Genomic DNA, 72,089 nt, shown 5'->3' on the forward strand with positions numbered 1-72,089 from the left:
AATTGATGTTAAGCAAAATTCAAAACAAAATCATAACTTTTTCACAGTCCTTTCACCTTTTTACCTAAGCTACCTCTCATAATTAATAACAACACAACCAGTTGCTCTAGTAATAAAGACTTGTATCAAACTAGCAAAAAGAACTGGAAAACAGTGTATAGATCACAAAAATTGTTTAGAGGTTATCACTGAAAATAGCTATTTCTCTGTACTGTATTATCAAAGTAATTGTTTACACTGTTGTGAACAGTAAAAATATGTGGAAGATAAAGTAAAACAAATTATTTTTTAAACAGGGCAATCACACCTCTAAGCTGACTATTGTAGTCAAGAACTACATAGTGAAATATGATAATAGGAATACACTGTAGCAACTAATGTTAAGCCCTTCATGTGCTTTTCCATTCAGTAAGTCCAGTCTTGGTCACAGACTAATAATGCAAAACTCTTTCTTAAAATTAAATGTTGTCACTTTCTGTGCTTATTCTTTTACATCAGCATTCCAGTCTAATATAATTGATATCTAATTACATAGAGGTTTGATGTGGGTTTGTTTGTTTTTGTTTTTGTTTTTTTTTTTTTACAGCATCTTTTTAAGTTATCTATGAAAATGTGCAGCACATATCACTAAAAAATCCAAGTCTTGCCTCTTTGAAAGGTTCTGTCACTGGTATAAGACAATGAAAAAACTTAAGTCTGCCAGCTGCCAGAGACCCTGTATTTGTTACTTAAGTAATGCTTTCTGGCATTGTTCACATTAGCTTCGTCTGTGCCAGGTCCTAAGTCATTCTGGCTTAAATAACTGGCAATGCCATTCATTTCCTGTAATGAGAATGAAGGTTCCGTGCACAATTCTGTAAGCAATATAATAATAATTTAAAAAGCAATAGGCAAATCTGTCATCTTCATTGAAGAGAAAGATCTTCTACCTCTGTCAATGAAACTCACACAGATTTAGTCAGAAATAGATGCAGTAATCTATCTTCACTGGTATATTCATTTTAGGTTTATTAGCCAAGAACTCTCAAATCAATGGTATATTAAAAAAAAAATCAAAATTGGGCAAGTAAATTAGATCTAGCTTTAATTAGGGACTTTGGAACTTAATTTTATATAGTCATGCAATCACATGTATGAACAAAGTTTGATCAAAGTATCTTCATGTAAGTAGTTTTTTTTTCTTCATGTATATATCTTGTAATCGTCATCAACTGAAATCTATTAATTCAGGGTTTCAGATAGTTATTTTGCATATTTCTATAATATATGTCACCACAGGAGTCAGCACACTGTGGACATTATTACTGTTAGTTGCAGAAGACATAGGTGGTGGCATTTTATCATTTAGGTAAACCTAAAATTTGGGGGGGAGGGGGGGAGGGTTGACCATGGGGCAGTTTACTCGGCACCTGGCCTGATGGCTGCAGATGGGTCCCACCTATCTCAAAGAGGGAAATGGATTCTAGCTGAGGAGCTGGCAGGGCTCATTGAGAGGGCTTTAAACTAGGTACGAAGGGGAATGGGGGGTGAAATGAGGCTTGATAGAGATGAGCCTGGGGGAGCAATGCGAGGCTCGGGGGTAAGGGCAATTGCACAACTGAAGTGCATCTACATTAACGCACACAGCATGGGCAACAAACATTAGGAGCTGGAAGCCATTGTGCGGCAGGCAAACTATGACCTACTTGCCATCACTGAAACACGGTGGGACCAGTCCCACAACTGGAGTGCTGCAATGAATGGCGATAAACTATTTGGAAGGGACAGGCAAAAAAATGAGTCAGTGGTGTGGCTCTCCATATTAGAGAGTGTTTTGATGTTGTTGAGCTTGGGGTTGGGAATAATAAGGATCAGGGGGTTGACCAACAAGGTGGGCATCCTGGTGGGGTTCTGCTATAGACTGCTGTTATTTGGTCTGCTATAGAGCAAACCAGGATGAAGAGACGGATGAGGCACTCTACCAGCAGCTTGCCAAAGTCACGCAATTGCCAGCACTTGTTCTCATGGGGGACTTTAACTTCCCAGACATATGCTGGTAATACAATACAGCCCTGAGGAAACAGTCTAGGAGGTTCCTGGAGTGTGTGGAAGATAGCTTCCTGACTTAGCTGGTTAGTGCGCCTACCAAGGGGGAATGCCCCGCTAGACCTGCTGTTCATGAACAGAGAAGGACTGGTGGGAGATGTGGTAAGGAGTTGTCTTGGGCAGAGTGACCGTGAAATGGTAGAGTTCTCTATTCTTGGTGAAGTCGGGAAGGGGGGCAGTAAAACTGGTACCTTGGACTTCTGGAGGACAGACTTTGAACTGTTCAGGACATTGGTAGGGAGGGTCTTTTGGAAGTCAGTCCTTAAGGGCAGAGATGTCCAGGAAGGGCTGTATGCTCCTCAAGAAGGTCTTTAAGGTGCAGGAGCAAGCTGTCCCCACGTGCCGTAAGATGAACCAGCAGGGAAGAAGATCAGTGTGGCTGAACAGGGAACTTCTGTTAAGTATCTGGGAGAAAAAGAGAGTTTATGTCCGGTGGAAGAAGGGACAGACAACTCAATGAGAGTACAAGGAAATTGCCAGTTTATGCAGAGAGAAAATCAGGAAGACTAAAGCCCGGCAAGAGCTCAGCCTGGCCACAGTGGCTTTACATCTGTCTTTACTAGTCAGATCATTTATCCTCAGGGTACTCAGCCTCCTGACCTGGAAGTCTGGGGAGCAGAAGACCTGGATGGAGAGTAGAAGAAACTCCCCACAGTTCAGGTGGAAATAGTTAAAGACCTGCTGCTCCACCTGGACTGTCACAAGTCCATGGGGCTTGAGGGAGTTGGCAGATGTGATTGCTGAGCTGCTTTCTATCATCTATCAGTGGTCATGGTCATCTGGAGAGGTCCCGGATGACTGGAGACTTGCTAATGTGACACCTGTCTATAAGAAGGGTCGTAAGTAGGACCTGGGGAACTACAGGCCTGTTAGCCTGATCTCGATGCCAGGAAAGGTGATTGAACAGGTCATCTTGAATGCAATCACACAGCATGTGTGGGTGTACTGGGTCTGGCTGGGATGTTAACTTTCCCTGCAGCAGCCCATACAGTGCTGTGCTCTGCACTTGTAGCTAGAACAGCACCGGTATCACACCAGTGTTGTGTCTGCTGCTGAGCAGTGCTGGTAGAGCATCAGGACTCTCTCTAACCCTCTCAGAGTCAGCAAGCTGTGGATGGGCAAAAAGTGAGAAGGGAACATCACTGTGGCAGCTGACCTAAGCCAACCAAAGGGATATTCCATACCATATGATGTCACACTCAGCAATAAAAGGTGGAAAAAGGAAGAAGAGGGGAGGGGTGGGCTCTCATTGCAAAATCATCTGTCCTCCCAAACAACATCTGTGTGCACTGAGGCCCTGTTTCAAGGATGTGGTTAAGCATCGCTCATCTGTGGGAAGTAGAAAGTAATTTCTTTCCTCTGCACTTGCACACAGCCTTTACTTTTTTTTTCTTCTTGTTGTTGCTGTTGTTTTTGTTTTTTTTTCCCTCCCTTTTCCCCTTTCCCTTTTTTCCCTTTAGTTAAATTGTTTAATTAATAATAATTTTTCCTTAATAATTATTTTTTCCTTTAATTAAATTATCCTTATCTCAGCCCATGAGTTGTTTCTTTCCTTTACTTCTTCCCCTCCTCTTCTGAGGAGGGGGAGTGAGAGAGTGGTTGTGGTGGGGTTCAGATACCTAGCAAGGTAAAACCACCACAGTGGGACAACCTGGGGATCAGGCCCAGTTAGCATGGGTTCATGAAAGGCAAGACCTGCCTGACCAACCTCATCTACTTCTATGACCGGGTGACCCGCCTAGTGGAGGAGAGAAAGCCTGTTGATATAGTCTACCTAGACTTCAGCAAGGCTTTTGACATGGTCTCCCACGGTATTCTCCTGGAGAAGCTGGCAGCCCATGGCTTGGACAGGTACACTCTTTGTTGGGTTAAAAACTGGCTGGACTGCTGGGCCCAGAGGGTGGTGGTAAATGGAGTTAAACCCAGCTGGTGACTGGTCATGAGTGGTGTTCCCCAGGGGTCGGTATTGGGGCCCATCCTCTTTAATATCTTTATTGATGATTTAGATGAGGAAATTGAGTGCACCCTCAGTAAGTTTACAGATGACACCAAGCTGGGGGGAAGTGTCGATCTGTGGGAGGGTAGGAAGGCCCTGCAGAGAGACCTGGAGAGGTTGGGTTGATGGACAGAGGCCAATGGGATGAGGTTCAACATGGCTAAGTGCCAGGTCGTGCACTTTGGTCACAACAGCCCATGCAATGCTACAGGCTTGGAGCATAGTGGCTGGAAATCTGTGCAGAGGAAAAAGATCTGGGGGTGCTGATTGATATTTGCCTAAATGTGAGCCGGCGGTGTGCCCAGGTGGCCAAGAAGGCCAACAGCATCCTGGCTTGTATCAGGAATAGTGTAGCCATCCAGGGTCTGGAAGACAAGTCCTATGAGGAGCGGCTGAAGCAACTGTGGTTGTTTAGTCTGCAGAAGAGTAGGCTCAGGGGAGACCTTATTGCTCTCTACAACTACCTGAAAGAAAGTTGTGGGCAGCTGGGGGTCGGCCTCTTCTCACAGATAACAAGCAATAGGACTAGAGGGAATGGCCTCAAATTGTGCCAGGAGAGGTCTAGGTTGGGAATTAGGAGAAACTTCTTCTCAGAAAGAGCAGTTAGGCATTCAAACGGGTTGCCCAGGGAGGGGGTCACTGTCCCTGGGGTTGTTTAAGGTAAGGTTGGATGTGGTACTTAGGGACATGGTGTAGTGGGTGATATTGGTGGTAGGGACATAGTTGGACCAGATGATCTTGGAGGTCTTCTCCAACCTTCATGATTCTATGGCTCTATGACATAGGTTATTTTATCATTTAGGTAAACAATAATCCTAACTTTTACACTATTTGACATGAAAATGGTAAGTACTTTTGATGGCATACAGCAACACGGTATTATTCTCTTCAAGTTCTCTAGTACACATGAGTGTAAATGTAGTATGCAAACAAGCCCAACAAAGAAAACAGAAAGCTATGCCTGAACTAACTGTGGAACAGAAAGCAATACAGCCATACGAACAAAGTGAGGATGAATTTATTATCTCAGATGTGACATCACACTACATCACTTGGCTAGCAACAATCTGTGTCTGTAATGAACAATTTGCTTCATAGTAGCTGAAACACTTCCCTGAAAAGTAGAGGTAGAAGTTAAAACTATAGTCTATGCAATGAAAAGCTGTGTCTTGAAATAAATGGAAAGAGTCCTGGTCAAAGATGGAAGAAAACTTCAGATCTTTTACATCTGTCTGGGAGAACAGAACATTAGATTGTTAGACAGATGAGATCTCTGACAGTAATTGATGCTTTCCCTCTGGTCCCCTAAAAATGTATTTATCTGAAAGTACTAAAACCAGGCCACAATTTACAAGTAATCCTAAAACTACCAAAAGCACATTATTAAAGGAAAATGCAAACACCCAGATCTGTTTTTGTTTTTGTTGTTGTTGTTTTGTTTGTTTGTTTGTTGTTTTGTTTTGGTTTGTTTTGTTTTTTTTTTCAACAAAGATACTATGGGAAAAAAACTAAGGGCAAAACTAGTGACATGAAAATATGTTTGATTCAGTTTGCTGCATGTGCTCTACACTGATCTGAGGAGAGCATATTCCCAGGACCCAAGAACAGTCTAAGTCTATGTCTGTATTAGAAGTAATACAAAGAAAAACAAGCATGATTTTTCATGAAGTAGAACCAGTTCACATTGAGAAACAAGGAAATTTTACTTGGACTAACTCCACTTTGGTCCCTTGAAAGTGATACTCACCAGCAGTCAGAGCACATTCACTGAGAGAGCATCTTCATGTTTAGTTTCATTCATACTTAAAGAGGTGAAACAACTTCATGATGGAATGAAAGTAAGATCATTTCTATACGTAGAAATGATCAGAAAAGTCACTTCAAAAGCACACTTCTCAACAAAATTAAATCTAATATAGAGACACCTTTGAGTTTTCCCAGGAGATAGTGTCCCTTCAAAGAGACAAATCTTAAAAGACTCTTCAGTGCTTCTTGTGTAACAGCACAGACTCTTTCAAGTTCACAGCTGCTTTTGTTATGTTTCACAAGTTTGACTGTGAGAAGACATGAACCTATTGTGCTCCTAAGTCAAAGAAACATAGACTGTCTTTGAACAGAAGCCGTATATGTATTACATTTCTTCTTGGTGAAGTGGATTTGTATCTTGCTTGGGCTAGAGCATCAATAAAGGATGCTGTCTTTGGGCCAGAACTAAGCACATAGTTTTGTTTTAATGATACAACATAAGATTTTTACCAGCTCTTAACACTGTTTTGAGTTTAGGACAATGATAATGATGCAAAACTATGTAAAACTTAACAAACATATACTTTTTATGCATCCATAAGTCACAGAAAACAAAATTACATATTTTTTTGCTATGTTAGGAACCATAGCCACTGAGTACTAGATAAAAAGAAACTAACTAAAACCAGCTTACATTCTTCCACAGGAAAAAAAAAAAAAAAAGTTTCCATTGACTATATTTGAAAATTTTGAATAGAATTTGCAAATTCCAAGATCATGAACACCACTTTTCAATGCATTTTTTTCTAGAAATCTGAAAAAAATAAAAATAAGAAATTACACATCATTACTAAAAATGGCAAATGAACAAAATGACAAATAAAAGCAGACTTGGTCATTATATTTAAAATATCTCTTGCATGCTTCTTATACATGCTTCTAAAATGCAATGCAGCAATGTAATAGTTATAGGAAATATTTTCCATGAAAATTACAATCAAGGCCTTGAATAGATCCTCACTGCACCCAGGGGGTTTTGAGGACTGGGCTTATGGCCAAGGTAGTACAGCTGGTGCCCTTGGGGACAGGCTGCCAGGCAGCTATGATGGAAGGCCTCAGGGAGGGTTGCCCCTTCATTCTCTTGGGAGGTGATTTTAAGCTGTGGCTCTCATTCTGGCCCCTTGCCTGATCTGCAGTTACAACAGTATCACAGCTGTGCTTGTACCTGGCCAAGGCACATCCATTCCAAGGCACAACTTTCACGCTGCCATCCTGGCCCATCCTCAGCCCGTCCCATCCCCATGGCCCTGTCTGGCCATCTTGGGGAGGTATGTGACCTTGTTTCCCCTCATTGGGCCTGATTTTGACCCCTACCTGTGGGCTAATGGTCCAGCACAACTCTGTCCCCTGGGAGGTGCATGATGCCCAGAGCTGTCCCAGGTGCCCCCCAGACTGCCCCACTCCCCATTCAGAGCAGTGGGACAGGCCTGGCTGCCAGGGAGGCAGCCCTTGGGGAAGGCCCAGGTATTCCCAGCACCCCAGCCCCAGTGAGATGCTGGACCACAACACACCTTTACACTGAGACAGATCTGCCATTGCTCCTTAAAGATTTCTGCGCTTACATGAGAGCCCTTTTTCTTTTCACTCATGCTGAAAATGTACGTACAGAGACCTGTTCTGTAATTTTATTTAAAAGTGAGGCCAAATTCTCTACTGTAATTATAGAGGATTTGGGAATGCCTAAAGGAAAGTGTAAACTCAACCAGAGGCTTCCCCACTCATAAAGTCACTCTAATCTTGTACCTATTGCTACTTGCATTACCTTTCAGGAAGATTATTACATAATCTTCAGCAGAAATGTCTGGGATAGGAGAACTTTCTTTTAATAAACAACTCCATGAAGACATTATTAAGCAGCAGATGAATTATGCATATGCCTAGCTTTTAGCAATGATAAAAAGGTCATATTAAAGCACAGTTTTAAAACCTCTCACATCTCGTAGGGTTTTGTTTTGTTTTGTTTCTGAATCCAGCTGCTTTTTTTACCCACTCACAATTTTGAAGTTTATCCCTCCTAAAGATCCATACATTTTCACTGGACTGGAAACAATATCAGCAATCTCTGTGGGCTACCTGCTTAACTGCCTTAGTTTCAGTAATTCATCGTGGTCTGCATGGCACTTTGTGCACTGTCTGTCAGAATGGTTGTGCCACGACACTACTGTCAGAACACATGCATGTTCTGGCAACAGAATAAAAGGTCTTAACAGGCTGTAACACCTGCTTTTATCTTTTTTATGAACTCTAAGAGATCATGCAAATCCCACAAAAGTAAAATTATCTTTCCAGTAAAAGCAATATTGCTATTACAGTAAAGTAATTGTGTGAATCCAGAGATTAAGGAAATAGTTGCCTTTATTACCTTTTAATTATTATTAAATTAAATGCTTGCACTATCTGGAAAGCTTTACCTGAAGACATGTAATTTTAAAAGAATTTACAAAGTTATTCACTAAACATGAAGATAAAAATTCACTCCAAATTATTAATGACTATGTACCATAAGTAGAATTAACATGTGTTTGGCATTTTTAGTGAGAGATCACCTGTTTACTGATAAGCCTTGCATATCTATAACCTTACTTCTTTGATTGATACAGCATCATCAGGAAGTAACTCTTACTTCACATAGTATAACACCAAAGCCCAGCACAAGGGCTAAAGCATGGCAACTCTGTTGAGCGTTTCATAGTATCCATATAATTCTTGTGGAAAGAGCCTTTAAAATTAAGCAGATAAAACTACTTGTAAACTCCTTTCTTTATTTGTTCTTTTTTTTTTTTTTTTTTTGGAAGCTGTTTTAGTTCATTTTTATGCATGAGACAAAATTTTGTGTCTCCCCTAGTGATGAGAAGGGGAAAGAATTTTTAATCTGTAAGGGGCATCTTTAACATGCCAAGGAGCCTATTTTGAAAGGTAATTCCCTTATCTTTGCTCCGTATTTTGGAAGCAGGCTGATGATCTGAGGAAAAGAGTAATAAAAAGAAAATAGAGTACACATTGAAATCTTAAGCCTCCCTCCCACAAATATATGGTTTATTTTGCTTTGAAATTTTGCATTACCATGGCAGTTCTTCTGTCTGCAGTATGAATATTGTGTGCCTGCTATAGGACATAGCAAACAGCACAGCAGTGCACTCAACAGGACTGTTTCAATTTCATATATCATTCACAGCTTGCCGTTGTGATTCCAAAACTGTCCTTAACTTTCTCATAATGTTAGAAGGACAAGAATTTTTAACTGGCTTTTAATCTTAGGGAATTCTTTCTGTAATTTTTTTTGTTTGGTTGTTTGTTGTTGTTTGTTTTGTTTGTTTGTTCATTTGTTTGTTTGTTTTTCGCGTAAGAGGATGAAATTTTGAAGTCTGATTTTCTAATAAGAAAAGGAATTCAGATACAAAGCCAGGATCCAGGAGTGTAGTCAAATCCAAATTTTACTGTTTTTTCAGAAAGGTTACGATTGTGAATTTGTACAGCAAATGAATGGTGCTCCAGTTGTGGGTTAACTGTGGTACAGTTTGCAATTTAGAAACAGATTTCAAAAGATCAGTGTGAAGCTACACTTAAATGCCAGTATAACCTGTCTGTCATTCTTATTACTTACAGGTACTTTTTTACTGGGGAAAAAAAAAAAAATCATCTTACAATCTTTCCTTCCCATGCTGGAAAAGCAGGTTCCTTATGTAACAGAAGGCTGAAGATAACATTTTAGATCTATGAATAATTAATGCCTAATGGCAACCTGAAAAATGAAATTAAATTTCTAAATTTAAGTATAAAGCTTCCAGTAAAAAGCAGACTATTGCCACAGAAAATAAAGACATAAATAAATTTGTTAAAGTTGCAATTCTGAATTGATCATGTAGCTTTTAGATGAATTGTTTCCAAATGTAAATTATGGTTATCTTCATGAGCAACCTCTTTAGGGTACAAGAATGGTCCATTCTTCCAAAGCATGTGTGGAAAAAAAGTCAGCACTGAGTTGACAACTGAACTCAACCACAAAAGGGAAGTATACAGGTGGTAGAAGTGTGGACAGACTAGTTTGGAGGAATACTATGACATTGTCTATTCATGTAGGAATGGAGTGAGTAAAGCCAAAGCTCAGCTAAAGCTGATGCTAGTAAGGGAGGTGAAGAACAGTAAGAACCATTTCTTTGCATACATTGTCGGAAGAAGGAGGGTTAGGGATAGTGTGGGCCCAGTCTTTAGTGGAACAAGGGACTTAGTGATAAGGGTAATGGAAAAGGCTGAGGTACTCTGTACTTTTTTTGCCCCTTGAATAACAATCAGCCTGTTAAGTACATTAAGACAGATTCAGCACATCTTGTATGTAAATTGACTACAAACCAAGCAAGCTCAAAGTGTTTTCATAAGAGAGACTTCAATTGTGTCTTGTCACATTCAAGGCTTTGGAATTCTATTTGTGACTCAAAGTCGAACTCAGGTTTCCCAGTAGTGAAAACCCTTAATTGGTTAATATTAGTAAAATCTACATTTTTAAAGAAAGCAAACATTATCAAGGAATTTAGAACTAGAAACAAATTCTCTTGTAGCTCTTATCACAGACAAGTTTTCCAAAACTCATTGCATTCCAAAAATTATGGTCCTAATGTATGGTTAAAGGAGAGCTGTGATTAACAAGGGAAGAATTTATCTTGTTGTTCCCTTTGACATTTTTCAGAATCTAGTCCAATATTACATTTTGAAATGTGCACAGTGAATTTTCAGAACAAAATTTTGCAGTCACTGTGTCTATTTGTGCTCAATATCAAAATACCTTTTGCTGTATTAGAATTACAAAATCATAGTTTTTTTCTCATCTTATCTATAGGATTTTGGCAAACTAAGTAAAATGTTGTTGAAGGAAGCATGGGATTCAGGGCTTCAAGTTCTGAAAAATGGAAAAATGTTAATGCACTGTTCTGGTATTATTTATGTTTCAATAAATCCTGCCTCAGTATCGACATATTTTTACAGTGCCACAAAGATCTCTGATAACAGCACCATAACATCATGCCTAGTGCTTGCATGAGAAAGGGTGAAGGAAATAGCTACTTTACTTACAAATGATTATTGTTAACTCAAGATATGCCACTTTGCCTTTGTGTTGAAATGTCAGATCTCAGATGTAAAGCAGCCCGGAGCAGAATTCAGCAGTGATGTTACTTATTAGATAAGCAATAACACAGAGGACATGGGGCTCTGAAGAATAATCCCTGCTGTGTGCCTAAGGGCACTGCAGAATTATGAAATTTAGCATGGCATCTGTGACAGGGGTGGGTGACTCTTTTTAATTATGTGTGCTTTTGGATCAAGGCATCACACAGAACCCTTAGTGTTAGAAACTGGAGCATGAAACCCACGGTCCCAGGATAGACAAAGAATTCTGTTAACTCAGCAGGACTTTGGATAATCTACTGTAGGTATGAATTTGGATCATAATGAAACCAAAAGGCTGATCTTTTGATGATATTAATATCTCAAATTACTTATCACTATAAAATATCCTTCTTTTAACAACCACTAAATGCAATTACTTTAAATGCCAAAAATTAACCAGACAATTTCATTTCATGTACTTATAACAGAAACGAAATATATGTATTTTAGGAGAGTGAAAGAAATTATCTTCTAACTTGAACCTTGAGTATAATACAGAATTTAAGGTCTCCATTTTATTATTATTATTATTATTATTATTATTATTATTCATTTATCATATGGCATAGTTAGAAGTCTTGTTTTTGTCTCTCTAATTTCCACATGGAGTGTAGAAAAAGCAGAGACTTCTGACAACTGAATATTTTAAAGATATTCAAAATGAAATGTTAATTAATAAATGACATATTCTACTATCAGTTTGTCTTAAACCCAAATATGATACCAAGTACACTATAACAGAGTAATTAACAATAATTTTAAGTAATATTTACACAGCATAACCAAACATGTAAATATTTTACATAAGTATGCAAGAAATATGGTCATTGAAGGGACAACTCTGTGTTCAGTGGCACATAGGAAAAAAAAGGGGGGATAAAAAGAGGCCAGACAAAGGGCAAACAGCAGAATAAAATCCAGAAATTGTGTTTCCCTGTCCTATGAAAAAAAATCTCTTTAGCTTTTTTTTTTTTTTTTTTTTTAATAAATGATCCAAACAAATTGCAGATGTAGTGCTTTCTGGAGTGTGAGGCACTTACATAGAAGTGACTTCTATGAGAAATTCAAAATATGACGCTTACAAAGGCACTTGTACACATGACTTTTCCATAGTATAGTGGGTGCAAAATTTTGATGATAAAACGTATGAGGAAAATAACTTTTTTTTTTTTGTAGATTTATATGTTAGTTATTTTCATGCCACTTTACATCTGACATTGATGAAACATCTATGCTTAAAATTATGTATTCTCTAGAGTTTACACTTAGAGAATTTTGTCATTGATTTCTAGTGTTTTGGCAAATACAAAATCCTGGGTAAATTATAGCTATTTACACTACTTTAGTTATTAGTATTTTTGTATTATTATTTTTAAAATATTGAGAGATTTGCTATGATGTTTTTCTTGAAAGGAAAATCTTATTAAGTCAAAATCTTTCATCCTCTATACTACGTGAATGTCCTCTGGAAAAGGTTAAATTTGTTGAACTGAAAAAAAAAACCAATACTTTTTTTGTTCTTTTTTAATTAGTAATAGATCTCTGTCAACATAATATTTGGAATTGGACTTTCAAAAGAAAGCAAAGATTACAAAAGATTACAAAGACACAAAATAAAGCAAAGATTCAAATATCTGAGTGTTTTCTTTTTTTCTTGGTGATAAATTCTGCCTTGCTTGTCAAGTGTATGTACTTCAAGACAGAATGCCTATTTGCTAAAGAAACCCAACATTTCTAAAACTAGACTTCACTCTTCCTATTGAAGATTACAAAAATTAGACATCCAGTCTTTGAAAACACAGTTAAAGTATTACTTAACCTCTCTTTCAGAGAGAGATGTTTCCTTAGTTTGTTCCAGAGATCTAATTATATGCTAAAATTTAAAGCCAGTATAAGGAAAGAGACTGCACAAACTTCTGTGGCTGCTCATGCTTAGCTCTAGAATTGGGAAGATAAAGACAAATCCTGTTCACACTCATTCATAAAAGAAGTGAATAAAGAAGACTTAGTTTTAATCTCCATATTTTTATACTGAATGAAAAACTTGGATTTTTATATTTTTTTCTTGTCTTTTGAAAAACAGAATTGTTTTTATTTTCACTTTTTTTGTGTATTCTAGGAATGTGCAAACATGGTAGTCATTGAAAAATGTATTGAAAAATGATGCTGTCATTATTTCTATTTAGAAACATTTTACAAAATTTCACTCAAATTTAGCAGTTTTTCTGTGTATGGGTGAACATGCATCTGCGCACTTATACACACTTTTTATAGGTAGAACTTCACATTATATGAATGAATAGGCTATGCAGAAGTTTAATTCTTTTTAAGATGTTAATATCTAACAATTTTCAGTTTGTTCTGACTGTTTAATTTTCAGTATTAAGAGGACAACGGGTTGGACTGCATTTTACCGTGAAACAGTCTGTTTTGTAGTTTGCTTGCTCATTTTCTTCTCTAAGTAGAAATTCCCACCCTTTCATACATCTCAGACCATTTCTGGACCTTCTCCAAGAAATAGAATCAATCCATACAATCCAATTCTTTAATGGAAATGAAATAAAAGCATAACATGCTGTTGGGAGTCATATAGGTCATTATCAATACCAATGCTAACACTAAACTCTCAACCAATACATTTTATTGATAGAAGTCTAAGTTGCTATCATGATTATACATCTTCAGATGAAAATGATGTAAGTCAACATTTATGTGTTCTTAGAAGCATCAACTACTCCATAGAGATTAAGAATCACTAGACTCTTGGCAGCCCTAAAGAGGCTCCATTCCATTCCATTCCATTCCATTCCATTCCATTCCATTCCAAGGTCCAAACTGTGGTATCTTTATCATCCTGAAGTTTTTTTTCTAAACAGAAAAGTACTACCTTATTATTATGTATCTAAACATGAAGTCTACTCTGTACTTCTAAGAGCAGCAAACAGTGTAGAAGGAACAGTTAAGGAAGTATTTCCTTACTTTTGAGTCTATCTTATTCTGTCCTACTTCTCAACTTCCAGCAGATGCTATCTAAATTTAAGGAGCCTGATATCAGCTTACTTTTATTCTTCATACCTTTCAGAAACTCCAGATGGAGTGTTTTGTTTGTTTGTTTGTTGTTGTTGTTGTTTTTCCTACAAAGGACTTCTACTTTAAATGTCATTGCACCTTGAGACATGTCCCCATTTTAAGAGAGAACTCTCGTAAAAATGGTTAATTTCTTCAGTTTGCCAGAAAATTTTCCTCTGTTCAGACCTACAGGTTTCATGTCTCTTTGCACTCATCAATTAAATAGAAAACAAAAGCAATATATCTTGACAGGCTGAGCCAATTCAGGGATTCTAAATACTGTAAAATAATTTTGTCATCTTGAAGGACTTTTATTGTCCTTATTGTCAGAATGGACCAATTTAGTTTTGCTGTAGTGACAGAACAAATTTCTGGGTTGAGCCTGCAAAGAAACATAGGGGGAAGAAGTGCTTGTAGCCAAAACAGGCTTCTGACACTTGCAAAATAAAGATATATAAATAATATTGGCTCTTAATTCCAAACAGAAGCATACTAAAATTGTGTAATTAACAAAAGTGCAGCCAAACACATTGTATGAGCATTTTACTTTAGCGTGTGAGCAATGTGACCATTGAAGGAGAAAATCTGTGTGTAGTTGCACGTAGGAAGCAACAACAGGATAAAAAGTTGCTGGACAGAGTGAAATATAGACACGACATCACAAACAGACATGGTAACTTGCCTAATGCACAAGAAGGGTGATTGGCAGAACCAAAAAGCAATACTAAATTCAGAAGACACTTTTTTTTTTTTTTTTTTTTTTTTTCTGGGAGGCATGGGGTAGTGTCATCAGACTTTGATAAAGAAAATTGGAGAAGAAAGAAGGCAAGCCCATCTCAGTTTTGACTTGTCTTTTCAAAGAGCTCTCAAGACCAGTCACCTGGACCTTGGCAGCTAGGCCTATGCAGGACTGTAGCTGTCAGAGCTAACTACTGTGCTTTAGCTCCATGGCATTGTATACTTATATACAATATATATAATTATATTAATATAATTCTCCATATGGTCATGCCCTGGTTTTGATGAGATAGAGTTAATTTTCTTACTAGTAGCTGCTATGGTGCTGTGTTTGGATTTAGGATGAAAATAATGCGGGTAAGACCATGATATTTGAGTTGTTGCTGAGCAGTGCTTACACTAAGTCAAGGACTTTTCAGCTTCTCATACTGTCCTGACAGCAAGGAGGCTGCAGGTGCTCAAGGTGCTGGGAGGGGACAGAACCAGGACAGCTGACCCAAGCTAGCCAAAAGGATATCCCGTACCATGTGATGTCATGTTGAACAATAAAACTGAGAGAAATTGGACAGGGAGACCGCAGCTACTCAGAGACCGGCTGGGCATCAGTTGGTGGGTGGTGAGCAATTGTGTTGTGCATCATTTGTTTTGTATATTATTTCTTAATTGTTGTTGTTATTGTTTATTATTATTATTACTGTCCCTTCATTTTTTGTCCTATTAAACTGTCTTTATCTCAACCCATGAGTTTCTTTCGTGATTTGCTCCCACATCTCACTGGCAGGGAGTGAGCATAAGGTTGTGTGGTGCTCAGTTGCTTGCCTGATTAAACTGCAACAGGTCACTAAAAACTAGCAGTTTTGTGTATTTATTCATAGTGATTAATAGTGTGTAAGAATTAACTAGTAACTTCAAGTTGCTGTTAATGAAAGAATTTAATAAGTTTCATTTTTGAGTTTAAAATCCACCTGATTTGTCAGTTTTCTAGATGCTTCTATCAAAGCAATCTCTAAACCTGTCTATAAAAGATGAGGTAAGACAGGCAGGGTGTTCAGGGCATAGTGGGCTTTGGGGGATCTCTCTCTTCACAATCAAAATTATGAACTTAAGTCATGAAAACCTTTACTCCTAGCCTATTCCCTTACTGAGAATTTGCTTACTTCTTAGTATGTGTGTCCTGCCTGAGCATTCTTCTGGGACACTGTTGTGGTTTAGCCCGGCTGGCAGCCAAACACCACACAGCCGTTTGCTCACCCTCCCCCCTCCCTCTCCGGGATGGGGGAGAGAAACGGGAAAGTGAAGCCTGTGAGTTGAGATAACGACAGTTTATTAAGACAGGAAAATTAATAACAATAATAATAATAATAATAATAGTAATAAAGTGTACAAAATAAGTGATGCACAATGCAATTGCTCACCACCCGTTGACCGATGCCCAGCCTATCCCCAAGCAGCCCGGCCCCCCCACCCCGGCTAGCCACCCCTATATATTGTTCAGCATGACGTCAGATGGTATGGAATACCCCTTTGGCCAGTTTGGGTCAGCTGTCCTGGGTCTGTCCCCTCCCAGCTCCTGCTGCACCCCCAGCCTGCTCGCTAGCAGGACAGAGCGAGAAGCTGAAAAGTCCTTGGCTTGGTGTAAGCATTGCTCTACAACAATTAAAACATCAGCATGTTATCAGCGCTCTTCTCATCCTAATCCAAAACATAACACCCTGCCAGCTACTAGGAGGAAAATTAACTCTGTCCTACCTGAAACCAGGACAGACACACAGCCCATCCAACCAAGTCAAGGTAGTTATTCCTCCTACCACCCAGGTGCTGTCTATCATGTCCATTATTTTCCCTCACTGCACCTCTCAGCTTCTGCTGTATGGAGAAGAAACTATCTATTAATGATGAGCTTCTCCTGCCACAGATGGAAGGGTGATATACAACAAGGCTGGGCTGGAGGATCTGCCAGTCATCTGCAATGTCAGCCTTAAAGAAATGGCCCTGCAATTCCTGTGATTGTCAAACAGGTTGCTGACCATCCTGTCTTTAGAAAACAAACTTTGTCATCTGCATTGTGCTACAATATTTGTTGGAAATACATAGCAACGCTGAAGTAATTCAGTATCACTGCATTTTTATATCCTGACCTGTTTTTTATCTAACTGAACAGACTGTGAGGAATTTCTGTAAATGACATGAGAAACTCCTGAACATAACAAATAATACAGTGAGATCTGAAAAAAATTATAGAGAGCACCTTGAGGGATGGCTGGATTTCTCAGGTGATTAAGCACTAATACAACATGGGGACTGATATCCCAGCCCTGCCTCCCCTCCTCCCAGTTCTCAGAGAGGTATCTGATGCATGGGCTGGGTCTGCCCCAGCCTAACCTTACCCTGGCTGGGGTAGTTGGATGGGTCCTGGCTGCCAGGCTCTGCCCTGCTGCACTGGGGGAGACTCTGCCTCAGGGAATTATTATATCAAATAATTAACTTCATCAGGATCATTTTTTGAAGGTGTCAAATTGAGAAAGACTTCAGTGAATGAAAAAAGAATTGGGTTAGAAGTATTGAATTAAAGTTAGAAGTATTTCCATACTCAAACAGTTCTAATTGATATGGAGCATGCATCATTAAAGATTAACTTTTTAATAGTTAATTTTTTATGAACTTTTCTCCTTTAATTTTATGTAATAAATTATAAACTTATGCAGATAATTTGATGTAATTCATTGTAAAATCTCAAAATATGTATAAAAAACACAGTCAGTAGCATGTGAGATGTAAGAGCCTTCCTAAATTGGATTATTATGTCTTTTATAATCACAGATTTTTTTCCCCCACAAAGGTAAACTATACTCTCTAAGCTTTTATTGCTGCATGTTTCTTCTGAGAACAGTTACAAATAAAGAATTCGGATAGTAGATCTGTTCTGATTCCAGAAAGAAATAACATGAATATAGAAAGTTCCCAATAGCAACCTTTTTTTTTTATTGTACGATTGTCATGAACCTGCAGCATTTAAAATGTCACTCACAAATAAATAAAGGGGTACAACAGGATTCTTCATAGAGCCACTACAGTTTTGTATCTCTTTGTTTATGCATATAATGAAGAAAAAAATATTGTTTATTTGCTTTTTCCATTCTTAACATTTTTCTTTATTCTTTTGAGAATATGACTGCTACTTTTCTAAGAATAAAAGGTTACTGGTTGAACTGAGGTTTGATTTTGCAATATATGTGCCTTTGAATCTTCCAGCTGGGGATATATTTTGTATTCTCTAGACACAGCTGTGAGGCACTCACGGGAAAAGTAACATAATGCTCTATCCCTCTAAAAAAGAAATTTGTTGACATTCAAATTTGTCTGTGTGGCTCAGCAGCAGAAAATACAAACCTTTCGTCATCAGGTTTGTGTCAGAGAAGATAATAGCAATGCTTGGTTAATGGTTCAAGGAAATGAAAGGAACCCTTACAAGCACTCTGATTTCATTTACTCTATTATAATATTTTACAGCATACAGTTTCATTTTTGGGACCATTCATTGTTAGGTAATACATCATAATTCATCATAATTCATACTGTTTTTGTTGGTAGTGACTTGGTCACCTGGCATCTGTTTAAAAAAGTAGTTATTTCTTAAAATTCAGGGATATTTGTAAAATGTATTCTGCTACACAAAAAAAAAAAATAAATAAAAAATAAATAAGAAAATGTTACTCACAACTATGGTATTTCAAGACGAAGTTCTGCCTTAAGTTATATTGTAATTACTCTGGATATATTATAAAATAATTGACAGGTGTAATTGATTCTTTTCACCCTTTACATTGTAAAATTTGGATTCTAAGAATTTCATGTAATTGTTTACAGCAAACAGTTAACCCAAGAGCTGGGAAAAAAAATGTTTATGAAAAAATAAATAAATGTCTCTAAAATTTTCATAAGAGATTAAGTAGCATTGTGATTCATTGCAACTTACTGTTAAATAGTAGTTTTTCAAAAAGTACAATGTTTAAAATGACAGTTTTTAGACAGTTTCTCTTTTGTGCATACACTACGGTATGTTTTTGAATTCTTTTAGAATGGTGTATTCAGTTCAGCAGTAGTTTTATTTTTATTCTTGCTTAGTTCTGTTCATAGGGGAAAGATATGTATGCATAGGTAAAATATATGTATAAACAAGTATGTGCACGTATGTTTCCTTATGGAACAGATTGGTGAGTTTAGATTTAACTTAACACTAAATTCAAATCACAGTGCGGGGTGATGACTTTATATTGTATATCACAAAAAATTTGTTATGGATTTACTTGTTTTATTAAATGAGAGAATAAGATGAGTTCACCTTTTCAGTCCTGTACCATGGGTATCATCAGCATTGTTCAGAGAAAATTCCCCTCTGGTTTGTCATCTTTAATTTTTTGAAAGCCTACATTCTCAATCCAGCTTTCAGAAAGGAGATTAGGTCTTTTATTTATTTATTTATTTATTTATTTATTTTATGCTAGCAAAAGGCATCAAGAGAATAGAGCTTCAGTTTGGCAGACTTTCAAAAGTTTCAGGCTTTAAAAATGTTGGGATTAATATGCCAACAATCAAACAAGTTTTACAGTCCAAAGAGAAAACAAGTGCAGAAATGGGTAATCAGCATGGGGTAGAAGAAAAGATCTGTTGCTGATTTGAAGCATGTGTAATAATTGCATAGAAATAGAATTGGAATAAATTCTGCATATTCTGGAGACCCCCAGATGAGACTTGGTGAATATTTCATATCAATTCATTTCTTACAATTGCATGGCTAAATTCCCACTAGTATGATTACTGCCATGCCTCAAAACCAATATTGTCTGAGATGTCTCTTACTTATCTTAGTCTGGTCAGGAAGATAGACTGGAAACTCATGTATAATAGCTCTCCCTTGGTTAACAAAATGAATTTGAACAATGGAACAAGGAATCTCTAGGAGTAAAAGCATTCTCCTTGGAAATAGAAGGGAAAAAGAAAAAAGAAAAAAAAAACTCTTCAGCTGAATGTGTTTGAACCCAAAACCCTGTCAGATTATTAGAGAAAGGGAATTTTATATTATATAATATTATAACTGCACCTATCAATGAATTCAATTGAGTTTCTAATAGAAAAATACTGGAGGAAGACTTCCAGTGTACGTGCTGAAGGTTAAATTTCTCTATATAAAGTTGGTATTGAGACTATATTAACTGTTTACCAGTCCCTCTTTGGGCTTAGAAACTCTGAATGATCTGTAGAAACTGGCAGACCATCCATGAAACTTCTCACTGGGATTTTCTAAGAAAAATAATTATATTGGACCTAAATTACAAATAAGCAACAATGAGAACAGAGAGTTTGAAAGTACAGTAGTTCCTTGAAATTGCCCTTATGTTCTGAAAAAAAATAAAAAGAAATGTTAATTCTGGAGACACACCCAGTATTTCTTTGATGAAAGAACCACTTATGTTGGTACTCTCATTTTTTGATATTAATTTTTGAAGTGAGCTGGTATTTTCCTTTGACTAAATCACTTCTATCACCAGTATCACCAGGACTTTGTTCATACCGAAATACTTTGAAGATGTAAAACAAGGGTTAATAGCATTATTGTTTGTTTTCATTATTTTCTATTTTTATGCAATATAGACATTTGCTTTTATTAGTAGGAATTAGTTATTTCTGTACAGAAATATTGTGAAATAGTATTTTATTAAGATTATGTACACACTTGTTTTAAGCAATCATAGATTAACAATGCTAGGAATTATGTTAACTTTCTGAAGTGAGACTATTTTTTGTTCCTGATGTCAGTTAGAAATATTTATACAGTAAGAAATGCTGCCCCGGGCATTTCCTTGGGATTAATGAACTAATTGCCATTTGGGATAGTTAGTTGCTTGAGGCAAAGCTGCTCATTAATTCCTTAGGAAATATGCAAGGTTGTGGGTGTTATACAATTGGGGGATTTTTTTAATTCATCCACAGAGTAAACTGTTGCAATTTTGCCTAGGAGCAGCTTCATTTTTCCACTGTGCCAAAAGTATATTAAGTTTAAATGGGTAGTACTCCTATATTGGGTACTCATACAATATTTATAGCTAGCACAGCAGTATGAGGATTTTTTATTTTAATTCTTAGTATTCTGTCAGGAATTCTAATGCTAATAGATAATGTTCCTGGTCCTTCCCTGTGAGTCCTTCCCACAGCATTTACAACATATTAAATGCTACCAACATAAAATCATTATTCTGAATCCTATGAGCAACATACCAAGCCTAAATAGAGTGGATTCCAGGAAAAACAAACAAACAAACAAACAAACATAAACACATGTATCATGTGAGAAGATGTCAAGGGATTAACAATTCCATCGGTTATTTTAAGAAAATCAGAGGCCAGTTGCTGAAATTAAGTCCAAAATATTTGTGACAGAATATTGTTAGTGTAGCAGAATTGTATCATTCAGATATTCAGAAACATAGGTAACACAGGAAACAGTACTTAGCAGGAGCTATCTAAAAATTATTCATAATTTAACTCTCTATCCTGCAGAATTCTTCTGTTTTAGGAAAGACATAATAATAATAATAATTAATTATATTTATTATTATTATTATTATTAAAATCACATTGAATGAGATCAGCTTTGTTTGCCTTCCAAATGAAACTACAGAGTAAATTGAAAGCAATCACACTTTTATTACTAATTATATATCACAATAGGTATGTTAGACACGTGTTTTTCTTGTAAGTACAACATCAATCAAATAATATTTATATAATATTAATGGTTAAATTAATATCATTTTCTTATGATGCAAACTTCTTGTCAACCAGTTTAAGTGGCTCCTTTTCAGCACTATGACAATGTGGGGAAAAAATACCAGTCTCTTGGTAGATCTTATCTTTCAGTGTTCATGTTTCAGTGTTTGTTCAATCTGTCTATTTTGTTTGGGGTTCCATTACACCTTTCTGTAAATTATACACAATTCTAGTGAAGCTATACTGATTTAGTCTTCCCTGAGAACATATGAACATAGGAAATTTCAGAAGATAAAAGAGAAATTGTTCTCATGCACATTAGATTCAGTCTGATAAAATTCTTTGGGTAATAAGACACTAAATACCTCATTACCATATTCTGTTTCATAGTTTTGCTTTGAAGTTATTTTGAGGGGTGGTGAAAAGGGGCCAAAAGAAATTCCTTTCATATTGTGAAGTCTTTTGGTACAGGTGAATTGAAGGCAGAGAAAAAACGCCACTGTAATCACCATGATTTTAAGATACCAAATATAATTAATAATAATAATAATAATAATAATAATAATAATAATAATAATAATAAATTTGTAGTAAAGTACATTCAGGTTTATTTCATTTTTTTTCTTCATTTCATAACTATAATCATTGGACTGTTACGGGAGCATATGCTAACCTTTACAGGTGCTTTGCCAATTTTTCATCTTAAACACTAAATTATGAAGTAAAATTTTGATACAGTTTAACCAGTAATAATGCTATCCCTGAAAAATCAGTAAAAATTCCATGTTTATGATTTAATAAAGAAAATTTCTGTAGACGAATGATATATGGCATGATTTGAAAACCAGATCATCTGTCTCTGACCAGGTGATGAACAACTAATGTCTCTACGGCAAGTCCCCTCACTTCTAAAAACCTGCCAAAAGCCTGATACCAAAGATCATCTGATGGTGTTAACTTTTAAGATGTTTCAACTCAGTACAATGGTGATGTTGAAACAACGTTTCCTAATTCCTGCTTCTGGAATTATCTTACCTATCCCCAGATATTCATTGGTATACTTAAAAATCATATGTGGAGATACTCTTAAGAAAGAATTAGAAATGGTGTGAAAGTGACTAATTTTTGTAAATTTGTGAGAGAAATAGAAACCTAATTTCACAGGGTCCTCTTTATTTACATCTCTAAAAGGCAAGATTTAGTAGAATGATAATTTATCAAGAATGCTGATACAGTAACATTAGCAAATGTTCCCTTTATTTATCTGGAATATTTTTATATTGTATAACTTAGGTTAATGAGCCATCCAAGAGTTTACTTCAAACCATGTCAAAAAGAAAACTAATCACTAGTGACATCTGGGTGTTCAGAAAGTTTTAGCAGAAAACAGTTTATTTGCTATGAGATACATTCTGTTTAAAAAAGGATGAAACAAAACATATGTGTGTGTGTGTGTGTGATTATATAGGAATTACTCTAAACCCCATCAGAAAATAAGTGAAAACATTAGCCTTTCTGAATATTTCACCGATCCATCCTGTAGAATTAAAGATAGAAACTCTCTGTAAAGCTTATATTATGTGAGTCAGTTATGCCAATTGACTAGATAAGCCAAAAAGGATTACCCACTCAATGAGCTGGTCCTGTATGTTCAGAACCTAGTAATACTGTTAGAACTGGTTAAATGCTCAGAAGATGAGAGTGGGAAATGGACCCTTACTACTTCTCTCTCACATTTAATTAAATTAAATCCTGCATTTACCATTCATTTACTTGATGAGCACCTGTTCCCCATTTTTCTAGAAAAGAAAAGAAATGAAAAGCTACTGCATTTTGCTTGCTTTTGTCATAATTATGTTAACTATGTCCATTTGACCTTGGGCTGATATTACTTAGCATATGATTGATTTAATTAAGCATTGCCTACACAGGAAAAAAAAAAAGAAAAAAAAAAAAAAGGATAAACCAGTATACCAATGTAATCTTTGGACACACTGGTACGAGTCCAGCAGAGGACCATCAAAATGATTGGAGCACCTCTCCTACAAGGAGAGGCTGAGAGAGCTGAGACTGTTCAGCCTGGAGAAGGGAAGGCTCAGGGGAGATCTTGGTCTATAAATACCTGAAGGAAGGGTACAAAGAAGATGGATCCGGGCTATTTTCAGTGATGCCCAGAGCCAGGACAAGAGGCAATAAGCACTAACAGGAGCACAGGAGGTTCCAACTAAATATCAGGAAGAACTTATTTACTGCGTGGATGACGGAGCACTGGCACGGGTTACCCAGAGAGATTGTGGAGTCTCCCTCATTGGAGATCTTCAAAAGCCACCTGAACATGGTCCTGGATAACCTGTTCTAGGTGTCACTGTTGAGCAGGGATGTTGGAACAAAAGACCTACAGAGTTCCTTTCCAACCTTAACCATTCTTTGATTCTGTATAACATGAAACTATATCAACAGCGAACTTCTGGAATAAGAATATTAAGTTAGATGGAAGGGATTAAACCAAGAAGTGCTACCAGAAAGAAAATAACTGGAATGCAACCATGGTCATTAAAAATTACACCGTGAATTGGAATTGTTAATAGTATGTATCACTCTTTTTCTCTTCTGTAATCCCATTTTTGAATTGTATCTCTTCAAGATCAATTTTATTTCTTTCATGATCAAGATCATGATGTGTTCTTTATTGACTGTCTTTTGATGGTATTAGTGGTATTTTTTTGAATTCCTGGAACTGTTCTGAAACTTCTTTATCAAGCTTAATATCACTGTGTAACTGGCCTTTCTTGAACAAGTAAGGTACCTGCTGAGTACTAAGTGGTTTTGAAATTCTGTTCCTACCCCTAGGCTTTCAGATTTTCTTTATTGTTGCTTGTTTGTTTTAAATCTGGACCATGTAACAAAGATACTGTAATGACTATCATGAGGCTCTTGTACAACACCCAATTTCCTGCTTAGGATAAAGTTTGGTCAAAAGATGTTTCCTGTAGAACCTGTCAATGTGTTTGCTTAGAGTACATACAAATCTTCACTGTTATTACACGTAGTGTGAACAGGAGATTGAAGATGGCAAAAGGCACATGGGAATCTAAGAAATGTTTACCTGAGAGTTTTTTCTGCTTCCCTTTTATTCCCTACCTTTCACCTTCACGCAGATCTCACACCATAAGGATTATCTTCTGAATACTCAAACTTCCTTAGTTCAGTGATCATGGCTTCTTTGAAACTTTTGCTGTTAGTTAATATAGACCACGCATTTCAACCACATGTGCTGTTCATATTTGTTTGTTTGTTTGTTTGTTTGTTTGTTTTAAAAAAAAAAAACTTGTATTCTAAAGAAATTAACGAATTTCTGATTGTGCTGTAGTGGTTTCAGTGAAAACTATAATTGGCAGCTATTTGAATTTCCTTCAAATTGTGGCAACTTTCAGCTTTCTGTTCTATTTGGCAAAGTTATTTATGAGAAAATCATATAATAATTGACTATTCCAAACCAACTATTATCCTGATGATACCCTGAACTTATGATATACTTGAGGTCACCTGATTGGCCTGTTGTATTCAAAATAGCATGCTCTTCATTTGTACAGAATGATTTAGTAGGTATAAAAGAAAAAATATATATGATCTCAAAGGAAAATAATCAGGCAAAGAGAAAATCTCTTAAAAGGTAACCTAAAGGAGGAAAAGAAAATGGAATAAAGGGAATATTTAACATACAGTCACAGAATAGTTTGGGTTGGGAAAGACCTTAAAGATCATCTAGTTCCAACCCCCATAAGATAAAAATAATGTTCAAAGTAGCTTTCCCAGTCTATACCCACCAGGCTAATGATACAGCACCTACATCAGTACAATACTGATGTAGGCTTAACTGCAAAAGACAGGCATCTTTAATCCATGTGCATTTGTTTACACCAAATATAAATATTATTTAATACCTTGATTAAATATTGACGTAAATAACATTAATATAAAATTAAATAATAATGTTAATGAATTAATATTAACACATTTATTTTCTGAGTACATTTTAAGAATTAATACTGGTTACAATTATCACACATTTCTATGTAGTTATATAGTAGTGTTCATACAGTTTTGTTATATATTTCAACAGGTCGTCAGCTGTTATAATCTACCTGAACCTTGAAACATTTGTTGCACTTGACCGTGCTGTCCTTGCAGGCTAGATCTAGAACAGTAACTCTCTGAATGAGAAATAAACTTTTTTCTTTTTTTTTTTTGTCAAAATATTTCTACTTTTTCAGGCTATTTGCCCTCAAAAAACATTCATATATCAGTATGTGGAGAATGAAAACCAGAAGGTAAGAAATATTTCTGCACTTCACACAAGTTCTGCCATTAATCTAACAGCAGAATTTTGTCATTTTGAGTCACTGCTTTCCAAACCATCCAGAGATGGTAAGTTTTAAACTTTTTATTAAATTTAAGTGAACTGACAAATTCTGTGAAACACAATCAAAATGTTAATAAATCTGTGAAACATGATCAAAATAATAATAAATAAATAAGGATTTATGTTAAAAAAATATTCTTTCAAAGTTTAATAACAAAACCAGTATTTCACAAATATAATTATCAGTATTGTCAGAATGCCTTAATGACATAGACATATTCATTATAGATTTTCTTTTTTATATGGTGGATACAAAAATCAGTGTGCTACAATTTTTTGTCCTGAATTGTTCAGGATGAAGTATTTTTGCTCCTGGTGTCTTAGATCTCCTGAATGTTTCAAACCTTTCTTCACATGTCAGTATACCACATTGGCCATAGCTAACTTCTTAATCATATGGAAGAAAAAAAAAAAAAGGAGTTAAGACAATTCATTCTAACTTATGATCATTTCTGATAGGAAATCATTCTAAAGTGATTACTTTCAGATTTCTTTAGGCAATACCTGTTACCATCTTCGTCTGCTAGTAACACCCGTCAAGGAAAAGGAAGAAATAGTTTCAAACAGAAAGCAATGGAACTACATGTGGTTAATTCACTTTAAATTTCCTATGATCACTTGCAGAAGTAATAAAAAATGCTGGAAAAGAAAAGTAGTGGAGAATAATTTAGTCTTAAATCTGACAGACAAGTAAAAATCTTCCTGGAGTATGTATTTCTATATGTTTACATCTCCCTACATGCTTGACTTCCTGCTCAAACTTTCATTAAAACTATAATGTATGTTATTTAAAATAATAATAATTATTATTAAATATGTTATGATTTTTTTCTAATTTTCTAATTGTATTTTTAAAAGATTTCTGATATAAAGATAGAATGTAGACAGCTGTCTGTCTAAATCTATACTCCAATGAAAATTTAGTCTGAAGAACAAGCTGCTCAAAATGCATATGACACCTACAGACCTTGGAAACTAGAAATCTAAGAGGTCTGTCTAATGGATTTGAAATTAGAGAATTCTGTAAAATAAGTCTGACATCTTTCTTTGGGATTCAAATTAAAGGTACATGACTACACCATCATTAGATGAACTATGTTCAATCTAAATTTTCTGGTATACTGTAAACATTTTATAGCTGTTGCCCAGATAGTTTACTGACAATGTAAACAATGGACTTGCATTAAAGTGCTTTTCTCAGACAGACTTCCTCCCCACTTTTTGTGAGCTGTAGGCATTTCTTTCAAATAGTTGAACTGATACAGCTTTTTCATTTCAGTTTTGCTTTGGGTTAGTTCTTAATGAAGCTGGTCTGGCTGAGTTCTATTTCATGTCAATAACTTTTGGTTTTTTAATTGCTTTGATAAGCCTCTTGGAGGGGTCTTGCCCCATCAAAAGGTGGGGACACCAGTGCTGGAGAACAGGAACACTTTGTTTATCAGAACAACATCTTAACCTCTCTCTAGATTGCCAACCAAAAAAAAAAAAAAAAAAAGCTGTATTGCTTTATTGCGGAGCTACATGTCTATCAGTGCCATAGTAAAGATCAACAAAATCAGTGTAGAAAGAGGTCAAAGGCACAAGAGCATAGACATCTTTTCTCACTCTGCACCTTCTACAATACAGGAATGTGGTAATACATGCACAGAGTGATGTTCTCCACTATGAGAGCTAGGACACACCTTGGATTGATAGGGCCATTATAGAATGTTCTGGCAGGAACAAATGTAGCTGTCCACTACAGAATAACAACAACTCAGTTGGAATATTTTACCTAAAGATCTTCTTAGGAAAAAAAAAAGAAAAAAGAAAAAAAAACATAATACCAGGTTGAGGTAAAGAAAGAGCAGGCTCACACTGCATATGATGGCAAATGTGACAGTGAAACAGAGAGAATGATGTTCAGATGAAAAGGCAGGTGTAACATGAGACTGCTCTGCAGGCTTTAGTAAACACAGAGACTTCATGCTGATTCAGATCCTGCCAGGAGATGTCAGTTTTTAGTTGAATCAGTAACTGGACATGTGTGTATGTTATATTATGCTGATTTCTGATTTTGGTTCAGCAAGGAGTTCAAATAGCTTTTACCCTTCTTTTTGATTCAAGAAAAAACGAGTTATTCAAGCAGATTTACAGTTGATGCACAGATTACTTCAAATGTCTTTCCTTCTAACAATATTTCTTTTAACCTCTGACCTGTAAAAAGATGCTAAAATCTAGATTAATGTGTGAATACTGCCAGAACTGTTTAAAAGTTCAGAAAAGCTGCCTTCATTTTTTAGCCTATTTTCAACATCTCACTTCTACACTTTTCTTTTGCTAAAATAGCATTTTTACCATATAAGAAAGGCTGCTGATTCAGGTAACTCAAATGTGCACCCCTTAGAACAACAGACAGTTGTGCCCAAACAACTTCAGGCATTTCAAGAAAAAAGAAATATATATATATATATATATATATATATATATATAGTTTCTCAGGGCTAAAATGGCTAATTTTCTTGCAATTTATAGTTAGTATAGTTAAAAAATTCAATATTCTATATCATCCCATGAATGATTAAAATCCTTTAATGGAAAATTCAAAGAATATTTCACGTTGGTCTTCCAGGCATGCTACTATTTATTTTTAACAGTGAATATGCTGTAGTAAATATCTTCAGCTGCTACATACTATGACTATAGCACTAATTACCATCTTGTATTATAAGATTTTAGTGTATTCACTACAGCAATTTTACTATGTTAACATTCATTGCTTTTGAATGTTGAATTTTTCTATAGTGTACTTTGTGAATTAACATAAAATGCTTTCATTATTGCAGAGATTCTGTTTTCTAGAAGTTCAGCATTAAAAAAATATAGAGAGAGATATGAAGTCGACTTTTAATAGTAGTTCATATTTTAATATTGTCATTTCCTTTCAATGCTGATATTTCTATCCTAATCAAAATAATTAAATACACTGCAATATATACCCAGATTTAAATTTAAAGATAGATTTCCTTTACAAACCTTAAAACCTTTCAACAGCCTCAGAAAATTTCACATGAAAAAACAAAAAAACTACAATGTCCACTACAACATGAAAAAGGATGTTCTCACGCATATAAAATATTCTTAGATTTTAAAAATACTGTTTTTAAAAACACTGAAATTTGTTCTCTTCCCCATACTTGGATACCATTTGTGTTGGACAAGCAGTACCCAGGACAAGAAAATTTGCCTGGATAACATCACTAATTACAAGACTACCGACTACAGAATTTGAAATGGAGCCATATATTTCCAAATGGACTGTGAGATTTACAGGAGATAATAAAATTATCATTTACTGATTAAAAGAATGTTTCATTTAACTAGTAAATAAAACAGCAATTAACCCCCCTGGCAAATACATGCAGATAATTAACAACCGCCCAAACAAATCAAAGCTAGGCATCCAGGCCACATCTAAAGGAAGGGTTTGAGATGTTTTTCTCGTAACACAGATGTTTCTTTCTAATGTTTTTTTGTTTGTTTGTTTGTTTTTTCCTGAAGAGGTTTGATTGTGCGTGTTCCCACTCTCAGCACATTTGGTGGCAAATTGTTCCTTTGATTATGTTAGGAGCAGTTTAGAATTCTATGGAACTTAGAAATCAGTGGAGAGTGACATTTTTCCTTTGCATGTTTGCAAAAGGATGTTATATCCCTTTTATAAAAGCCCAAACATTTACAGTTTTAAAATCCCAAGTTATTATGTTTATCTAATCTCAGCTGTACCCTAACACAAGCCATACTTCAGTAATATCTATACATGTCTTCAGAGTATACTAGGTGATGAATTTCTGAGAAACAAAATATTGATTTAAACTTTTCTTGTATGAAAGGTGTAATGTATTCATTTGTAGACTTGTTTGTTAATGCATTTACCATGAATATCAGGAACTTGGATACAGTGTCCCATATCATATGCAGCAAAGAAAACTTCTGGGATGAGGCATTTGAAACTTATGTGCAACTATTAGTTAAAAAAATAATTTACACCTAATTCTTGCATTTTACTTATGGAAGAATACATTTTACTTATTCAGATACAGTTCAATAAGTATATGTACGTATAAAACTAGAAATCTATTGGCTTCTAAGAGACAATCTTTCTTATTCAATTCAAGCAGTTTAGCGGTGACTTTGAACCAAGATCATTCAAGTATGTAAGTGACCTCAGTCCTTTGTGTTAAGTGAGGTGAATGGCACAGCTGTCTCCTCTGTCAGTGATCAGGCACCAGGCTCAGCCAGACAAGCAGACTGAGCAGTCATTTTACTCACAACTGTCCCTTTTCTACCTAGCCCCCATTTTTGTTCCTCCTGCTCTCTCCCCTGTATTTTTCCCTGTAGTTTGATAGTTCATCAACTAGTGTGACTGGGAAATTTTGCTTAACCCTTTCTTTACTTCTTATCCCAATGCAGGGATCCTCACTCAGACAACCTTGCTTGAATCAACTTTCCCACATTCCATCTCTTTCCTTATCAGTTGGTATAACTAATGACTTTTCTGGTCATTTTCTTCCACCTTAGAAGTCCTCAATCAGATAACCCTGATGGAATAAACATTCCTACATTCTTGCATGATATTATAAATCAGTGTGACTGACCAGACTTGGTTCCCATCACTGCCTCCCTTTATTGTTATCCCTTGTTGCCTTGGAAGAAGAGATCGCTCTTCCAGAGATTTGTACATTTGTGTAAGGATGTATATAATGATTTTAATACATGAAACATTTTAATATGTTTGAAGATGGAAGACTTTATACACATAAAAATATTATTTTCCTTGTTACTAGATGTCTGGGAGTTTTTAAAACAATGAGACACCACCTAAATATGTCAGTAAGCTTTAGACAGGAATTCTCCATCTACTATTTTACTAATTACTTAGGGTGGCTCTACCTTAATCACCTTTCAATTTCTCTCATGAGCAATGTTGATGATACAAGTTAGGCCAGGTGCTGTCATTAAAGATCAGGTCTAAACAAATGCAAAACGGAATCTGAAGGCAGTGAGACACAGTCGTGTAGTGACTTTGGCAAAAGGCCTAGTTTTTGTGTTGTCTACAGACTTTAGAAACAATGCAGTGCTTAAAAGGAAAAAATATGTGTTGGCAACAGTACTTGATACATGTTTCCAGGGGATGATTGAAATTATATTCCCTCCCTAACACACCAAGAACATTGGAATAATGCTTTCATAAATAAAATGCTGCAGGCCAAGTTACTCTCCCTCTTACTTCTCAAATCTCAGAAAGTTAAGTACATGCCATGAAGCAGATTGCAAATGGTTTAGAATATACAAAAATACAAAGACTGGTATAACAGTAACAACTACATTGGCACCATTTCCAGAGGCAATAGAAGCAAAAACATTACATTCTTATATCAACTACAAATTTAATTTATATGTTAAATAAATACCCAAGTTGTTAATAGTTAGTGAAAGATAGTTTCCTACATGCTTCTATCAGGAAACACTGGTCCTAATATTCCTAATAATCCTAATATTTGTGGTCATAATAATCTTTGCTTTTGAAAGTATGTGATTATAGCAGTACAAATACAATTCCCATTTTACCTAAAACACTGGAATGAAATACATTTTTAGTTAGTTCAACAGGTATTTTGCCAGGTTCGTGTTTGTTTACAGTAATATTGTAAAAGTAGCAACAAAAACCCTGTGAGTGCAGCACAAATATGCAAATGGCTTAGAGAAACTGAAAGACATTTAGAAAAGAACCGATTTGATTGAAATTTGACCGAAAGGAAATGAAGAGAGGTTAATTTGTTTAAATATATTTATCCATACTAAAGGTAGTGTGATAAATGTCTGCATGTATTTAAACACTGAAAAAAAAAAAAAAAGTGTTTATGACTACAAAGTAGATTGCATTTAAGGAAACAGAATAGAAATAGGCCTACTACTATGTCTGAGCAGTGGATGGACCTGTCCTTGCTAGGACCTCCAGGCCTATACAAAGATCAAGAATATAACTGAAATGTAGTTATTTTTTTTAATTTTAACGTACTGTAAGAATATTGTTAGTAAAAAACAGTAACTATTTCATTTTGTTGTGTGATAGTAGAAATTAGAGAATCATAGAAACGTCTAGGCTGGAAAGGATTTATGGATGTAATCCGATCAAAATATCTGTTGAAACCATGGCCCTAGACCATATTATGCAGGGCCATTGTGGTGGTTTTACCCAGCTGGGCAGCTGAACTCCACTACAAAGAGTATCTCACTCCCCCTCCTCAAAGGGAAAGGGGTAGAAAATACAATGCAAAGGGCTCAAGGGTTGAGATAAGGACAGGGAGATCACTCGGTAATTATCATCAAGGGCAAAACAGATTCAGCATGGGGAGATCAGAGAAATGTGTTACCTAGTACTAATAAGCTAGAGAAGTGAGAAACAAAGAATGAGCAAACTTTGAACAAATTGTTAAATTAGAGAAGGAATCAATCAGGTGAAGCATGATTTACCGTGTTTATTTTTTCCAGTCATTTTCTTGTCTTTCATGTACCTTCTAAGATCTTCCATAATTTTTTCCAGGGACTGCAATGAACTTTCTGCAAGTTTCTTTAAGAAATGCTAAGTAGACAATTCAACAGGAAAACAAGTGTGTTTGTGAAAAGCCAAAGCTTCTTGAGCAGCAGGAATTAACAGCAGTGCTTAACATCTAAGACAAGAAGTAAGCCCTTTTTTCCTAGGAAAACAGCAGAATTTCCAGGGTAGAACTTTACTTTCACAGCTAATTAAATATTAAGACAAAATTCTGTCTAAAACTGAATAACTGTAGCCACCTTCATTAGATGTTTTCAGCAGCCATGACTCAGTATGAATGCTGTGCATGTGATAACAGAAAATCTGCATACACTACACTGACATTGAGCAACTGATGAAAACTGATTAAATCATGTTAGACAGAAAAAATACCAGAAAGAAACTCTTGACATATCCTGAAAGCTTTTCCTTTGAGCAATAAGCATCTTCAGAGGCAAGACCCCTAGCTATTTGCCATTTTAGTTTTACTTATTTGTCTGCCTATGCATTATCTGACATTGCATTTAATGGATTACTAAAACAGTTCATGCTTTTATTCATGTACAGAAGTATGAATTTTATGTGGGAATCCAATCTACCACAGTTTTTCACTCAGATTAACCACCTCTGTGGGATGCAATACAGTTGATGAACAAATTTTATTGGGAACACATTCTTGAAGATTTATGTCAGGAAGAACCTATTGCATATTTAAGAGCAATAATAATTACCCCTCTACTGAAATATTTAATAATTACTCTTGCTGCCAGTGGCTTCTTTACCAGTTCAGGTTTCTCATAGTAACCATGAATGGAAGACTGGTCAATGAAAATAAAGATCTGATCTTGTCTCCACTTTTCTTCTATTTCTTTTCCTTTTTAAACTGCTCAGAATTGCACTGATCCATTTAATATTTTTATTTTTAATGGATACTTAATAATTAATGGTCTTTCAAAGTGAGGATCTTGATCAAAGTAGGTCTTGATATTATTTTCACTTTGTTTAAACCTTATAGATTCATAAAATTAAAAGATTGTGCTTTGAACTTTCTTGCATGTTATATAATGATACATATATGAGCAAAACAAGCTAAAGCAGGTGTAAAACTCAGATAAAGATTTCATTTCTATCTCTGATGAACATCAAGAAGAGTTGATATAAACTGTATTTCACTCATAGATTAAAATTGCCTTTTCACAGTGGCAATAAATTTAGCAGATCTTATGAGACAACAGTTTGCATCAGGTGAAAAAGGTCATTCTAGCAGTCTGTTTCCACAGACAGCGGAAACAGGGCCATGTGCCCTGGGAAGAGTACAGAAATGCTTTCAGATGTGCAGGGATGGGATCAAGAAAGCCAAGGCATGGACAGAATTAAACTTGACAAGGGATGCAAAGAATAACAAGAAGGGGTTCTACAAGTACATTGGCCACAAAAGAAAGACTAAGGAGAGCGTACCACCTCTGACAAACGAAAATGTAGAACTGGTAACAGTAGATGTGGACAAGGTTGAGGTTCTTAACAACTTCTTTGCCTTGGTCTTCACTAGTGGTCAGGCTTCCCACATCTCTTGAGTCCCCAAACCTCTAGGCAGAGGTTGGGGGAGCAGAGTTCCTCCCGCTGTAAGCAAAGAGCAAGTTCAGGACCTCCTGACGCAACTTAACAACTACAAGTCTACGGGGCCTGATGACATGCATCCCAGGGTCCTGAGGGAATTGGCTCGTTGTTGTGGTTTAACCCGGTCGGCAGCTAAACACTACATAGCTGTTCACTCACCCTCCCCGCTCCCTCTCTGGGATGGGGCAGAGGAACGGGAAAGTGAAGCCTGTGAGTTGAGATAAAGACAGTGTTGTGGTTTAGCCCGGCTGGCAGCCAAACACCACACAGCCGTTCGCTCACCCTCCCCCCTCCCTCTCCGGGATGGGGGAGAGAAACGGGAAAGTGAAGCCTGTGAGTTGAGATAAGGACAGTTTATTAAGACAGGGAAAATAATAACAATAATAATAATAATAATAATAATAGTAATAATGTGTACAAAGTGATGCACAATGCAATTGCTCACCACCCGTTGACCGATGCCCAGCCTATCCCCGAGCAGCCGGCCCCCCCACCCCGGCTAGCCACCCCTATATATTGTTCAGCATGACGTCAGATGGTATGGAATACCCCTTTGGCCAGTTTGGGTCAGCTGTCCTGGGTCTGTCCCCTCCCAGCTCCTGCTGCACCCCCAGCCTGCTCGCTAGCAGGACAGAGCGAGAAGCTGAAAAGTCCTTGGCTTGGTGTAAGCATTGCTCTACAACAATTAAAACATCAGCATGTTATCAGCGCTCTTCTCATCCTAATCCAAAACATAGCACCCTGCCAGCTACTAGGAGGAAAATTAACTCTGTCCTACCTGAAACCAGGACAGACAGTTATTAAGACAGGAAAATAATAATAACAATAATAATAATAATAGTACTGCTAATAATAATGTGTACAAAACAAGTGATGCACAATGCAATTGCTCACCACCCGTTGACCGATGCCCAGCCTATCCCCAAGCAGCTGGGGCCCCACCCCGGCTAGCCACCCCTATATATTGTTCAGCATGACGTCAGATGGTATGGAATACCCCTTTGGCCAGTTTGGGTCAGCTGTCCTGGGTCTGTCCCCTCCCAGCTCCTGCTGCACCCCTAGCCTACCTGCTAGCAGGACAGAGCGAGAAGCTGAAAAGTCCTTGGCTTAGTTTAAGCACTGCTCTGCAACAATTAAAACATCAGCATGTTATCAGCACTCTTCTCATCCTAATCCAAAACATAGCAACCTACCAGCCATTAGGAGGAAAATTAACTCTATCCTAACTGAAACCAGGACACTGGTGTAGTCACCAAGCCACTCTCCATCATATTTGAAAAATCATGGCAGTCAAGTGAAGTCCTTGGTGACTGGAAAAAGGGAAACATCACTCCCACTTTTAAAAAGGGTGGAAAGGAAGACCCAGGGAGCTACTGACTGGTGAGCCTCACCTCTGTGCCTGCCAAGATCATGGAGTGAATCCTCCTGGAGGCAATGTTAAGGCACTTGCAAGACAAAGAGGTGATCCGGGACAGCCAGCATGGCTTCACCAAGGTCAAATCACACCTGACCAATCTGGCGGCCTTCTATGATAGAGTGACTGCATCAGTCAACAAGGGAAGACCAAGTAATGTCATCTACTTGGACTTCTGTAAGGTTTTTGACACGGTCCACATGCCGTCCCAATCTCTAAATTGGAAATATATGGATTTGAAGGGTGGACTATTCAGTGGATAAGTAATTGTCTCGGTGGTCACATCCAGAGTGTAGTGGTCAATGGTTCTATGTCCAGGTGGAGACCGGTCATGAGCGGTGTCATTCAGGCGTCTGTCTTTGGACTGGTGCTTTTCAATATCTTCATCGATGACATAGATGATGGTATTGAGTGCACCCTCAGCAAGTTTGCCAATGACACTGAGATGAGTGGTGGAGTTGATATCAAAGAAGGAAGAGATGCCATTCAAAGGGACCTGGACAGGCTGGAGAAGTGGGCCCACATGAACCGCATGAGGTTCAACATGTCCAAATACAAGGTGCTGCACCTGGGTCAGGTCAAGTCCCAGACAGGAGTACAGACTGGGAGAAGAATTCATTGAGAGCAGCCCTGTGGAGAAGGACTTGGGAGTTCTAGTGGACAAAAGGCTCAACATCAGACAGCAGTATGTGCTTGCAGCCCAGAAGGTGAACTGTGTCCTGGGCTGCATCAAAAGACATATGACCAGCAGGTCGAGGGAGGTGATTGTCCACCACTACTCTGCCCTTGTGAGGTCCCACCTGGAGTACTGCATCCAGGTTTGGGGCCCCCAGCATAAGAAAGATGGTCACGTTAGAGTGGGTCCAGAGGAGAGCCACAAAGATGATCAGAGAGCTGGAGCACATGATCAGAGAGCTGGAGCACCTCTGCTATGAAGAAAGGCTGAGAGAGCTGGGGACATTTGGCCTAAAGAAGAGAAGGTTTTGAGGAGACCTCATTGTAGCCTTTACTCAAAGGTGTCTTATGAAAAGGATGTAGAAGAAGTCTTTAATCAGGTAGATAATGATAAGACAAGGGGGGATAGTCTTAAAGTAAAGGAGGATAGATTTGAACTAGACATTAGGAGGAAATTCTTCACTGTACGGGTAGTGAGGCACTGGATCGGGCTGTCCAGAGAAGTTGTGGATGCTCCATCCCTGGAGCTGTTTAAATCCAGGGTTGGATGAGGCCTTGGCCAACCTGATCTAGTGGGTGGCATCCCTATCTATGTCAGGGGGGGTTGGACATAGATAATCTTTAGGGTCCCTTCCAAGCCAAGCCATTCTATCATTAAGAGAAACAAACACAGAATTTCTTAAACTGACAAAACTGCAAATTTGTGTCAGTTCTGGTGGAACTTCCAGTCTGGGATTGTGGTGGGTCAAACTTGATCAGCTACCATACACCCACCCAGCCACTCTCTCACTTCCCTTTCTCAGCAAAACAGATGGAGAGAATACCATGAAAAAAAAACAGTTGAGATAAAGACAAGAAGATCATTTATCAATTACCATCACAGGCAAAACATACTTGACTTGGTGAAAATTAATTTAATTTTTGATAATTAAAAATGTATTTGATAGTGAGAAACAAAGACATAAATAAATAAATAACACACCTTCTCCACCCCTTCTTACAAGGCTCAACTTCACTCCTTCATTTTCAATTCCTTCCTCCCTCCCTCCCTCTCATTTTCAGTTTCTCCCCCCTCGCCAAACCCCCCAGTCCCCCCAAATGCACATGATGGGTAATAGGTGGATACCATCAGTCTATAACAGCTCTTCTCTGCTGCTCCTTCTTCCTCACACTTTTCCTTTGCTCCAGCATGGGTTCTTCCCATGGCCCACAGTTCCTGTCAGGAAAAAGTGCTCCAGCATGTGCTCTCCACAGCCTATAGTTCCTTCAAGGAATATCCACCTGCTCCATCATGGGGTCCTCCATGGATTGCAGCATGGATACCTGCTCTGGTTTAGTCCTGTCCATGGAATGAAGGAAAATATGCACTCTACCATGGTCTCTTCCACAAGATGCAGGGGAACTTCTGCTCCAGCAACTGGAACATCTCTTCCTTCCCCTTCTGACCTTTGTGTTCACAGGGTTGTTTCTCACACTTTTCTCCCTTAGTTGTCACTGCTGGGCAGCATTTTACCCTTTCTTAAATATATTTTCCCAGGGCCTTCAAGAACTGCTCCAATATGGGTCTGTACCTTGGGGTCTATCTGTCAGGAGCAAAATTCTCCAGCACAGGTCCCCCAAGGGTGGCAGCTCTCCCCAGACCCCCTGCTCCTGCGTGGGCTCCTCTCCATGGGCTGCAGCTCCGGCCCAGGGCCTGCTCCTGCAGGGGCTCTCCATGGGCCGCATCTTCTTCCAGGCCACACCCACCTGCTCCACCCGGGGCTCCTCCACGGGCTGCAGCGTGGAGATGTGCTCCATGTGGGACCCATGGGCTGCAGGGGAACAGCCTGCTCCACCAGGGGCCTCTCCACAGGCTGCAGGGGAACTTCTGCTCTGGCTCCTGGAGCACCTCCTGCCTTCCTTCTGAACTGACCTTGGTGTGTGCAGGGCTGTTTCTCACTCCTCACTCTCTCAGCTGCTGTTGTACAGTAGTTTTCTTCCCTTTCTTAAATCTGCCCTCACAGAGGCACAACCAACATTGTTTATTGGCTCAGCTCTGGCCAGTAGTGGGTCCCTTTTGGAGCAGTCTGAAAGTGACCCTTATCTAACATGGGGTAGCTTCTTCTGGACTCTTCTCAGAGAGTACACCCTCACAACCTCCCTGCTACGAAGTTCTTGCAACATAAACCCAAGACAAGTATCTATACACTGAGTCTTGTTCTTTAAACTAGTTTCAGAACCAGTGGCAAATATGTTACTTATAAAACTTTTATATAACTTATAAAGCCAAGAAAATTGTAGAAGACTATGAAATATGTTGCTTTTTTCAATGATCACAAAATCCTTTGGTCTGTAATATGAAAAAAAGCAAAGAATGAACAACTTGAGAAATTAAAAAACATATGAGATAAGAAGAGAGAATGAAGAAAAAAATCAATTTTCTGAATAACTGGCTGAAAAAAATAAAATGTTCAAGACTTACTATGAAATTTTACAGACTGTACTCTACCCTGCAGAGGACCTGATTTTTTGGAACACAACAGAAAATGAATTTGTTCTTGGATTTAGTTCAGAGAGAATCAGGAGAGCAATTTACTTCTGATGCAATTCCAGTAAAAAGCTATTATTTTGATTGCCATAAAGTTAATGAGTTTAAATATATAACTTTTATTCCTGAGTCATAATTTAGATAAAAATGTTCATTCACTATGACAAAGATGTCCAAAATAAAAGTAACAATTATATGAAGAGCTGCCTTCTAACTGTCTATTTATATGTGCCAAGTAAAGGATGTGCAGTAAGGCTCATAGAATCTGGTATCTCTTAAAATCAGAGTGGGTTTGGGATTCCAGCACTTTCCTTCAGTCATTCAAGCTCTATCTCATTTCTTAATTAAAACTGGTGCTATTTTAATATTTTTCCCAGTTATCTCCATCTCATCTCTTTAAATCTTTTTCTGATATTGTTTCCTACTATTCAAGCAGTCAGAGATTGAGGTGACACCACTTTAAATCGTGAGGCAACTATCTCATTACCTAAGTCATGATTTGCAGAAAACATTGTGAGTCATGCAATCTCACTCTAAATCTACATGGGCTAGAAATAAGATCTTATTCCCACCTTTTTATATAGCTGAAAGCAGATAAAAATAGCACAAGAATCTCTTAACAAAATCATTATGGTATTTCTAGTTGTTTGCTATAATATACCAAAGACAATACTTGATGAAGTGAGGCATAGATAGTACACAGTGAATCACTAACACCATACAGATTATAGAGCATTCTCTGGATAACTGCCAGTCCAGAGGAGATGGAGTAAACACTATCTTTTGGAAAATGCTTTCTGGAAACCATACAATATTATTTTGTTAGAATATTTCCTGCAGCTTGGTTCTTGCTCTCTGATGACACTACTGACTGATTATGACAGCAATGATGGAGCTTTTAGACTGCAGTTTTGTAGTGGCCATGAACTAACGTGCAATTCAAGCATCTCTATAGAGCTTTGTATTAGGAAATTACATGTCATAACCAAGTGAATTAAAGTGATTATAAGGTGTTTTAAAGTCTTAAAGTACACAGTATCAACAATGACTATCAGATATTTGATAAAGGGTAAGCTTTTAAATGCAAAATAAACAGCAGAGGTAAGAAGAAAAATAACAACAAGAACAACAACAAAAATCAAATGTTACCATTTCTTTATAAATAGAAATTACAGAAAGTTTACATTGAGAAACATACACCCAAAAGATGTTTTCATTTTAAAATTTAACATAAAATTAATTATTGTATTCTGATTGCAAATATTCATCAGATATAATTAATTATTGTATTCTGATCGCGTAATTTCTAAATCTAAATACATTTGATCACTGAATTCTTAAATGTGTGTATGATTCAGGGGATGAAATCAAAGTGATGATACATGAGATAATATATACGTGTAATTGAATGCTATACTGAAGGTTAATATACTTTTCCAGGAATGTGCATGGTGAAACTCCCAAATAGGTTGAAAGGTCTCTAAGCACATACCCCACAGGGTTTTGGTTACCAGAGCTGGGGCCAGCCCAGTGCCAGCATGGCTGACGGCAGGCCAGTGGCCACTGGGAGAAGACACCCTGGGCACGCTGTTGGGAGACTTTTGCCAGGGCCAACACCCTGCTTATGGGAGCTGCTTTTGGTCAAGTCACTGGTGCCACAGGTCCAATTTATGGTGGTACAGTATAGTTAATAATCCTTCATTTAGCGTTTGGGTAACCATTCTGTGAAAACCTGTCTGCTTGTCTACATTCTATACTGTAGTTAATATGGCTACATTTAGCATTGTAATATTTCTCATCTGTCTTTTTCCTCAATGAAGAACAGATATGCAAGTCAGTATGTCAGGTAGATATTTATCTGACAAAATAATTCCAAAATAAAAGTCTTTGTCAGCGGTCATTTACTATGTGTTTCTGATTTTCTGTGTGTTAATTATTTATAAGGATTGGTGAATGATTTAACATACTCATTTTCAGAGCAAATTGTGCAAAATCTTCAATTCATGTAACAGTTCATCATTATCTGTAGCACAGAGCCAGGTAGGACAAACCAAAGTTCTATATGTTGGAAAATAAATTCCAAATGATGGCAGACCATGAGTATTTTTAGCACTTCCATTAAACTTATATTAAACATACTTGAGACAGCTGGAATTTTGAAATATTGTCATGAATATTAGTATTGTCTAAATATTAATAGAACAAAACCAGTAAATCATATATAAGTGACTCACTTTTTATGTCTATATATCTTTTTCAGCAGTTGTTAAGCCAGCGTTAACATTATCACATCTGAGATACATTACAAGGAAAAGGAAACCTATGATAGTTTCCTGAAAGTTTATACACTTGCTTTTAGAACTTGTAATTTTATTTTTTTTTCTTCTCATAGATCCATCATATAAACTATTGTGTTTTGGTTTTCATTTTGTTTTTCTTCTTATATAGTTTTATAGAGTCATTAAATGTTCAGCGATAGCCCACATACGCCTTGAAACACTACAACAATCTGCTTTATTAAGAGAAGGAATATTATTAGTACACCTAACTTAATCACTACAAAAAGTTCCCTGGCAGTTAAAAGATGTAGATCTTTTAATGTAGATTCGATCACTAGAAGAAAAGAAATGACATTTCTGATAGTTCAATGTCTTTCAATTGCACTGCAATGTCAGCACTGGAACAGTGCCCAGGTCTCAGTAGCTGTTCTCTAAAATGTACCATAAATTACACCTTAGTATAAAGTATACACTTTCAGTGTTATTGAAATGTTATTATGCCCATATGTAGCCATTGAGGTTTTTTTGGTAAAGGAAAAAAAAAAAAAAAGCTGCCAGAATACAAGCATAGTCTGAGAGACAAATTCTGTCTCATTTTTTATACTCTGTAATTTTATTCATGTCACTGAGTTGAATGAAATAGAAGTCAGGGCAATATTTGTCAGTGTGTCCTTGAGTGTGCAGAGAATACCTGATATTTCAAACTATGGAGCCCATTTTAGAAATTACTTCAACCTCCATCATATTTTCCTTTTCTTATTTGACCTGTTAAGTTTGGTATTTAGATTTAGTTAGAAATCTGCTTACAGCTCCCTCTTGTCTTCTTTAAAATTATATCAGCAGACTCTGACATAGTCAAAACCAATAGACTGAAACAATATATTAAAAAGACAACTCCACACGTCAAAGGATTCTCCTATACTAGATGTAATTGTCTTGATGAATACTTCCAACAGTGTTGGCAAACCAACCTAAATTTGGCTGACATCTCAGAACACTTTTATTTTTTGCATTTTAAGAAGACATATAATTGAAATGTCATTAGGACTCTGTTTTGTTTTTGCTTTTTTTTTTTTTTGTTTATCTACATTATGCTACTTTTTTTTTTTTAAGAGAACATTTAAATATGGAAAGAAAAAAACAATGATTACTTGGTGACATAATAGATCAGCTTCTTCAACAAATTATTTTATAGATGAATATCAACAATAAAAGTAAATTTATTATTCAAATCACCCCTCCTTTACTCAAGAAATCTAGTAGAACATTGTAAAAAAGACATTTCAAATAAAAAGCAATAATTGCCTGAAGTCAAAATGTCCCTATTCTTTATTGCTTCTATGATGAAGGAAGGGGCATGAAAGTTTGGTATGAAAAATTATAATATCCTGTGAATGTATTTAACCATCTCTCCTCTGATAGATTTGAACTTTTAAAAGTGATTTATTGATATATATAGGCTAGATATATAAAGGCTAGAATCAGTTGAAAAGGCAAAAAGAAAAAATATTACCTAGCAAGGTCCTTTATAAATATTTTAATGTTTTTATAAGGCAACCTTCTAACCAATGATTGTGAAGACTTTAAACACATTTCCTTCTGCTGCTAAAACAGAATGGTCAAGGAGAAGGAAAAGAACAGCATCTGATTTCTGGATGAATGAAGAGATTTCTTATGAAAAGAATGTAGTTATTTGTAGCTATTTTGACTGTTGGAAATGTAATGACCTTAAGACATCTAAGGCTTGCTTAGATTATCATCAGTAGACAGTCTGTAAGATCTATAGTCTAGTTTTACTGCTACTACTGTAGTAGAAAAAAGTCATTTAATAACCTGCATTCTCAAGAATCAGAAAGAAAAATTAATCTCTTTCTGCAATAATAAGATCCCAAATCTATCCAGATGATTACAGCGCTCTTCCCATGGTCATATTTCATTCCATTTCTCTCTGTCTTTTCATCCAAATCAGACTAAAGCAGTTCCTGCTATACTATAGTGCCCTGGAATTCTAGGTGATTCCTGCAACATGGGATTTTAAGTTTCCTTATGCCAGCTATATCCTATAGCTACTGTATAGATCTATACTTATAGATCTAACCCTCTTTACAGATCATTTTGTGTACATGCACACGCACTCAGACTTGTGCATCTAATGTTACCTGCAATATATAACTCCCCATGTTTCAATATTAGAGGAAGACTGTGTTTGCTTAGAATTTACTTAGGTCTTCCATTTGTTTTAATGGTTTGCACTCCTGCATCTAAATTGTACTATCATTACTTATGATTTCTAAATTAACTCTTTAAATCAACTGTTTTAAATGACAAGAGGAAAGATGAAATAACGGGATCATTCACTTGTTTTTTGTTGCCATGTGTGAATTGGACTCTTAATTATCTGCTGAAGAAATAACAAAATTGTTTTGATGTATTACTACCTATGTATAGTAAACTGTAATCTGAGTATACGATTTTTAGTTGAGTTAGATCTATAATTTTCACATTTATTCATATCACTTTCTGGTTGTTTGGGAAATAACTTACTGGATTCAAACAAGAAAATTAGCTATATTGTGCCCCTAAAAATTGAAATGTAGGTACAGTTATGTCTATGGCAAGTTATATGTAGTTATTAAAAAAAAAAAGAGAGAGAAAAAAAAAAGAAAGAAAATCAAGAATCTTGGATTCTTATATAGTTTGTTTCTTTTTGTAATTTTTAAAGATAATGAAACCATGTATGAGTTTAAATCAGAAAAAAAAAGATTTAAAAATTAGTCCTAAAATATCCACAATGTTGTTTTGTAGAGCAATTAGAAATTACCATATGCGAAAATTAAACTTCCTTAAAACAGAATTTTAAATATTGGTGCTGACATTCCAAAATAGGATAACATCATCATAATTCTTTTTTAATGTTACACCATTTACATGGACATATTAAGAAATATAAAAATAAGAACTAAACTTGCTTCCAGACATTTGAAACAGATGTTTAAAAGAAGCATTGCTATATATTTCTGACACTGATTATCTTCTAATAATTACTTGGATCTTATACAGAGCATAGATATAGCATACATATGAACAAAACACAAACACACACAGACGAAAAGATAGAAACTGTGGAACAACATGTTTCCTAAATAAGAACTTATGCACTTATGCACTAAAATAAATATTGGCTTTCTGGTGTTTTTTTGTTTGGTTGGTTGGTTGTTTTTTGTGTTTTTTTTTTTTGGTTGGTTGGTTGTTTTTTTGGTGGTGGTGGTATTTGCTTTTTTGTTGGTGTTGTGTTTGTTTGTTGCCTTTTTTTTTTTTTTTAGGGGGGAGGGAGAGTATACTTTACAAATCATTAAAATGTTTCTCCTATTTTTCTACATCATTCTTTTAGCATCTAAGTTAACAAAGTCTGCAGGGACATCATTAAAGACAATTAGATCTGATGTGAATGTGACCACAATTTAATAATGATCTGCACCAAATAATTTCTAAGCATGAAACCAGGACTGTAACATATGTAGTAATATTTTGTAATTGAGTTTGAACAAAACAGAAACTTACACCCACCAATTGCCTTCAACTTTTTTTTTTTTCTATCACTCTTTTCCACAAAAAAACACTTGATAGTCTGTGCTTGTGAGATGTCATTGGGAAGACATCTGCTATCAATCACCTTTTCAATAGTTGCAAACACTGTTGGATGTTTCTTATTATTATTGTGAAAGAAATATGAAAAAAAAAAGAACAAAAAAAAGAAAAAGAACAAGAATGACCTCATCAAGTTTACTATCTAGTTATATTTCTCAAATTTTGTAGTTAAAAAAGCTCTGTAGTAAAGTTGTTCTTTACCGTATTCATTCTTTTTCAGTCTTTTGGGCCTGAACATAGCTAACGTTCTATAATTTGTAAAATTACTTACTTTCCATCTTGTTTAAAAGAAGTCTTCTCTGTATCACACTTGAGAAGAATATTGTTTCTCAACCTTAGCTAATTCTTATCTATTTCATATTTTAATTATATGTGCATATACATTTTATATAGACTAATGTGTTTGTTACATTAAAAAGACCAACAAAATTATTGTTAATTAGTTGAACTCAGAGAAATCAGTTTTTCTCAGATTCCCTTGAAAGACCAACAAGTATGATTAATTTCAGCCTAATTACAAGGATATATTATACTTACAGTTACAAGACTTCAAAAAGTGGAAAATGGGTGTATGAAATCTGTGCAGAAAGGATAAGTCAAAGTCTATGAAAAAAAGGAATATTTTGTTCACCAGATTCACTGTTGTAGTTATGAACAGTTCAACAGATAGACTGAACAAAAGAAATGGGGAAAATGCAAAATATTCTTTGTGCTGTTCTCTTAAAGTGTAAATTGAGAGAATTAAGGAACAGTTCCATAAAATTAAGACATCTGAAATTAATTTGTCTTTAATATCTGTAAGTTATTTTCAATAGCAAATTTTAACACCTCTCTCAATATAAAACTAAATAACATAAATATAAAATATAAATAATATAAATATAAAATAATATAAATATAAAATAAAAAACACAACCAATTGTATTTGCTTGCTTAAAGTGATTAACTGTTTTTAGTTTGTATTGATTGTAATGATTCATGGCCATTATGGGGTAAAACTGAACAGGTAGATGTGAACAGTGATAGTGATAGCCATTGCCTGTTTCCTAACTTTTCCCAGGAGAATTAAATGTTTTGCATGTTATTATCTAAATTGATTAATAATAATTATACTTTGGGGTTTTGAGCTTCAACAGCAGCAGAAGGACATGAATTATCTCAAGACCAGTTCTCCTTATTTAAAATAACCATTTGAATAATTCAAATCATTAGAAAAAAAAATGTGGATCTCATCATTAAAGCATGTCTAGGGATGGCCATTTATTGCTTACAATATCTCCTATAACAGATGGAATTTCAATTGTTTAATATAATTTCTTAAAAATCTACTTTTCGTAGACACAGCTGGCAAAACTGAGTTTTGAATAGCTTAAGAATGATCTGCTTTTATGTTTAAGGGGCAGCATTTTGTCTGACTGCAGCATCAGAAAATGTTAGAGCTCATATCCATTGTGCACTTCAGCATTATGAATGTCCTAGCTAATAGTAGCTATTTTGTTAAGATTGTCTTTGCAGGCAGTGGACCACTTGGAAACAATTTCATTTGCAGCACAGGTTTATGCAGGAAAATAATGGTCTATTTGCTGCAGGTGGGCTGGTAACTAAGGAGTGCTACCAATTAATGAAAATGATAAGATCCCCTTTTTCATCTCTGAAATGCCTAAACAGGATATTAGATTACAAGTTACTGTTAATAAACCAGCAGGATTGTGAGCCAGTTGGGGAGTTCATGAGAAAAGCTGGGGAATTATTACTTTCCACGATTTTCAAAATCTTTAGATTAAAATCTAAAAGTGATACTGAGTACTATGCAAATCTTCCATTAGTGCAATGTCTTCTTATTCAACAAAAAATATGGGATGATAGATTTGGACTTGGTGATTGACAGAGGTGCCCTGGGGATCATGCTGGCTTTCTGGATCAAATGAGATAAGAATAAGACTGTGCAAAAGCTCTTTCCTGTCTTCAAGACAGATACTACTTACAGAAATAAAGACAAACAATAGAGGAGATATGCAAAACAATTACTACATTTTAATACATATGAGTGTGCAAAGAAAGTTAGTCAGTTCTTTGTGGGACCAGGAATGAAGGTCTTATAACTTGACACTAAAGTCTATAGTATAGCTGTTATTGAGAAGGTAGTATTCATTCACTGTAATAAGAGGTTTAGAAGGAAGTTATTTATATGGGCTCTTGGAATTTAGTGATCTCTAGTGCAAGGTATAAAAAATTAAAGGCGTGAACACTTGGAGTGTTCAAAGAGAACAGTAAATAAATTTATATATATATATATAATAAATGGTATTACACAGGATTTTTCAGACAAAACAATTCAGAGCCATCTACAGTCATAGCTCACTACCTGTATATCTTTTTTTTTCTAGTCAAAAATTGAATATTTGGAATTATCTCAGAATAGGACATTTTCAGCTATGTCAGTGTCACAGAACTTGCATTTCTGAGGCATTTCTGATATGAGGAATTATTCAAGATTGGATAGTGATAGCATTTGGCTAAATTAAATATTCTGGAAGGACAGGTATCTATTTTATTTTGGGGAAGGAAGCTGTCAGCCTTACACATAACATAGGAAAAGATAACAGATTCTGATATACAGACAAAGTGTTCTTGTGGCCACAGCATAAAACCAATTCATCCTGTTTTCAGAGATGGTGCAGCTCAGTGTTGGGTGTAAGCAAGCAAAAGGTTTCATCAGAGCTAAAATTGGATCTGAATTGCTGCTTTGGGGAAGCACCTTTCAAGGTTCAAAGCTGAGTGTGGTTATTGAAGTGATTTGGAGTCAAAACAGGGAAAGATCCATGAATCTGCCACCTGAGTTTGTGTATCTACCTGAAAACTATTTAGAATCTTTGTAATGTATCATCAGGGTACAAATTTAAATCAGATCCAAAACCTGTCCTCAAGACAATAATGTATTGCAATAGATGTTATAACTGGAAGCATTAAAAATGCAAGAAGGTGAATGAATTATAGGGAATGGGAGAGTTACTAATTATCCAAAAAATTATTATACTAAGCTTTTTTGTTGTTTTTTTTTTTTTTTCACTTAGTCAAGTAAGAAATTAATAATTTAGCAAGTGCAACAGATAACTTTCTGTAAAACTGGCAAGTATGCAAGTTTACTGTGGAAGTTACCTTCTGTTTTGTGATTGGATTCATCCAGTGAGAGAGAATGCAAGACTGACTGATACTGAAAAGAGAACTGTGATTGAAAATTTTGCCTAGGGAAGCTGAGAAACAGGGAAGGAGCTCATAATTTCAGGTTAGCAAAAACACATCTTTTCCCTCTCTTATTTGAGCAAAGTGATGGGTTAATTGTAACAATGAGTTTGATAGAAAAAGAAGGAAAAAAGGGACATCATTCCCAAATTGGCTTCATAACTGAGGAATTAATACTAAAATATACTATATCATGACTTAAGTTAGTGAAGCTACAACCTAATTAAAAAACAGAATTTTGTCTTGTCACTCTTCCCATATCCTTGAGACATCAGAGAATCACAGAATGGCTGAGGTTGGTTGTATGAGTGTATTGTATACACTTTTATATATATGTGTTCATATATAGGTATGTGTGTGTGCATGTAATGTTTAACTGCTACATGAGTCTGAATTACTATAATCTAATGTCAGTAAGAGTATAGGAATAAAATTAAATTTCCAGACAGTCTATGTGTTTGAGGTATTTTATTCCATCAAAACAACCAATATGGGATACAATTAAGCTCTCTCATTTCTTTGAAATACAAATAAATCCAAACCATATTCTCAGAGGCTCAAAATTGGATTGTAGAAAACCCAATCATCGTCTGATTTGTGAATGTATGTCTTCCTAGGAAATAAATGAATATACATGGTTAACAGTATATAACATTCGTTTTTATACATGCGCATTTCTAAGTAATGCTACCCTTGGAAATAAATAAATAAACAAACAAACAAACAAATAAATAAATAAAATTATTACTTTCTGTTTTGCATGAGATTGGGATAATTCTAATTTACCTTTCAGAAGATAAGATGTTGCTACACTAAAGAAAGCAATGCATTCATGCACAATATATCTTGCGAATTTGTCCTCCAGACTGTCAGGTGAAATGATAACAACCACCAGCAACTCAAATCTGTAAGACAGTTATCTTACAGAAGGCAAAACAAAGACAAAGAAAGAGATAATGGTAGATCAAGATATTTGGGAATAGATTTTGGATTCAGGCCTCTGCTTTCATCTTTTTTCCCACCAACTCCATTAAGAAGCCCACTTGGGAAAGAAAGTAGCCATAAAAGGTTCAAGATTTCTTCTCTCATTCTCAAGTTGTACTATCGTCCGAAAACAAAATCTTGCAATTTAGTTATTTCCTGTTCTGAGAAAACAGTAAAAAACGTTCATGCATTGTTCTGACTTTTTAATAAGTTATTGTAATTTCTCAACAATAAATAAATAAATAAATACCCAACACATCCTGAATTCCTGCTTGTTTGTCACATTTTGTCACATTTACCTTCAAATAATAAAAGTAAAAAAGTAATTTGTTATATTCTTTATCTTCCTTGATTATTTCCTGTTTCTCAGGTAAATGTTAAATATGACAGCATGTAAATTACATTTCATCCTCTGTCACTTGTGGAATGTGATTTTTAACACAATGAAAGTATCAACAGCTTGGACACAACAGACTAAAATATGACATTCAGTCTCTGTCTGACATACTTTACTGTAGACCAACTAAAATGTCTTTATAGATTAACAGTGAGATCTTGTTTAACAATCAGTGCAACTCAGACATATTTTACTTCCTCCCTGGAGGACCATTTGCTTATCTCATCAAAAGGATGTTAATTCCTTCTGTCTGTCAGTTGATATGATCTTTATCTGGATGCAAACTACATCAGCAGACTGAGCTGAGCTTCCAGCCTTGCTGGTGGTAAGGGATTCAAAATTCATGTTTATCATATGCAGAATATAGATACACTAGCTAGCTTCTGGCACTGCATTAGCACTAAAGTCCATTAATTCTAATTATGTTTTGCATATAGAGAATATTAAAATGTTTAAATTAATAAAGGAGAAGGGCCATCCCCTTGGCACATTTTTTGCATATTAATTCAGTTTGCTGTACAGGAGGTGATCTGTGCATTCAAGGAGCATTCCTCAGGCCACTGGAGATTGAGCACATAAAGCTATTTAGGGGGCATGTGCCAACCATAGCCATGTCATTGCATCTCTGTTCATTAGTTCATGGAGTTTTATTTTTATAGGCCTTGGATAAGACTGAAATTGTTAGCTTCTTCCATGAAGGTAGGATGGTAGTGATCCAATTCAGCTGTGCATGATGTGCAGTATGTGGATGTGCATAAGAAGACTGCATAAAAGAAATGCTGTTCTTATGGTCTATATAAGAGAATTAATTGTTTCAATAGGAGTTCAGCTCTTACATAGAAATATGTAGGGGGAGATCACAGCAAATCCCTTACAGTGATTCTGAACTTCCTTTTCATCTACATGTAGATATTTTTAGTATCCTTCTTGAACTTTTGATTCTGTCTTGGTGACCATCTGATAATTTCTAGTTAAGTGTTGGCAAGAAGTAACCTTGTTTCAACTAATGAAGTCACCCTGCAAGATTTTTCCCTTTGTTGCCTGTTACTGTGGCCATTTGTCATGTTTTTATCTCTGTAGGGTATAAATCCTCTGCTATCAGCTTTTACTTGCCTTATTTAATTAAATAATACAATTGTGCAAATGTTCAGATCCTATTTAATAGCAATGGACCCAAAAAGTCAACTTTCTTATGTTCAGTGCCAACAATAACACGTAAGAGTTATTCAGGTAACTAACACTGAAGGCTATAATCTAGCATTTGTGACCTTAAAAAAAAAATCCACAAGAAAAATAAAAAAATTACAGCAACAAACAACCAAATCCAGAAAATTTTAATCACGTCCTAAAATGTTAAGAATATAAGGAATGTGGTCCTAATACTACTGGTAAGAAACAGAGAGAATAATGTGATATTACAGCTATCAGGAAGTCATCAAAACTGCTAGTAAATCTTTAAGTACTGTTTTATTAATATATCGAGTTCCTGTTAAACCCAATGAGTTGATATATTTGATATCAGTCTTGGACCTTGCATGAAGGTAGTGACCTGTAACTGTCAAAATTTAATAGTAGGTAAAAAAAGAATCTATATGATTCATTTAACCAGGAAATTTCAGGCAGTGCTCAGATCCCTTCAGAAACCGTTGAGAATTATCAACATTTTTTGAAATCTGTTATGGGTACATTCACACAGTTTTCTGAAAGACAAATAAAAGCTTGTTCTGCCTTGCTCTTGCTGGATGGAGAACTATGTATCTATCCTCAGAATGTTATTATACATGATCGAGAAATCCCTAATGAGAAACAAGTACTTTAGCTTGCACTCTGTGTTGTGATAACATAGCAGTTTCTCTATTCTGCTGGGAACTGAGGTCAAGCTGGAGTGTGGGCAGAGGAAACTAATATCTGCATACAAAAGCCTTTTTAGGTCTATCCAAATGCTTTGAATATTCTATGGTACATTGACAAGTTAACAGCCCATCTTGTCATTCAATTACAACATTCCTTCTCCAGCTGTTTCATCTTTTAAAGCTCATCTGTATGAATGTGATTTTGTTCCTTTGTACAACGAGGATTTCAGCATAATTAGTCTACACTCTCCCCTCATGTATTCTTTGCTAGCTAGGGCTCCTTAGAAGGTATATGTCCCTACACAACCTTCTTCGTCTGACTTCTCTTCATTAAGATAAATATGTCCATATACTATGTTAAATATTTATTTATTTATTTATTTATTTCTGGGGAAAATGAACTGGAGCCTTCAGTTTCTCCATCATCAAGAGTGTGGAAAATTTACACTTACCTCTGGTACTGTTTGTCATGCAGACTGCTTGACTGTTTGTGCTGAAAGACTGAATAGTACTTGATGCAGAAAAAAAACAGGAAACATATCCAGCTGATTTACTTTGTGTTGGACTTCATTGTGCTGTCTCTGTCATAATATAGCACTCTGTCCTTAGAGGATGTGATGATGTGATTTCATTCTCATGCTATCATGCTATACAGATTCTCTAGTTCCTTATCTTTTAAAAATAGTCTTTGTCTTTTATTTTATTTTTTTTTTACATAATTAATTCTTTTATTTCCATTTCCCCAGCCTACTGGCTCTCTTACTCTTCTAGTGGCTCACCAGCCTTTCTCTCACTGCTGTTTTTGTGTGCCGTGTTTTTGTCTGCCTCAAGGCAGACCTGGACAAATGGAGGGAGCACCAAACTGTCCAGCTTAATAACAGAGTGCAGATACATATAAGGAGAATAAATACAGAAAACACAAAACTAGAAATACTACTGGGAATTAGAGCCTGTAAGTTGGCAGTATGCTCAATAACAATATTAAATGAGCATATTTCTTGTTTTAGTTTGATATATTTAGGAATTTGGTACACCAGATGCAAAAATTTAATATTTTTAATTACTTCTTTTCTCAAGAATCGGAAAATATTGCTCTGTCATAACACCATAACCCTAGAAAAAAGGTATTGGAAGGAGGCATCATAAATTACCAAGGACTGATTTCAACTTACAACTAAATTTAACAATATTTCAGTAAGAATGGCATGCATCATGGTAAGCATTATATACCCTACTCATAATAAACCCTGCATTGCAAAGAAACTAAAGCAGGATTTTCACAATGTTTTAAATATATATTCCCAAGATATGAGGTATAGCAAAATGTGAGTCTTTGCTCCCTTATATAGACAGTGGAAATCCACACTTTAACTTTTTCTTTTTGTTCAATTTGTTTCTAGCCAAATTGAACAAGATATTTTTGGCTTGTTTTATTCAAAGGTACCCTAGAGGAAAATGCTATGGCAGATGTACAGCTCAACCACATATTCAACTAGGAATTTGGCACACAATTTTAAGAACTGCTACGTATACCCACAAAAAATGCCAACACTGGAGAAAATAAAAATGGGGCAAACCAAGTGTAAAAAACTGACATGATGTAATTCAACAGAATAATACTACTTACAGAGTAATCTATGCTCGAGCATGGTTTAAAATCATACAAGGCTTTTTTATTTCTTTTCTCCAAATTTAAAATATGGGAATATTTAAAAGCCAAGCAATGCAATTAAATATTTTTTATTTAGAAAACTCTGGAGGATACCAAAAGAATGCAGAAAGATCTAAAAAAGTAACGCTAAATAAGATGTCTCTCCCTTTAGGTACAGTGGCTCAAAGATGAGGCTTCCAGCTGTTAAAATAGCTTGCAGAAGCATTACACTGCATCACTTCATTTATGTAAGTATTTACCTTACTTTAGTATCTTTGAAGGCATGTAGTCATACAGTATCAGCCTCACAATAGAAAAAAAAAATGCAAATTTTAAATAATGCAAGAACTTGAACTTTGACTACATTCTGACAGATGCCCTACCTATAAATCTTCCAAACTACTAAGAAGCAGGATGAGGAGGTAGGGAAGAATGATGTATTCCAGCCATTTTACTCAGTTTGTCACAGAACCTTGCTGTCTAGGGAGCTGAAACCAATTAAAGGGTAGATAAAAAAAAATACAAGAGACAGAACAATATTGATGCACAAGAGAAATGGCAAAGATTCTTAAACCTTTTTCCTTTACTTCATGTCTTACAGAATTACCATTAACTGAAGAAAAAAAGAGAGATGCTACATGACCACAAAAAGCTAAATGGGATTCTTATATACTGAATAAGCTTTATTCTCAGTTCCAAAGGGTGTTTTGTTTCTGAAAATTGGTACACCTTTTACACAATTAATTTCAATTAAAATGGAAAAACGGGTTTTGGAGTCACTCAATCTTATGAATTAATAGCGGAAGATTCCAATAGCCTGCCCTGGCTAAGGGCCAAAATTGATTTAAAGCTGTGATTTCATTTCTGTGGGAAAGCTAAGACCAAATTTGGCTTTGGCTTTAGCATCAAAAGAAATCATTATAGGGCTCCGTGGAATTATAAAAAGAGTGACTAGGTAGAATCACAAAAAGTACTTTTCCTTTTCTTCAGATTGACCAAATTGTTAGCATTGTACAATTCATCAAAAACACTGATTCATGTTATGAATGGTACATTTAGAATTCAGTATTTTCATGTACAACTTGATATCTGTATTCATAGTAACAGATTGCATGTCATCCTACTATGAATGACACAAATCAGCATTACCATAAGATCCAAATCTAACTTAAGTCAATAGAAAATACCTAACTTGCACATGAAAAACGTAAATACTGTTTGCAAGCTACAAAAACAAACAAACTAACAAACAAACAAAAAAACAGGCTTTGGTTGTGGGATGTGCAATAAAAATATGAAATAATTAAAATATGATAAGCTGTTAAATGAAAATGAGATATTTAGTATGAGCTACAGACTAAAGTTATAATACTTATGCATTTGTAGCTTACATATTATTTATAGTTATTTATATATAAATAAATAAATAAAGAGATATAGGAATAGAAGTAGTTTTGTGAGCCCCCAGCTCTTTCAGATAACCGAACATTAGTGCTCAAAATTTATTTAATAATAATAAGTCTTTCTTAATCTGCTACTGTGATTGGACCTTCTTCCTCTGACATTTAGAAACAAAACTTTTACTTTCAGGGTGAATTTTACTGCATATTATTTCATTAATTTGCCTTTTTAATGACATTACACTTCAAGATAAATAACTCTCCTCTCATTTATGATCCCCTCTTCTTTAACCTAATTAATTTGCAAAGATGCTCTTTAACTTTACTTGGCTACTCTTTTGTTACCTCCTACTCAGGTAGTGTCAAAGTTACTGCCACTTCTACTTCATGTTTATGGTCATTCATTTCTTAAAGTAGTACACTAATAATCTTTTCCTGCATTGAAAGCATTTCCAATTTCTGTCATCAGTATCCTCAACTTTTACACATTCTTTTTACATTATTAGTGAAACCATTAAATAACATCCACAAGAAAGACAACTAAGGAAGTCCAAGCCATTCTTATGACCCACTGATACATTTCAGCTGTCCTTGACAGTGTCTTATCTCTACCTTCTCCAGTTGAAGGAAATAGATTTCAATGTTGTGCTTGCCAGAACCCTGAAACAGCTTTCTCAAATGTCTGGCAGTTTGCCTGACTGTGTTCAAGATCAGCTCACCTGCAGTAAAAACTGTTGTGTAGACAGACCTGGAAACAGCCTCAATGTGGGATTTCCAACCTCCTTCACTTGGTAACCACTTTTTAGTTGGTGTTTATATCCTTGGTGTCTTCCTAAGCTTTACTGCAGCTTCACTGCAACTATGTCTGCATCTGATCTCATACCTGACTGGCCCTGATCTGCTGATGTGACTTTGTAGCTTGACCTTGAAGCTGCTCATCACCACAGACCTGCTGGATGGCCACTGGGCTGTTGCTGACCTTGGTTACATTCTCCTGGAAATGATTGTGATCCTGACTCACTGTCTCAGCATCCTGGCTCCTTGCAGGTGAAGTTACTGCCCCAGCTTGCCTCACTGTGACTCTCAGTTGCTGGTTCTCTGTCCCATGCAGAGAAGCCAGTCCTTGACTCTACGTGGCAGTATCTACTAGTGAAAAATTTTGGTTCCCATTGACCTTTGCCGTCTCTGAGAGGGTCTATAAATTTTAGAACAAGCTACTAACATGGTAGCTGGATGGGATTCAGAAACTGGAAAGCTTTCCATGTGTTCAGGCCTACCTGAACTGCAGCTTTGACAGTATTTTATTTTTTTTTATTGGTGGAGAAATGATTCAGTGAAAAAATATTAGTGTAGGAACATTGTGTTCTACTTTCCAATACAGGACAGTATCTTTCAATTATATGCTCTACTACATCTTAATTCATAATTTAAAATCTTATTTATCATATTTAGATTTTCAAAGAAGAAATACAGTTCCAAATAATTTTCAATGGTAACCCAGACTCAGTCAATATCAAATTATCAAATAATGCATTTAAAACAACAGATTTAAATTATGAAATAATTGATTTAATATACCATTTTATATAACTTTGTCTTGATAATTTAGTATATGTTGTTAAATTATACGCAATATAATAAAGTAGCGATGTAACAGCAATTCCAACACAAGGTGCAAGTAAATTTAAGACAAAAACAATGATTGCAAATCATAACAATATATATTAAAGAGGGCCTAAATTGGGATGAGCATTGGAGGAAAGGTCTATATCAGGACAGAAGTAAATATATTGCATGTGTTTAGGGGGAATATTTTGCAACATCTATCTGGATACTATAGATTTTGTCAGTCATTAAAATAAATAATAATTCAGATCAAATGAATCAAAAATAGGACTTGGATCCAACCTTTTTGACTAAATTTTTTACTAAGAAATATCTATGAAAAAGAAAGTGAAGCAAATAAGCACTGAAAATTAGAATAACACAGCCAATGTAATTATGTTTTTGAAGGCATGTTTTAAGTATGCTAAGCATGTTTGATTCTGCCTTCTGTAGTCTAAATTAATGCAAATACCACCACTTATTTTAAATGGTGCAACACAGGCATTTCATTAATTATTCTAGTATAAGGAGCTGGCCAGAGATATGCCACAGTTCATGTCTCCATATCGGTAGCTTCTGTGATAAACAGGAGGTGTAAAAATAAGCATTTCCCCACAAAACAAGGTATAAAGCCACTTCACCATAATATACATAATATAACATTTAAAGTAATTAATCCACTAGGTAAAACTAGTAAAGCTGTTTTCATGAGGGAAATGATGTCTTCTACTTTTTCCCTTTGATGATAGTCTTTTGTAATCAGTTTCATTAAACAGTAACACTTTTTTTTTTTTTTTCCTATTTTTCTTATATATACACACATATTCTGGTTGCTTTTGTTGTTGTTGTTGTGGGGTTTTTTTGTTTGTTTTCTGAAAGCCTGTGCTATTGCTTCCCTGTTTTGTCCATTTCTTAGGAAGAATACAGTGCTTGAAGGCAACAGGAACAAATTACTTTTGTGTTGCCTCTCTACAATCAGAGGACTAGGCTCTTCATCTTTCTTAAACTAGGCTTTTCAGTTTTCTTAAAACTGCACTCTTGGTCTACTGAGTAATTTTGCATGGTAATACTTTCAGATTATTCTCTCAAGCAGACAAAATACATTCTCAGCTCATCAGTTGTGTATATTCCTTTAGCAGGAATAAAAGTTAATCATTATAATCCGCAAGATTTGCCCATTTACCTTCTCTAATCTGTGGCTTTTTGGCATTTCTGGCAGTACATTGATTTGTGCGCAGGAGTCCAAGTTAAAAGTACTTGATTTTGCTCCATTTGCTTTTCTGAATATACTATATTCAACTTGTATAACAGAATTATATTTCTCCAACAAATTCTCTATTTCTCCAACAAATAATTCACCTTTGTAAATGTTATATGCATTCTGCTGTGCTCTTCACAGTGTGAGATGAAGTAGCAAGCTGACAAGTTCTTACAGTCCCTTGGCTGCATGTCTATCAATGTGTTAATAATGAATGCTCAGCTGTGATGGGCTGGATACATGGTTAACATAAATGATACATTAATGCCCAAACAATACTTATATGGTGAAATTGGGTATAGAAAAAGTACTGCACATCTGCCTATAAAGACACTTTAAGGATACTTTTGGTCATGCTTGGTTTAGCACCATGCTTTGTTAAGCACCAAAGATTTTGATGTGATAGGTTCAAGTAAACAACACTGAAATACCATAATAACAAGTCATTTTAAACAGCACTGCTTGAGTGGTAAGGCCATTCAAGACAGAGGGAGGAGGTGGCTACAGACTAATTCAATGGCTGTGTGCTGAAAGCATATGAGATTGTAGGCACTTATTAAGTGGAAGCCATCTAAACACCAACCAGGTTTACTTAGCAATGAGAAGTCACTTATAAGAAGACTAGGAAGAACACTATTGCCACTTTTTGGAGCTTCTTACAGTATTATTTAATTCATTATATTCCCACACTTTTTCCTATGTCGTGCATATAATCTACTTGCTAATGTAATGCTTGAAGCTTTTTGTATCTGATTTGAATGATTCTTAGTTTATTTGCTGTTATTTGTCAGCTCTCTATTCTCAGTCCTTTTCTCTGTATCACACAGTTTTTTCTTTTCCACTAGATTCTCTCTGAACCTCGTGACCTCTGCTTGGAAAATTTTAAGTGTTTCATCACAGGTCAATTTCTCTGAGCTCTTCCTAAGTTTTGTTGTTGTTTTATCACAAAGTGCTCATTTTAGGGATTTGATCCCTTAATATTGTGAAATTGACTAATTAGTTCAAATCAGTCATAAACTCTTCTGTAATATTTGCTTTGCTAGAATCCAGTTCTAATACCTTTACCGTGTAATCACCGTGCTAGAAGTCAAACTTCCTTATTATCCTTAGGGTGAAGGGGTCTAGAATACAAGTTCTCTACTCTCTACTGAAGTATGTTGTATGATTCAGTATAAAAGGAATGTTTATTATTCCTTCAGCTACATTTTCTGAAGGAAAGTCACTGTGGCTGCTGCAATTTGTGCTGTATCAGGGATGTTGATGCGTGTTAAGCATGCTCCAGTGTGCTGTGACAGATGTTAGCTGTTTCATTCATTGGTAATTTACTGTACGGACACTATACTTTGTTTAAAAGGGAGTTTCTGGAGAGAAAGAATGAAGGCTGACTTTGCCTAGTGTTGGCAGCTGTGCACCGTATTATATGAATCATAAAGCAGGAGGAAAAGATTTTCCCTGAAAATAACTAAGCGTGTTCAGCTAGTGAAATCTTCTAGAGTGTGAGAAGCTAGGGTAGCCAGATAAAAGACACAGCAGGCAGTGAAACTGCAACATGTGCAGAAAACGAAATGCTCCACTGATGCATTTCTATGGAAAGACTGAACTTGGCAACCATGAATGTAGCAAACAGTAAGGGCAGGCTCAAACATAAGCAGAGTATGTTTTCTCTCAGTATGGTGGTCATTTTAGCTCATAGTTAAGTAAGTTCACACTGATAATTCACAGAAATTGTTACAGGCAGTCACATGGGGGACATGAATGGAGCACAGTGTCTTTTCTTAGACTGTTCCTTACACTAATGTAAAGATTTCTCCTCGGACCTGGTGACAACTGTGTGGAGTTGATTGAACTCAGAAGTCACTGGAAGATGTTGGATGGTAAATAAGCCAGAAGAAAATACCCAACCCATAAAGAAATATAGGATAAAAGAAAGATTGGTTTACAAGCCTTTTAACTTGTGTCACCAGGCACAAAAATCTCTATTTTCAAGGCCACCTCATTCCTTTGTATTGATATAACCTAAAGACTCAAACCTCTTTTTTTGTTGTTGTTGTTTTTTGTTTTTGTTGTTGTTGTTGTTGTTGTTGTTGTTTTTGTGAACATTTCATGAAAAAACTGCTAACAGTTTAACTTCAAAATATTGGCAGGAGCCTTTTCACACATACAACCAGAGGTTTTAAACTGGTCACCCTCCTTTTTGGATTGTTATAAAACTATATCCTCAGATCTTGGTGCTCTCTAAATGCTCTCTAAATGTTAATGTGTGAGCATCAAATGAATATAAATGCCTAATGGATTTATATATACAAGGATGAGAATTTTCTAGGATTCTTTTGCACTGCCTAGTGTTACTTCATTTAAACACTTGAAGACTACTTTCTGAATATTACTGTCATTCTAATGATATTTTATTTTATTTGCAGAACTTAATACTACTCAAATATCAGTGACTAGCTGTAATTAACCAAAACTAAAGACATTCAGTTTTTCTCTTGGACTGCCTGATAATATAGGGCTCCTAGGCCAACTGAAAAGCTGCATGTCATTAGAGATTCCTCTACTCTTATGAACTAATTCCATAATCTCTACCAATCTCTCCCACTCCCCTTTTTTTTCCTCAAATTTAATCTGCTTTAAATTCAAGTAAACTAAATTCTGAGCTTCAAGCAGCAACTAGTTCAACCGTACAAGTCACAGCTTAGTTAGAATCAGACTGGTAGTCAATAAGAAGTGACTTCTCTTTTATGCATTCTTACCTTAATTTCCCCATCAGAGGTTCACAAAGAAATTATAAATTCTTTTTTCCTCTTTGGATGTTCTTCTTATTTCTTAAACGGACTTGAATGACATTTCCCTCAGAAGGCTTTCCCTGCTTTTTCTACATTGTTGACCTGGAGTTTTGAAACTAACAGAAAAAAATAAACAGACCAAAAAAAAAAAAAAAATAAAGAGCCCACCTGTTATTCCTCTTAAAGATCTAAAAAAGGAAGCAAACCTTAAATACTAGTACAGAGGAAGAGTGAGCTGAGATCCAGGCATTTTAATCATAGAATGGCTCAGCTTGGAAGGGATCTTAAATATCATCTAGTTCCAACTCCCATGACACAGGCAGGGATGCCACCCACTAGATCAGGTTGACCCCATCCAACCTGGTCTTGAACATGTCCAGGCGTGGGGCATCCACAACTTCTCTGGGCAACCTGTTCCAGTGCCTCACCACCCTCTGAGTGAAGAATTTCCTCCTAATAACTAACCTAAATCGCCACTCTTTTGGTTTAAAACCATTCCCTCTAGTCTTGTCATTATCTGACTGAGCAAAAATCGCTCTCTATTTTTTTTCATAAGCCCCTTTTAAGTACTGAAAAGATGCAATAAAGTCACCCCGGAGCCTTCTTTTCTGTAGGCTGAACAATCCCACCTCTCTCAGCCTTTCTTCATAGCAGAGGTGCTTCAGCCCTCTGGTCATCTTTGTGGCCCTCCTCTGGACCCACTCTAACATGTCCACATCATGCTTGTGCTAAAATTTTACTACGGCTTTAGTCTTTCTTATTAGTTGCATTAGCTATTAATTATGTATGCATCTTCTATGCAATCTAGAAAAGATTTCTGCTGATGACTTTTGAAGCCCAACCATTCATTTAGGTTTATTCTTGTACTTTTGCATAGTTTAGTTCTGATATCTTTGATTGACATAGAAATTTCCCACAGACTGTCAAAACATGCTAATCAGTTTCAATTCCAAGTACATCAAAAACATCACAGAAACTGTTGCTCAGTTCTGAGCCATGGTCAGTACTGAAAACTGTAACCAGCATGAGTCAGGAAGCACGATGTGAAGATTATATGAACATAATATTTAAACTAAGTTAGCAGTATTCAATATCATTTACTCTAATAGTCAGCCTTTCTCTCCATCCCTTTTGAAAATCACCTGAAATTTTAACTAAATGATTTGATAAGAAGCTTTGTTCTAACAGGTTAACGTTTGGTGGTGTTTTTTGTTTTGGTTTGGTTTTGGTTTTGTTTGTTTGTTTTAATCAAATGCATTACTGTTTCCTTCTAGTTCTAATATATTATTAGATTACAAAATCATCAATAAACTTAATAAAGAAAAAATAATGAGAACTATGTAATGCAGCAGAGAAAAAAGAATACTGAAATCCTGGTGGTCAGGAAAAAATCATGTGGAAATCTATAGGGGAACAAAAAAGGAATTATACTCTGACAAGCTTCTTGTACGAAGGAAACTAGAATGAGTAATTTATCAGTGTTGATGGAAAAGAGGTGACTCCTGTACAAAATGCTTTTAAACTAAATATTCCATAATTCACTGCATTCAAAGAAAACAGCATATATTGGTACCAACAATCTATGAAATTCATAACCTTTAGTTAAATAAGAGGATTTTGTTTTGTTTGCTTTTTTTCTTAATTTGGAAAGAAATTATGTTCTTCAGTCAACTTAAATACTCTGTCTATGAAAGGTTTAGGTGCATCCATTTTAACATTGTATTAATACAAAGAATAGGAATTAATACCAGGGAAAGAATATATGCCAGGTTTTCAGTTAAATACTATTATGTACTATTAAAGGATTAACACAATAGATCATTGTGCTCCACAACCAAGAGTAATGGAAACATTTTACTAGAGTTTATTTATGTGCTATTATCCAAACTAATACTTTTATTAGGAAAAATTTCTGCTTGACATTTTGTGTTTTGACTGGCATTTGTTAGTTGCCAGCTGTCATAAGAAAAGGACTGCAACACATGCCGTTAGCAGCATATGCTTTTTTGGGCGCTGAATAGCGTTTTCATACAAAAAATCAAATGATCCATAACATATTATGTTGTCATTTTAAAACTGCAACAGAACTGTAACATTTTTCATACTCATAATAAATTTTGTTCCCCAAGGCCCAATCTAGCATTTTCTCACTACGTTTGGGGACATAATGAGGAAAACATTTATTCTATTAATTGGCATTATTTTTTTCAGTATGTTAATGATTTTCTCAGAATGGAGATTTCTTGCAAATGTTTTGAGAGGAATTTCATTTCTATGCTTTGCTACTCTCTACTTTGTGAGACAGAAGACATACTGTCTTCTCTGTAGTTTACAACTCAGGCAAGATAGAGATTTGATAGCTAACCCCTTTTTTTTCCTAGTCGTTTTTTTTTTTTTTTTTTTTTTTGCTATTCTGCAATAAACTGTAGCATTTTTGTGTTAAGAATAGATTTATTCCCTTATTTGTATTACCTTTTAAGTGTACTTTGTTAATGATATATATATCGTCACCTTTCTTTCCTCCAAAGAAACTAAAGCCTGTTTTTTTCCTGAACAGATAAATTATAATTTCTGAATGTTATACACATACACTGATTCCTGGGTTTCTTTTACATATTTTTAGCTCCTGATCTGTCTAAACTAGTACAAAAGCTGCCCTAAATTCCCTAGTATGCCCTAAATTCCCCTAAATGTCCTAGTATTCCCTTTGTGGCTGATTCAATCGATTTATCTTTCTGAAAGTAGCCTGCAAGGACTATTTGAGATGTTCAAACTGTGATACTACCTTGAACAAACAGATATTTAAATTAGGAATCATAGAATGGCTTGGGTTGGAAGGGATCTCAAAGATCATCTAGTTCCAAACCCCCAGCCATAAGCAGGGACGCCACCCATTAAAGCAGGTTGCTCATGGCCTCTTCCAACCTGTTTTTGAACACCCCCAGGGATGGGCATCCACAGCCTCTCTTGGCAACATGTTCGCTCCTGTGCCTCACCACCCTCTGAGTGAATTTTTGACCCTGGATTATTCATGCTTTCACATAAGTGAAAGAGCAAAAGCAATAATAAAATTATATATTATAAACCTGCCAATTTTAAAAATATATTTCTCTATATTAAATCAGTGCATATGGACTCAAATCTACTATCATATTAGAAAGTAATGCCATGTTAAAAACAACAACACATTATATTAAAACAATATATTTTCTAGAAAATTTGAGAAGAAACATAAGGAAAAAATATTTAAAAGAGAAAATTGACAGCAGATTCTATTTTGTCCAAACTCCACTGTTTAAATAAATTGGCAAGTTTAAAAGCAACTCACAGTAAAGAAGTTCTGTGTTTTTTTTTCTTTCCATTAAGATGAAAATGTCATATAAAGAGTTTCTCTATACATGTTAAGATAAGCGTATACCTATATACTAATAATGCATACATCAAGAAAGTTATCTGTATTAGGTCCAAGTAGGAGACAAACTGATGGGTGTTATTCAGAAGGATGTCAGTTAAATTACTGATGATATCTGACTCCTTTTGTTATAAGATGGAATTTTAAGGGAGGAATATGTGAAGAATCAACTATGGAGGTCAGATTTCAAAGTTCTGTTTCCCAACCCACTACTCTCTAAAGATAGAAATCTAACTGCACAGAAGCATAACTCTCAGAAGGAATATTTTCAGTGTTCCAGATCCTCCCTGAATCTAAAACCACACACACTCACACAAAAATTCAGAATTAAAAGAAGGTGTAATCATATTCAGAAAATTAAATCACACGTGGTGTTTATTTCATCTATATATTTGAAAAAAAAAAAATCCTACTGGTTAACCCTCAGCTATCATTGTTCAACTGATCATTTGCATATCTAACATACATAGATGCACATAGATGACCTGTCCTTCAAAAAATAACTTTTTTTTTTTTTAGATTTTTTTTAGTGCGTAATTAGTGTTGTATTACTGCTCTCTGGCCTTGAAAATCAAAATTGTTGATCTCCCTTTTTATCTAACACAAGTGATCTACCACACCATGTAAAACCTAGTGTGAGGTAACCTTATCTATGCATATTTCCATTATTATTATAATTATTATTATTAGGGAAAAATAGCAAAGAAAATATTGGTGTAAATACAATCTAACTTAATTTTATTATAATGTATTACAGAAAAATTTTAAAACATGATTTAATACTCTGGTAGCAATTTGTCACATATATTCAACTCACAGAATGTCCAAAGTTGGAAGGGACCTCTGAAGATCATCTAGTCCAAATAACTCTATTAGTTCTTCTGCCTGACTGAGGAGCTGTAAATATAGTTGATTTAATAAACATGGTTTTGTTTTCAGTTGTTGAACCTTCATACCTGTTGTCTAATGAGAGGCAAATATCCTGTGCTTAGATCATTTCAAACATTTTAAAATGTTACTTTACACTTTACTTTCTTTTCTGTTTTTTGTATTTATCAAAAATGGCACTAATTAAGATGCTAAATATTTTTGTATAGTCTTTCCTATGTAAAATAATAATTAAAAAAAAATCCTACACAAATATAAAATAAAAATTGAGTCAGAATGAAGGAGCAGTGAACAGTAAGCTCATTCTGGAAGGTTTAGTTTTCTTTCTCTATTATTTTTTCCCCCAGAAAGGTCTGATTTGTCAAGGAAGGAATTGTTTACAGATTCTTAACAGTCTTCATATAACTTTCACTGGAAGCATTTCTTAAGTGTTACATTGAGTTTCTAGTGAAAAGAATAAAACAGCAGGCCATCTGAGCTCTGTTGATAGGGGCAGAGATGATAGTTCTAGATGCCTGTGGTTTAATTTTTTCAAGGAAGACATAGTTTTTTTGCTCCAGAATTTAAAAAAAAAAAAAAGCTGAAGAAAAAAAAAAAGCTGAAAAAAAAAAAGCAATCAGCATTTTCTGACTAGTTCTAGTAAATTACGTACTATGCATAAATGAAAAATTTCATCAGTTTAAAGGCTTATTATTTGAAAATAGCACTTCTATTTAATAAAATGCACTTATGTCTGAAGTAGATTTCATTAATATTTACATTGTAATGTTATTGACTGCAAAACAAACAAACAAAAAAAACATTGCTTACAAGAGTGATGTTAATAGTGTTTAAAAACATACATTTTCATGTGAACTTTGTGGAATAGAATATAAAATCTTAATAGAGATGCACTCTGTCAAATTTTGAGCTGAGAGATGCAAGTTCTGACTGGAAACTCAGTGAATGAGAAATCTCCCTCTTTTTCAGCCAGTTATCTTCTACAACGATCCTTTAGTGGTTATCTGATTTTGGGGTGCAAAACTGGAATCAACTAAGTCCACAAAGACTGTCAATACAGACAGCTGAATGAGCAACAGAATGAGCTGAATTAACTCATCTACACATAATAAATATGAATAAAGATCTATAGTTTATGAAATCATTTTTGTCAGTTTGGAACATAATGTGAGGGAAATACCAGTAATTAAGCAAAAAAACTTTACACAAATCCTAGTGACAGTCACACAAGAAGTCATGTTTTACTCAGATGTTGAAGTTTGTCCAATCTGATCAAGTCAGAAGGACTCAATGGAGCATAAGAACTACACACATAGAAGATATATACTGCTTGATAATTTAATTCCTACAAAGTTATTAGGGATTTCTTCAGCTCTGCAGAAAATTTCAGGTTTCTAATATAAACCTCTTTCCACATATTTTAGGCCTTGTTTTGTCTTATATATTACCAAAATATCAACATTAATACTTCACTACGATACATGGTAACAGTTTATATATTACTAAAAATTAGTATTTCATTAGGGAAAACTTCAATTTTCTATATTCCAAAAACAACTACCTTATTTTTTGTTCACAAATGAGGGAAATAATGCAAGGTGTTCATTTTTTATTTTTTTTTCCATATTTCATGTTTCAGAAATAACAGCACAAAGGAAAATTCATCTGGGAATCTTTACAAAAATTTTATCTGTATTTCAGTAGTTTCCTTTTCTAAGAAGTTTCACTCATTTCTTTTGAAATCTCTGCTCTTCACACTGATAGAGCAAAAATAATATTCCCACTAAGGACTATGAATGTGTTAGTGAATAAACAAAATCAAGAGACTGAAACCTTTCAGGTAGACTTAAAATAATTAATCAAGAATTTCAAAAGAAATTGAAAACGCATAAAGGTAAAATTATGGAGTGAAATTCTTATGATTACTCGTTTTTGAATATATGCCTCCTAAATATTTATCTCTTTCACAAAATATAATAATCACAGAAACAGAAGGTTGTTTAGATTGAAATGGACCTCCTGAGGTCATCTAGTGCAATGCCCCTGTTCAAACAGGGTCAAAAAGAGCAGGCTGTCCAGGACTGTATCCAGACAGATTTTCAGTATCTCCACAGATAGACACTCCACAATCTCTTACAACCTGTGCCAGTGACCACCTTCACAGTAGACAGGCATTTTCTTGTGTTCAGGTGGAATTTCACACCTTCTAATTTCCATCCATTGCTTCTTGTCATTTCAATGGGTATCAATTAGAAGAGTCTGGCTCTGTCTTATTTATACTCCCCCTTCAGACATTTACACATATTGAGATCTCCCCAGGTCTTCTCTTCTTCAGGATGAACAGTCCCATCTCTCTCAGCCTCTCCTATGAAAGATACTCTTACTCATTTCCATGACCCTGCACTGGACTTGCTCCAGTCAGTCTATGTCTCTCCTTCATACAAGGGAGACCCAAACTGGACAATGCTCCAGACACAACCCCATAAATTCTAACTGAAGGGAAAGTATCACCTTCATTGACTTGCTGGTGACACTCCTCCTAATGCAAAACAGAAATCTATTGGCTTTCCTTTCCACAAGGATACATTTCTGACTTACAGTCAGCTTGCTGTCTACCAGAACCCTCAAGGCATTTTCTACAAACTTGTTTTACATCTATTTTACATTACCCCACATAATCCGGTGCCCAATGTTGTTCCTCCCCAGGTGTAGGAATTGGCATTTCCCTTTGTTGAGCTGCATGAAGTTCCTTTCTGCCAGTTTCTCCATCTTTTTGGTCTCCCTCTGAATGACAGCACAACCATATGGTGTATCATCTGCTCCTTCCAGTCTTCAATCGTCTACAAACTTGCTGAGTGTGCCCTCTGTCCCATCATCCATCTCGTTAATGAAGATGTTGAACAGCATTTGCACTGGTACTGCCCCCTGTGGTACTGCCTCCAACTGGCCCAGGCAAAGAAAACGTTGTGAATCTTGGCATTTTCTATATTCTTTGTTATCAGGTACCCAATTTAGCAGTGGTTTCGTGTTTTGTATAGTCTTCCTTTTGCTCTTTTTTTTTTTCTTTTCTTGTAGACTTCTTTTCTTTTGCTCTTCTCAGCCCTTGTCAGATTCATCTCCATGTTGGTCTTTGCTTTTCTAAACTGTGTGCTCTTCATGACTCACTTGCTCCTGTTTCCACCTGTTGTGTGCTTCCTTCTGTGTCTGAGTTCAGTCAGCAGCTCCTTGCTCATCCATGTAGGTCTCCTGCCACCTTTGCTTCATTTCCCACTTGTGGGGTGCACCTTTCTTGAGTTTGTAACAGGTTATCTTTGAACATCAACCAGTTCTCCTGGACCCCTCCTCTCCAGGGCCATATCCAGTAGGATTCTTCCAAACAGATCTCTGAAGTCGTTAAATTCTGCTCTCTTGAAAAACCAAGGCTATGGTCCTTCTTTTTCCATTGTCCCCTCCTCTTAGGATCCTGAATTCCACCATTTCATGGTCAACACAGACAAGTCTGTCTCTAATTTTCACACCCCCAAACAGTTCTTCCTTGTTTGTAAGTCTGAAGTCCAGTAAAAAACTTTTCTTTGCTGGCTCCTCAATTATTTGCTTCACCAAAAGAATCAATGCTCTCAAGAAATATCCTATATTGCTTGAGCCCTGCTGTATAGATGATATCACATGATATCAGATATCAGCAGATATCAGGGTGTTTAAAATCATCCATGATGACTATGATCAGATGAATTATCTTCTTGATTAGGAGGTCTACTGTAGATGCCAACTACAAAATCACCCATGTAGGTCTGTCCTCTAATTTTTACCCATAAGCTTCCATCTGACCCCTGAACTGTCTCAATGCAGAGCTCTATACATTTAATTCCAGTAAGATGTAGATTTCAATCCTAGGTCCATAAAAATACATAATGTTGTTGTCATCAACTGATGACTTTATATTAATGACCTCCTGTGATTCAGAAATACATCCTAAACATACAGAGCTACTGCACATTCAGTGCGAAAGGATTATAAAGAAGCTGATTCTGCAAAAACAATTTTAACTAACTAGTACCTAGCTTTTAAAATGAATGTATACCTGGTTTACAAGTGAAAACTCAATCTAAAGATATTCTTAAATATACAAAAAGTCCTTTAATGTATTCTTGAGATATCATGTAGGTATTTGTTTTTAGCTGTATATAGAGATATCTGTGAATTTGAGATCTATTTTTGCTTTATATGTATCACTTTATAGAAGAAGAAGAAGTTATGATACCTTTGCTAACGTATTTCTATTCAAAACTGACAAGGCTCGGACAGTAAAGTAGAAACTTTTTTTTTTAATTAGAATGGCAGTTTTTATATGTAAATATGTAGTGTCCACAGCTTTGTCTCAAATAGACTCTGTAGTCTGAGTGCCAAAACTGAAAATTTGAATGTACCTATTCTTTGAAGTTGCAAATGATATAAAACTCCAGTTTGCATTTGTATGTAAAATTCTCATACTACAAATAAAATTTACAAGACTGTTTCTCTTCCTGTAAGTGTCACACTGCCATTTCTTCTGGAAGGATTAATTTGGCCAACTACAAGAATATTCTTGTAGAATATTCTGACAGTACAGCAAGCTAAAATAGGTTTTCATTGTGTTTACTTATATTATAATATGTAATCCATAATTTTCATGAACTCGGAGGGTTACAAACAATACTGTTTCTTTACAAGGCATGCAGAGGAATAACGTATTCTGCTAGTGATTGGTTATCGTCTTTAATTTCTTAATGTTTAATGCAGAAGTGTTGTTTAGATATTCCTCGTTTACTCTTTTTGTCAGTTTGGTTGTTTCCCAAAAATATTGTTTGCCAAGGGTTTGTTGGTATACAAAATGCCTGGACTTTCATTCTGATATCCCATATGGTCTTCCTTGGGTCCCAACTGCCTACCACAGTGAAACCTATTTTCCTGGCAGCCACAGAGGTCTTTAAGAGTTCATGCTACTCATTCCCCATTGTTCAGAAATAGTTATTTTTTTCCTTCTTGTTTTGGCTTATAACTATGAACAGGTGTCATTAGGTGCAAGTAGGCATGTGGTGTCGGTGTAGTGGGGTTGTCACAGAAGATGGACTTCCTTCCTCTTTTCCTGCAGAACAGATGTCCTTTGCAGGCCTGCCTATCTCAATCCCATTGATACCTGGCATCTCTGCCTAATGGCAAGGGCTCTACCAACTTCTGCATGGGCACCCAGCCATCCAAACAGATGGTCTTAGATTCCGACAGCCAAACAAACATTTATGTAGATGTAATATGTTTTTTAAAGGCCATAATCCCAGCTGGGCACACTGAAATGGCTGTTCTATCTCTCTTCTTGTAGCTATTATTCAGACAATATGCTACTGTTAATTTGTCTTTGATTTAAATTAATGTTTCAAATTGCATTGTATAAATGTCAATAAACTTGTATTTCTCGTGTATATACATGACAACATATACAAATACATATGCATGCATATGTATATACTCATATTCAAATGGAATTAATAATTATTCTGGTAGCATTTAGCGAGAGTGAGTAACTTATGACTTATTTAGGTCATAATATTTAGCACTTATATAACCATTTTACATTCCATTCAACTCACATATTAATTATTCATCTTCAACACCTATATAATCAATCAAGGTCAAGGTAATCAATGTAAATGCACATGGCAGAATAAGTAAAGTCAATATGTGTCAAAATCTGTGACAATTTTCATTTCCTTCTTTGCTGGAAATTCATTTAAACTATAACAGAAGCTGATGCCTTCTTATTATTCTTAATAAGAAAACAGAACTAATAAAATGAGATTCTGTATAATCCTCTGTAAGGCAGATAGCATTATATTAAACTTTGAATGTTTACCTGTTTTTAGCAATACAAAATTTCAAAAGAATCATTGGTTTAAATCAATCAAAATCTTTAGGAATTTTTCTTTTAGTAATTTTACATGTCTGTGCTGTAAAGTCTTAAATTAACCAATTATGTATGTAACCACTTATGCACGTGATCTTGTTGCTACAGTTTTTGGTACATTTAAAGTTACATTAAGAATGAAATTATTTAGATTGGATTCTTATTGTATCACTGTACATGAAATCTCTCACCCATCTTTCTTTCAGGACACTAACACCAAGTTAAATCTACTACACTATTAGGTGCAAATATGAAGTATGTATTTTCTTTTATGTTGTACCAGTTTTAAATACACTATCTATTCTAGTATACCCATTTCAGAATGGCTGTTAGAAATTCACTTTTGAATGCATAAATGACCAGCAGATGCAGATGTTATTTGAACTATAAAAATATTTCCATACATGAAAATTTCTCATGTGGTTTCATTACTATAGACATAGTACTTAAATGCCAGTATTCAGATTTACAGTTGTCAAAAACCTTCAGCCAAAAAAATAGATTTCTAGAAGTGAAGGTCATGACCTATTCCACCATTTTATTTTTTTAGCATAAATGACAACAGCTGCCATCTTTATCTGAGATCATAACATGTCCTTGGGGACACATTATAAAAACAAGTATCGCATAACAAAATTGATGGTGTAAATGCCATAAAAATAAAGAAGATAGAATACTGAAATAAAGATCAGCTATAGGAAATTACAATAGTGAGTTATAAACAGGTAAATGGAAGGCTTCCAGAAGAAATAAAAGATGGAAAAGAAGGCCTGCAGTTGTCAGACATCCCCAACAATTACTTGATTATGTAGCATCAACAGGAACTCTTTTTGCAGAGAAATCAATCTGTCCAGCTTTGTTTCATAATAGTCTCATTGCATTATTCTCATCTATGATTTCTACCCAGTAAACCTCATCAAATGTCAGACTATGTGACTTGATATAATACTTTTTACAGGTAGTCCACCAGAACATTTTCATCATCCTCAGGTGTCTCCAAGGAAAGTTGATTGTTTTTCACAAGTTTGGGTTTTTGAACTCAGAGCAGACACCTGCCTGAAATCTAGAGAAGCAGCTAGGGACTACAGATGATTATAGTTTTGTCTAATGTTCCTTTTTCCAGATAGGTAAAAAGGACACCGAGTAGGATTTAGGCAAAATTTGCCATTAAGTAGGTTATGAAGGTCATGGAGCCCTAGATACAAGACAGAGCAACACTTTCAGATCATGAAGGCTTCAAGGAGTTTGCCATGGAAGACATACTGTGCTATAAGCCTAAACCTATTAACATGATATTGAATTAGGCTTCTTTATAGAGCTTTATAGAATCTATTTGCTGTTGCTGTTTGTCCAATGAAAGATATAAAATAGTTAAAGGAAAAAAATGGTAGAAGTGAATTAGGAAATCAGTAAAAAAATAAAAATCTATATAAAATCTATTATTCCTGGCTGCCTCCAAGGAAACCTTGCCTTCAGTTGGATTCAGAAGTTCATGTTGTCTTTAATTCATTTTGTTCCTTCTGACTAAAGTTAGGTTAGCAATTATCATACTTTAACTTTTATTGCATACCTGAAATTTGGTGAATAGTTGCGTTAAGAATCAATGGATAGCATGGCAGGCCATACTGGAGACAGTAATATTTCAACACTGCTCTTTAAATCGTAATCTACCACAACAGCATTCCTGATCATAACTTTATTGAGACAATCTACACATTCTCCTCTGGAACTACTGGCACCTGCATTTCTGTGCCACTGAGAAACCTCCCAGGGCAGAGAGGGAGAAAAAGAGTGTGCCTAGAATTATTTCAAAATTGAACTACTTCTAATGAACTACCTACTCTAACTTTAAAAAAGAGAAAAATGATTGTCTCAATTCTTTCTATATTATT

The sequence above is a fragment of the Cygnus atratus genome, chromosome 4, assembly GCF_013377495.2.
Source record: "Cygnus atratus isolate AKBS03 ecotype Queensland, Australia chromosome 4, CAtr_DNAZoo_HiC_assembly, whole genome shotgun sequence".
NCBI classification, from domain to species: Eukaryota; Metazoa; Chordata; class Aves; order Anseriformes; family Anatidae; genus Cygnus; species Cygnus atratus.